General features: G+C 36.8%; 1 long non-coding RNA gene across 1 annotated transcript; it reads right to left on the bottom strand.

Annotated features, from left to right (window-relative positions):
• Positions 1-28,633: 28,633 nt before the first annotated feature.
• On the bottom strand, positions 28,634-57,488 carry LINC00113 (long intergenic non-protein coding RNA 113). The gene is made up of 4 exons (NR_024357.2): positions 57,454-57,488; positions 36,363-36,474; positions 33,835-34,049; positions 28,634-28,795 (listed from the first exon to the last, which is right to left on the bottom strand). It is a non-coding gene; the product is annotated as a long intergenic non-protein coding RNA 113 (long non-coding RNA).
• Positions 57,489-72,089: the final 14,601 nt, after the last annotated feature.

Raw genomic sequence — 72,089 nt, 5'->3', positions numbered from 1 at the left:
AGTTTTTCCCTTTAGCACTTTAAATATATCATGCCATAAGTTTCCAGTGAAAAGCCTGCTGCCAAATGGACTTTGGACCACCATTGTATGTTATTTGTTTCTTTTCTCTTGCTGCTTTTACGGTCCTTTCTTTATCTTTGAGGTCTGGGAGTTTGATTATTAAATGCCTTCAGGTAGTCTTCTTTGGGTTAAATCTGCTTGGTATCTCTTACATCGATATTGATATCTTTCTCTAGGTTTGGGAAGTTATCTGATATTATCCCTCTCAATAAGCTTTCTGCCCATATCTCTTTTTCTACCTCCTCTTTATGGCCAGTCATTCTTAGGTTTGCCCTTTTAAGGCTATTTTCTAGATCTTCTATGTGAACTTTACTGTTTTTCATCTTTTTCTTTTGTCTTTTCTCACTGTATTTTCAAATAGCCTGTTTTCAAGATCACTAATTCCTTTTTCTGCTTCATCAGTTCTGCTATTAAGTGACTTTGATGCATTCTTCATTATGTCAAATGCATTTTCATCTCTAGAATTTCTGCTCAATTCTTCGTAATAATTTCAATATCCTTGCTAAAGTTATCTGCCAGAATTCTGAATTTCTTCTCTATGTTATGTTGAATTTCTCTGAGTTTCCTCAACGTAGCTATTTTGATACCTCTGTTTTATTTTGTTTTGTTTTTATTGAGATGGAGTATCACTCTGTCGCCCAGGCTGGAGTGCAGTGGTGCAATCTCGGCCTACTGAAACCTTCACCTCCCAGGCTCAAGCAATTCTCCTGCCTTAGCCTCCTGAATAATTAGGACTATAGGCACGTGCCACCACACCCAGCTAATTTTTTGTATTTTTAGTAGAGATGGGGTTTCACCGTGTTAGTCAGGATGGTCTCGATCTCCTGACCTCGTGATCCGCCCACTTCGGCTTCCCAAAGTGCTAGGATTATAGGCATAAGCCACCATGCCTGGCCTGAAACCTCTGTTTTAAAGGTTGTAAACGTCTTCCCAAAGTGCTGGGATTACAGGCGTGAGCCACCGCAACCAGCCTAGAGCAAGGTTTTTAGTGCAGTTTACCCCAGATGCTGTTAGCACTTCTTTCTCCTGTTTTCCGAGGGGAAAGAAGTGTTCCCACTGCTCATTTCTGCTCAGCAGCACCCTATTTCCATACCAGGTAAATAACAGGTTAACAGAGGGGGCAATGAACCTATGACCTCATTTGCTGAGGTCCTGCTTTCCTGTATGGTGTTGGTGCTTGTAGATGTTTGTCATTGTCTGGACATTGAAGAGTTAGGTATTCATTGTAGTTTTTGCAGTCTGGGCTTGTTTGTAACTGTCTTTCCTGGGAAGGCTTTCCAGATATTCTAAGGGACTTGGGTCCCAAACCCAATAATGCTGCGGTTCTTGCAGATGCATAGAAGTACTGCCTTGCTTGTCTTGGATAAAATCCGGAAGAATTCTCTGGATTATCAGGCAGAGACTCTTGTTCTTTTCCCTTACTCTACACTGAGCCTCCTGGAACTGGGGATAGCAGAACATGAGAACCTCTGTGGTGTCACCACCGAGACTGAGCTGGTTCAGACCTGAAGCCAGCACAGCACTGGGTCTCACTGTATGTAACCACTCCCTGGCTACCATTTAAGGTCACATGGGGGCTCTGGGGCCCTATTTTCAACAGGTGGCAAAGTCAGCCAGGTTGGTTTCCCCCCATTCAGGATGATGAATTTTCCTAACCCCTGAGTGGGTCCAGAGATGGTGTCTGGGAGCCAGAAATTAAAATAAAAAAGCCTTAGAAATGTACCTAGTGTTTTATTCTACTGTGGCTAAACTGGCATGAAAACCTCCAGAAAAAGTTTTTCCCACTTTTCTTTTCCCTTTACACAAGCAGAGGATCCTCTCCTTATGGCCACTACCACCACCAGCCCATGGGGCTTTCTGCCAGGCCACCACTGAGGTTCACTCAAAGTCCAGGGACTCTTCTGTCAGCTCGTGGTCAAAGCTCCCAGGCCTGGGGCTCAAACTTCAGGGCAGTGGGCTCCCCTCTATTCCATAAGAGGTCCAGCAATGATTACCAAGAGCCTGAGCCTTGACTCAGGGATCCCAAGATCCTACTTGGTGATCTACCCCGCTGTGGCCAAGCTGGTATCTAAGGTGGATGACGGAGTCCTCTTTTTCCCCTGCTTTTCTCAAACAGAAGGAGACTTGCACTGTAGCCACCGCAGCTGAAAGTGTGCTGGGTCACACTTGAAGCCAGCATGTCTCAGAGCCCCAGACCTGGTTACCTCTGTTAATTATTTAGGGGCCAGGTGCTCTTTAGTAAGCAGGTGATGAATCTTGCCAGGTCTTCGCCATTCTAAGGCAGCCCTAAGTTCAAAGTATAGTCCCCCAGGCACTGTGCTCTCGCTTACCCACGTGCACAGATTTCTCTGTGCCACGTGGCTGCTGCAAGGGTGGAAGGAGTGGGGCAAGCACTCCCTTAGCTGCCTTGGCTCGTGTCTCAGTAGATCACATGACTCTCCCCCAGTCCACTGGCTCTGAGCCCAACTCAGCACTAGCACTTGCCAAAAATTGCAGTCTTCGTGGCCTAGACTGTGCCTCAAGTTTACTTAGAGCCCCAGAGCTCACTAGCCAATCAATGACGGTGAGGCTTTTTGGTGGAACTCAAGTTCTGACCTCTGAGATGGGCAACTCCCCTCTGGCCAGAGCTGTTCCAAATGCTTCCTCTGTGTGTGCATGTCAGCTTAGTACAGCCCGGTTCTGCTTTCTGCTATGACAGGGTAGCACTGAGTTCAATGCAAAGCCTCACAATCACTGCACTATCTCTCTCTCCCAAGTGCACAGATTCTCTGTGCTCCGAGGCTGCTGAGAATCTGGGGATGAAGTGGAGTGGAATTGACACTTCATGACTGTCTTTCCTGACTTCTTCATGTCTCTTTCAGTGAAGTTAAAATCAAGTCCTGTGATTGCTCACCTGATTTTTGGTTCTTGTGTTGGTGCTTTTGTGCACATTTAGTTGTAACAATTTGGTATTCTTGTGGGGGTGACGAATGATATAAGCTTCTATTCAGCCATCTTGCGCCGCCCTCCCTAGTTTGTTTTCTCTCCAAGTTAAGATATGTAGAGTTGACTGCTAGAGGTTGGATGTTTGTTCCCCAAACCTCATGTTGACATTTAATCTCAATGTTGGAGGTGAGTTCTAATGGGAAGTACTTGGGTCATGGGGAAAGATCACTTATGAATAGGTTAATACTTCCTTCAGGTGGAAGGAAGTGACTGAGTTCTCACTTAATGAGTTCTCATGAGAGCAGCTGGTTATTAAAAAGACCACGGAATCTCCTTCTCCCTTGCTTCTCTTACCGTGTGATCTCTGCACGTGCTGGCTCCCCTTTGCCTTCTGCCATGAGTGAAAGCAGCCTGAGGCTCTCACCAGATAAATTATCAACGTTTCAGCCAGCAGAATTATGAGCCATGTTCTCTGAAGGACTTATTTTAGCATTTCTTTCTTTCTTTTTTTTTTTTTTTTCTTGAGATGGAGTCTCACCGTGTTGCCCAGGCTGGAGTGCAGTGGCGCGATCTTGGCTCACTGCAAGCTCCGCCTGCTGGGTTCACACCATTCTCCTGCCTCAGCCTCCCGAGTAGTGGGGACGACAGGCGCCCACCCCCATGCCTGGCTAACTTTTTTTTGTATTTTTTAGTACAGACGGGGTTTCACCATGTTGGCCATGATGGTCTCGATCTCCTGAGCTCATGATACTCCCACCTGGGCTTCCCAAAGTGCTGGGATAACAGGCGTGAGCCATTGCGCCCAGCCTTTAACATTTCTTGAAATATAAGTTACCCAGTTTCAGATATTTCCTTAGAGCAACACAAACATTCTAAGATATTAACCCATGAGCAATGCAGGGTTGGGGGTGTCAACACTCCCACACATGTAGTGGAAGATTTGTGTATAACTTTTGATATCCCCAAACTTAACTACTGATAGCCTACTATTAACCAGAAGTCTTATCAATACAATAACATACACAATTAACACATATTTTGTAAATTATGTTTTCTATAGCGTACTTTTACAATAAAGTAAGCTAGAGAAAAGAAAATGTTATTTAGAAAATAAAAAGGAAGAAAAATATATTTGCTATTTATTAAGTAGAAATGAATCATCATAAAGGTTTTCATTCTTATAGTCTTCATGTTGATTAGGTTAAGGAAGAGCAGGAAGAGGAAGGGTTGATCTTTCTCTCTCAGGGATGACAGAGAAGGAAGAAAATCCACATACAAGTGGACTCATGCAATACAATATATTTGTATGTATACTGTGTATGTATTTTTATACATATATACTTACTTATATACTGTACTGTGTATATATGTATTTGTATATGTACATACATATGTATATACTATATTTAGTATATATACACACAGAATGTATATATATGCACTTTTACACATATATACTATATATACTATACATAGTACATATATACACATATATATGTATGTACACAGACATATACACACACACTATACATAGAATATATATGCACTATATCTAGATACTATGTATATATATTAGCCCCAAACTTAACTGCTGATAGCCTATAATGCATATATATACTATGGTTTGTGTACATATGTGTATATATATACACACATGTATAATATAAAATATATATATATTCTCAGTGTGTACATATGTGTATATATATATACACACACACACATATATATAATATAAAAAATATATATACACGTAGGTACACACACTATGAGCATCTTATGAGGAAATTCCAGCTGATCACCTCTCTCTCTCCAGTGAAGTAGGAAGAAAAAATGAGCATCAAAATCACAGGGCCCAGTACCTCAAGAATAGTAGTGGATTACATACCTAGTACATATGGACATTAGTGAATGATTATATAAGATTATTATATCATATATATTATCGTGTAATTATTATATAATCTATTAATGTCCTCTATCATTACCTCTTCTTTTTCCTTTTATAGAATCTGGCTTTGCTTTATAATTAGGTTAAAAATGTTACCCCAAATTTCACATCAGGTGACAGCTTTCAAAACAGAATTTGAACCCTGCCACTTGATTATTTGGTTTCAAAGCATATGGCTCTGATCTCAACTAATGACAAAGAATTAAGCAATGGCATAGAATGACAGAAACACTTGTCAGGAAATAAAACCTTGAGCTGTGTGTTTCAAAATTTTAAGAAAGAAAGTAAAGTTCTTCACTGATTTGAATGCAAACATTTTAACCCTTGCATTAAAATGGCTAAACATTGCTATCACTTTAATCTTGCCTCCCTGTAACTGGCTTTACTAAGTTACGTGCAAGTATTATGTTCTGTTGTATTACAATCTGTCCTTTTTAGTATTTTCAATAACCAAAAAAAATATAGCAAAATCAACTGATATAGAATTCTATCAGAAAAGATAAAAGACACTTTTTAAGGAAGATGCTATTTCACAGAAACAAAAATTTTAGAGGAAACACAAGAGTTAAAAGCATTTTAAAAGATGAGATAGTGCCTCCTTAAGCACAGAGTCAAGGAAATACTAAAGGTACATGAGGAAAGTGGTCAAATATCCTTGAAATTTAGAGCAATGAAGAACAGGCTAGCTATAATGAACAGTATGTGAATCATTTAGATTGTAGGACAGAGCATATTAATGAATAACAGGGGAAGAATAGCTATCTGGCTACAGAAACTGGCAAGCATAAAGACCCCCACCCCTGTAAAACACGGGGAATAGAAGAATTGTTTTTTTCTGGAGAAGAAATAAGACATTGCCTAATATTTGTTGTTCATTAAATTGTTGCTTCTTTAGCCGACACATTCTCAAATCTATACTGAAAATAGATTTTTTATCCCTGTCTGTAAAGAAGTTGAGATTTCTTCTACATCAAAAAACAATAAAACAAGTAAATACTTTTTTAAAAGCAGAATTATCTTTCCCCAGCTATGTTTTCTTATAGAATATCTCATATTAGTGGTGTATTTCTGTTAGTCATTTTGGCAACATTTATTTCCTCTTTAATGCCTTGAAGTCTGGTTGCTACTCACAACATTCAGTGGAAATCACACTAACAAAATTCAACGTGGTTCTTCTCAAATCCTATGGTCTTAAACCTGCTTCAAACTCAGGAGACACAGTTACAGAATTTATCTTTTGTGAGCTCCTTAGGCTCTATGAAATCACACTCTGCTTATTCAACTTCTATAAGCTCACAATTCTGCTGCTTCCAGAGGTTTGCCTAGTCCTTCACTGGTTTACTTTCTATCCCCTAAAGAGATGCATGGCAAAACTAACTACATCTGTCTTCAAGATTTTAAAGGTATATCTCTACTTCCAAACTCCCTGAAGCTGTAGTTTGGTAATTCCACTTACCTATGGAATATTCCACTAAAATGCCTCTTTATTAGCATGAGCTCACTAAATCTAAATTGAATAAATTATATTTATCTTCCAAACTATTTACCATGTCAAATTTTACCCTTTCTGATGATATCACCACTATTCTTCCAGTATTCTGTTTCCTTATATTATCTCTCTATCCTACAATGTCATATATTCCAAATGGGAAGGCTATATGTTCTTTATGCCATAATGAATCTGGAAGATATTTATAAATAATCAGTCAATTATATATTTAGCATTAATATTTTATTTGCTTTATTTTAATTTCTTTGACATTGCCTAACAATTATCTCCTTGCTACAGAGAAGTCAAGATGACATTCAGTTGCAATTTTGAGGTTCTTTTCTGATCCAACATTCTTATGTTTCAGGCCAAGCTCACTAGGTGTTGGGACAAATCCAAGATTCTTGGATCATTTCAGCCTCTCATTATACATAAAATCATGGCATTTTGGGGAGTGTGTGGCAACCAGGAGGGGATTATTGCTGAACAAATATTCCCAAGCAATTTCTTAAATGACACAGATTAGTTTCTCAATTCAGGAGATGAAAGTTGCCAAGTCAACTTATGGAGCACTCCAAGCTTAGTCTCTGACCCAGCTAATTTGTAATGGTGTTGCTATTTTCAATTTAACAATTTAGGAGTGAGTATCTTTTACATATTACAGTTTTTGCAATGTGGCAATAATAAGATCAGAACAGATTTTAGATTTCAGGATCTTTTTAACAGAAAAACATCAATAAGAATTTTCTGTCTCTACCACTACAATTGTATCTCTGCTCTTACTGTGGTCAAAAAAAATATTCAGGTCTCTTCTGAATATCAATACTATGATTTTTAAAGGGAAATATTTGCTTTGGAGTATTAGATTTGATACTTTTGTTATCAAGCTGTTTGGATAACATTTTTTATCAATTTCAATTTGTATTGATTTATTAATAGTATTTATGACTTTGCAATTTACACTTAGCATTTCTTTTTAAATCTTCCTAAACTTTTTCTGCATTAAGCATGTTAAGCTTCTCCACAGAAGAAAATGTGATAGGCCAATCTGGTCTAATTTCCTTCAGGAGAAGCGATGCGACTATAGCAACTTCCAGCTCAAAGAAAGAGGAATGTGTCATAGGAAACTTGACCTTTCCACAGAATTAATTTTAGCCTGAATAAAATTATAAATAATGTTCAAGTTTCATTCTAATTTAGGCAAGGAAATGAGTCAGATGACTAGATAAAGATGAGTTCAGGAAAATTCAGGAAGTGAGAAACAAATCAATTTCCATTCTTATTGTTACATGAAACAATATGTTCCTTCCTACCTTGGACTCATATTATTCTAAAAAACACACACACACACACACACACACACAAAGATCTTTTATTCTGGAGCTTTTAAGACAGAAACATGGCCTGTTTGAAGATTTTCATGAATATATGTTCGCTTCCATCCCCGAAAACTGGCCCTTTGGAACTAAAAGAGGCAAGAATTCGTAATTCCAACATTTCCATGGACATTCGGTGTGATCTCATTTTTACCATCTGTCCTAAAACTTCTTACCTACATCAGATTTGATTTACTTGTGTTTGAATACTGCTTGAGGGTATAAAACTCTAATCACTCAGATTATTATTTTCTAATTCACAAGCCTTCATTTTCTTTTTAATTTCCTTCTGTCAATAGACATGCTCACACAATGTGGGTTCTAGATTTTTTAAATGTTTTTCATTAACGTACAGATGAGAATATTTCTTCAAAACCATTTTATCATATGCTGAAATTGTTTCAGAATAATTTACTTTAATTCAATATGACCTTGTTCTTCTCTACAATTACAATTTGTCCCTTAAAATAACCATGGTGTCATAGAGATACTTTCACAGGAGAAAACTCCAAAAGAATTTCTTTTTTTGCCCTTCCTTTTGAACCTTGTACGGTCCTGAATGGTTCCTGTAGGAAATTATAAAAATAAAGCAGATTCTAATGAGAAAATAAATCTCCAAAGCAGTATTCAAAGATTGTCATCCCGTGGGTCAGATTTTTAAATGACAGAGTTCTATTGTCTTATGTCATTACACATGATCTCAAACTGTCTGTTCTAATTTCCAAGAAATGCTGAGCCAAAGGAGGGTTTGACACTCAGGAAGAGGTTTTTTCTCTTTCAATGAAGATGGAATTGTAGCTGGAAACATGGTCAATTAGATAAACACTTGTTTACTTGTGAATATCTGTAAATGCTGCTGGGTATCCTCTTACAAAGATGAAAAGGTAAAATTGGGGCCAAGGTTATCCCAAGGAATTCTCCTAATACTATGAAGCTGATTAGAAAATGGTGTTTTCTTGATGGTTTCATGTTCGATCTGGTGATTTTAATGTTCTCTTTGCAAAGGAACTATATAAATCTTGGGAAGTTTTGTAGCATTATATTTTACAATATGCTAAACTGAGACTGAATAAAGATTAAAAAGTTGCGTTGCTATATAAAAATGAAATTATATCTATATTTTTGATACATAAAGAGCATTATAGATTATGAGAATATTGCTATTTATAATGTCAATTATTACCAAAAGATTGTTTGTATAATTTCTGCAGATATTAATATCAGACTGTAAAACATTAAAACTGTGCATATCAGTATCTTGCTTTTTGGAGGAATTTTAATGGTTCCTTCTTCAATTTTATAGCATGTGTACAATTTTTCTATTGGTATTTCCAGTTATTGTGGGCTGGCTTATTAATGCAGAAATTGCTTTTATTTATATGCGTAGCTTTGAAGGAAAAGGTAAGAAAAGTATCATATTGTTTAGTCATAACAATATGCAAAGACTTCTGGTGCTGTCTTTTTACTTGTCCTCGACTCTAACTTGCCAAATTATTAAATGGTCTCCAACATTCAATGTACTTGATGGAAAGGCGATATAGGTAAATACCATCCTCCCACATCTACAGGTCTACACCCATCATGAAATGTGCTTTTGCCAATATTGGAGAGGCCCAAATTTATGTTCAACAGTATTGTAAGACTAGGGAAATTTAGTACCAAGCATTGAAACCCAGCTGCTTCAGTGAAATTTTTTTCTGTATAGACTCTGTGTTCCAGACTTCTGGTCACAAGATTCAAAGAAAAGAAAAAGAGAGAGAGAGAGAAAGAGAGAAAAAACATTGCTTGGTATAGGTATAGTGTAATTATAACTTTTATCTCATTATAAGAAATCAAAAGAAACTTTGTGTTAATTCACTGGAAATTTTGCTTTTCTTCCTGTGCATGAAATGGAAAGTTCTCAGGCTGCCTGAAGCTCACACAGCCAGACTTTTCACTCCCGAGAACCTTTCCCGGTTTTGTACCTGGCCTGAGTCTTGTCTCTGTACTGTCCTTCTACTTTTTCTCAACCTTTAGAAAGTTCTACCAAAACCAAGTTAAAGTGTCACTTCCTCTGTGTAGCCTTTTCTGGCTCCCAAGGTACTTCCCTCTTTTGTTTTCCATCAACTGTTGCCCCACATTTTATTAAGTCTACAGCAATGCATTATGCATATCTCTTTACACATTTGTCTTGCCAACTATTCTGTGGCCTAGTCAAGAGCAGACTATGGCTTAGGTTTTTTTTTTTTTTTTTTTTTTTTTACAACTCCATATACAGACTATTAAAATGCCTAGGGAATAAAGAAGTCACTATAAATGTTTTTCTCATGTATTATTGGTACGATACATAATAGAAAATGTAAACATCCCCCTAGGTAGAAGCCATCTATTTTGTTAGTGGTGAGAAGATTATATTAATAATTCTTTTTTAAAATTTATTTATTATATTTTAAGTTCTGGGATACATGTGCAGAATGTACAGGATTGTTATGTAGGCATTAAAGAATTATATTAATATATGAATTAATATATGAATTAAAGAATTATGAAGTCTTTGCCCATGCCTATGTCCTGAATGGTATTGCCTAGGTTTCCTTCTAGGGTTTTTATGGTTTTACATCTTACGTTTAAGTCTTTAATCCATCTTGAGTTAATTTTTATATAAGGTATGAAGAAGGGGTCCAGTTTCAGATTTCTACATATGGCTAGCCAGTTTTCCCAATACCATTTATTAAATAGGGAATCTTTTCCCCATTGCTTGTTTTTGTCAGGTTTGTCAAAGATCAGATGGTTGCAATGTGTGGCGTTATTTCTGAGGCCTCTATTCTGTTCCATTGGTCCGTATATCTGTTTTGGTACCAGTACCATGCTGTTTTTGTTACTGTAGCCTTGTAGTACAGTTTGAAGTCAGGTAGCACGATGCCTCCAGCTTTGTTCTTTTTGTTTAGGATTGTCTTGGCTATACAGACTCTTTTTTGGTTCCATATAAAATTTAAAGTAGTTTTTTCTAATTCTGTGAAGAAAGTCAATGGTAGTTTGATGGGGATAACATTGAATCTATAAATTACTTTGGGCAGTATGGCCATTTTCACAATATTGATTCTTCCTATCCATGAGCATGGAATGTTTTTCTGTTTGTTTGTGTCCTCTCTTATTTCCTTGTGCAATGGTTTGTAGTTCTCCTTGAAGAGGTCCTTCACATCCCTCGTAAGTTGTATTCTCTTTGTAGCAATTGTGAATGGGAGTTCACTCATGATTTGGCTCTCTGTTTGTCTATTATTGGTGTACAGGAATGCTTGTGATTTTTGCACATTGATTTTGTATCCTGAGACTTTGCTGAAGTTGCATGACTAAAAAACCAAAGCAATGGCAACAGAAGCCAAAAATTGACAAATGGGATCTAATTAAACTAAAGAGCTTCTGCACAGCAAAAGAAACTATCGTCAGAATGAACAGGCAACCTATAGAATGGGAGAAAATTATTGAAATCTATCCGTCTGTCGAAGGGCTAACATCCAGAATCTACAAAGAACTTAAACAGATTTACAAGAAAAAAAACAAACGACCCCATCAGAAAGTGGGTGAAGGATATTAACAGACACTTCTCAAAAGAAGACATTTATGTGGCCAACAAACATATGGAAAATTTCATCATCACTGGTCATTACAGAAATGCAAACCAAAACCACAATGAGATACCATCTCACGCCAGTTAGAATGGCGATCATTAAAAAGTCAGCAAACAACAGATGCTAGAGAGGATGTGGAGAAATAGGAATGCTTTTACACTGTTGGTGGGAGTGCAAATTAGTCCAATCATTGTGAAATACAGTCTGGTGATTCCTCTGGGATCTAGAACCAGAAATACCATTTGACCCAACAATCCCATTACTGGTTGTATACCCAAAGGATTATCAATTATTCTACTATAAAGACACATGCACATGTATGTTTATTGCAGCACTGTCACAATAGCAAAGACTTGGAACTAACCCAAATGCCTATCAATGATAGACTGAATGAAGAAAATGTGGCACATATACACCATGGAATACTATGAAGACATAAAAAGATGAGTTCATGTCCTTTGCAGGAACACGGATGATGCTGGGAACCATCATTCTCAGCAAACTAACGCAAGAACAGAAAACCAAACACCACATGTTCTCACTCATAAGTGGGAGTTGAACAATGAGAACACATGGACACAGGGAGGGGAGTATTACATAGTGGGGCCTGTCAGGGGGTAGAGGGCTAGGGGAGGGACAACATTAAGAGAAATACCTAATGTAGATGATAAGTTGATGGGTGCAGCAAACCACCATTGTATGTGTATGCCTATATAACAATCCTGCACATTCTGCACATGTATCCCAGAACTTAAAATGTAAGAAATAAATTTAAAAAAAGAATTATTAATATAATCTTCTCACCACTAACAAAATAGATGGCTTCTACCTAGGGGGATGTTTACATTTTCTATAATGTACCAATAATACATGAGGAAAACATTCTTAGTAATTAATAATGTTAACAAAGTTTATGTGGGCTGCGATTAATGGAAGTAACTGAAAAAATCTTTTAAATTACTTCATAAACGGACATAGTCATGAACAACTTCAATAGTAGCCTCGTGCTGCGATAACCCATTGCTACTTAAATAGGTGTAAATAGGTGTTGGGTTCTCAAGGTGGTTAATGTTACATGTCAACTAGAGAACTGGTAAAGTATTATTTCTGGGTGTGTCTGAGGGTGTTCCTAGGAGATTGGCATGTGAGGGAGTGGACTGAGTGGGGAAGACCTGCCCTCAATGTGGGCAGCACCATCCAAAATGTTGAGGGCCCACATGGAACAGAAAAGGAAGAAGGGTGATTGTTTTTCTCCTGGAGCTGGGAGACTTCTTCTCCTGCCTCTACATCAGAACGCCAGCCCCTCTAGCCTTTGGGCCTTAGGAGTTACTCCAGTGGCCCCCTGAATTCTCAGGCCTTCACCCTCTAATGGGGAATTATACCACCAGCTCCTCTGGATCTGAGGCTTTCAGACTTGAACTGAGTTGTACTACTAGCATCCCAAAACCTTCAGCTTGCAAATGTCCTGTCATGGGACTTCTCAACCTCCATAATCATATAAGCTAATTCCTCTAAAAAAACAATTTTTTGTGCATCTATCTATATCTATATCTATCTGTATGTATATATCTATATCTATATCATCTGCTAATTTTACTTGTCCTGCCTTTGTGGAGAACCTTCATTAATAGAGCACTCAAATATTTGAAATAATGAATTGTTGCAATAGTGGTGAACATGGAGTTTACTTTGTTCATCTTAAAGATAGCAGAGCAATTCCGGATTGTATATCATTTATGAATAATGGTTCTAGAAGTTCATTTGAGACACTATCCTGCTACCTCCATTTCTACCACTGACTTGGTGACTCATGATTCTTCAGCTTCTATTGAGTCCAGGAACAAACAAATTTAGTAAAACTGATGCTGGGTTATCATGTGCAGTACAGCAGAGCTTCTGCATCATGGTAAAGATCCCTTCTCTTGGCAAGGAGCATCTACTGATTACCCTTGTGAAAATTTGCTAGATTGTTTTCATCCATTTGAGAGACTGTTTCTATTTTGCTCTGAGGCCTTTGCTGCAGCTCTTTTGCCTCCTGTGTAGACTCCATGGCTCCAGTAGCTGTTGAATTGATGTTATACTTCCCTTTCTCAATGATAATTGTCTCATAAACTATCCTTCTTGTAAATACTTTGCTCACTAAAATTGTAATTTCCAAATTATTTCATAATAAAGAAGATATTCTCTCTCAATTTCTAATGTTAAAATGTAAAGCTCTCCTAACTTGTCCTGTCCATCTTTGTAGTCTCACATGCACTACTATTTTTTGTTGTTTCTAATATTTGTCTGCATATAAAAAACTAACAGGGACCCCAAAATGATCTAGAATTCTTTACTCTTCCATATCCTATGGACTTAGTAGTCTTTTTAATTTCAGTAACACCAGCTATTAGCACTCTGTCTGGCATATATCCATTATTATAGGTATAATGTTTTTGTCCCTCCCCTGCAAATTCATATGATGAGATCGTAACCCCAATGTGATGTTATTACGATGTGAGGCTTTGAGGAGGTCATCAGGTCATAAGAGTGGAACCTTCATTAATGGGATCAATGCCTTTATAAAAGCGATCCCAGAGACCTTTCTTGATCTTTTTTTCTGCCATGTGAAGATACAAGATTTGAAGATGGCAGTCTGCAGCCCAGAAGAGACCCTTAACCATGGAGGAGAACATGGCCATGCTGGCAGCCTGATCTTGGACTTCCATGCTCCAGACCTATGAGAAATAAAATTCTGCTGTTTTTAAGACACCCAGTCTATGACCTCTGTTATAGCGGCCTGCACTACGATATTCAGTGCACAATAAGAGACTCCAAAGCAAGTATTTACTCTGCAGTATGAATCTGATTTCGTTTGAGCTCCCTAGTTCTTTTTGACCATTTTTATCTCTAACACCTACCTGATTCCACTCTGTCTTCTACTTTCCTCCCCTCCAATCAAGCCCTGACGTTTTCTCCCTTTACCACATAATGTCAGTGTCCTTGACCGGGTGGATCAAGGAATAGCAAAGCTTTGAGAGTGGCACCTGCTTTGTGGAAATGATACCTACAATTTTAATTTCCTTTATCTCACTCTACTAGCATTTCCTAACCAATTTATAGAAACTGACATTAAATAAAGTTAAAGTGAAGAGCTGGCCTATCAGTCATTGTGTGTGTGTGTGTGTATGTGTGTGTGTGTTGCACATACCAGATGTATATACCGAGAAGTGTTTGTATTCTTTAAATCTTGGATTTTATACTGAAGGTTATAATGACCCGGATTATCTGAATGTTTACATTTAGAAATGTGGCCAGGAGACTTTAAGCAATGAGAATACCTAATGCAAATGTGTGATGAAAACAAAATCATGACAATGTTGTCTTAGAGATTCATCAAAGAACAAACGAACATTGTCTCCTTGATAGATGATGTACATTGGGTCAATGCTAGCCTCTTGATTTTCACCTCACATATTTATCCATCGTAAAACATGAAGGGAGTTAAGCTTTCACTGCTTGATGTAGAGATAGTCCAGGAACAACCTGGGATTAAGCTAGCAGATGAAGACACCTAAGATGTGGTAATTTGGAAGGCATAAATTTTCATCTTGACTGGATAATCTGAAACCAGTCACCCATCTTCTAAGGTCCTAGTACTTTTATTGTTAAAATGTGAAGTTTGGATTAAAACATCTATAAAGCCACATACCTATCACTAAATTTGTGATTTAAAAAAAATTAAATTGTAGTTAAAAACATGTATTTTCTTCATTTTAATCATTTTAAGAGTGCAATTCAGTAGTTTTAAGTATATTCAACTTGTTGTAATACATATATCTAGAACTTTTTCACCTCAGTCCCTAGTAATCACCATTTTATAGAAGTTGAATCATACAGTATTTGTCTTATTGTGACTGGCTTATTTATTTAGCATATCATTCAGGCTTATCCCTGCTGTAGTATGTGACAAGATTTCCTTTTTAGGGGTGAATAATATTCCATTGTATGTGTATATACTACATTTCCTTCATCCATTCACTTGTCAATGGATATTTGGGCTGCTTCTACTTGTTGGTGTTTTAAATAGTGCTTCTATAAACATGAGTGTTCAAATATCTCTTTGAGACTCTTCTTTCAATACTTTTGGTTAAAAGTATTGGTTAAAATCCCAGATGTGGAATTGTTGGGTAATATGGTAGTTCTATTTTTAATTTTTTATAATTTTTGCATAGTGGTTGCACAATCCCGCCAACAGTGTACTAGGGTTCCAATTTCTCCACATTCTCACTAACATTTGTTATTTTCTGTTTTGTTTCATTTTTTTGATAGCAGTCATACTAGTGAATGTAAGATGATATCTTGTGATTTTAACTTGCATTTCCCTAATTATTTATGATGTCAAATATTTGTTTTATATGACTGTGGTCCATTTGCGTATTACTTTTGGAGAAATATCTATTCAAGTCCTTAGCCCATTTAAAAAAATAAGTTATTTGATTTTTGTTATTGAGTTATAGAAGTTCTTTTTATATTTTCTGTATAACAATTTACTATCATATCCATATATATGTATAGATATATATGATTTGCAAATATTTTCTCCTACTCCATAGGTTGCCTTTTCAGGCTGTTAGGTGTGTCCTTCAATGCACAAAAGTTTTTGAGTTTGATATAGTCCCTTTTCTACTTTTGCTTTCTTTCCCTGTGCTTTGGTGTCATATGTGAGAACACATTGTCATGTCCTATGTCATGAAGCTTTTCTTCTATGCTTTTAGTTCCAGGAGTTTTAAGTTTTTGATTTTTTAAACTTTGTCTTAAAAAAATCAGAATTTCTCACTTAGTGTGAGTCATGAAACGAAATCATTGTTACTTGACAGCATTTAAAATTGCTTTACATGTGTGCCTCAGTAAACACAGCTGCAACAAATTAATTCATTCATTTTGTTGTGCAAATGATTGATTTAAATAGGTTTACATAATTATAAACCTATTACAGGAAGTGTTAATCATAATTTGTTTCAGAAGTAGAAAATGCTTCCGCTAAATTACATATGTCAAGTTGTAATCACATAAGACTATTTGTTATTTTTATACCTCTTCTGTATTTCTACCTCTGTACTTTTATTAAGCCCTCTCATAGCCCTCTCTGCTTAAGTCAAGTGTTTTTTTAAAGACCCAGATAACCCTATCCTGCCTCCCCCACACACTCACAAGAAGCCTTCTCTATTTTGCCATCCCATGTGCATTCCTTTTCTAAGTCAGTGCATATGATCAATTGTATTCTTTAATTCTCTGTATACTATTATTATTAGAGTTTTGTTTGTAAATGAAGCAAATTCAACAAAGTGGAAGTCTTTTTCTGTGTGGTTGAAGGGGATCAACTCTTGTCTTAGTCCATTTGCATAGCTGTAAAGGAATACTATGAGGCTGAGGAATTTATAAAGAAAAGAGGTTTATTTGGCTTACACTCGTGCAGGCTGTGCAAGCATGGTACCAGCATCTGCTTCTGATGAGGGCTTCAGAAAGTTTTCACTCATGGCAGAAGGGAAAGGAGAGAAACCAACACACGGTGAGAGAGAAGGAAAAAGTGAATAAAGGGAGGCTCCAGACTCTTTTGAAAAAGCAGACCTTGGAGGTGCTAGGAGTGCTGCATGACCTAGATGCCTTTCACTAAGCTCCACCTCCAACACTGAGGATCAAATTTCAAGATGACATTTAAAGGGAACAAATATCCAAACAATATCAACTTTATTTCTTCCCTGAAATCTCTAGATTCATTATTAAATATGAGAATCAAATACCAAACTATTTATAATATCCTAAGATTTCATTACCACGTGGTGACAACATCAACGATAGAAGAAGGTCATAATTTTAGGGAAGTTACAACTGTAGCCTGACATATCAGCTGTGATATCCTTTAGGGCACACTAAAATAGTAACCATGGATGAAGAGGAGCATCTTTTGTGATAGGGGTAGGAAAAGAAACAAATCCAAGACTAATGTAATTTTACAAAGGCAAAGAGAAAATGAGCCAAAATGTTAACACTAATTATCACTAAATTATATGTTTATACATGACTTTAAATTTTTCATGTGGATCTTTATTTTTTAAGCATTCTACTAAGCCCATATTATTTTAATGGATGGGGAAAAATTTATTACAAAGGGGAAAGTGAGTGAAGGAATTATAATAGCTAACAGATTTTATAAAAGAGAACTTAGAATCATGTTATTTTGCTACACTGCAGGAAATAAAACTTTTTGTTGAAAAGCAGCATGGAAATGTGTGTGTGAATGCTGGGGAATGAGGAATGGAATGTTGGGACTAGAGATTATTAATATAGAGAAAGGAAACTTTCTTTATCCTCTGAAGGTTTGATAATTACTAACAGGAGAAAAAAACATTTTAATTATTTGCATACACATAGGAGTCCCACAAAATATGAGACTTGAAAAGGGGGCAGATGATTGAAACATATATAACATCTTGAGCTGAAGAAAGGAATACAGGCCTGGGGATTCTAGGGTTGGTGGTGACACAAGTTATGGGAGAGTGAGGGGAGAAAATGCAGGGTGAACAAAGGTTGTCTTGTTATGCAAACAAAAGGTCTTTCAGGTAATAAACAGTCTCAGAAAAAGAGGCGATAGTCTGTGATAAAATCTGCCTGGGCATGTTGTCAACTTTCAGTTTCCTCCCCTGTGATACTTTTACTTTTCCCTGGCTGATGAGATTCCCAGGAAAAACACTCATGACAAGTGTATTCTTTCTAGAGGGCCAATCTTTAGACAGATAAGGAAAGTTCAGGGAGAGCCCCTCCTTGCACTATTGCAGGAGAAAGAGGGTAAGAGACAGAAGAGCAGGAGGTCAGAGTGACATTGGTTCTGAAGTTGCTTCTATGGTCTTTCAACTCCTTTGATTCAAAGTACTCAGCATTCCAAAGTGCCATAGGAGGTATCAGTTTCTCAACCCCAACAGTAAGGTTTTGGGGACTGTTTTGTGCTAGCAAAGGGTTTTCTTTCTTTCTTTCTTTCTTTCTTTCTTTCTTTCTTTCTTTCTTTCTTTCTTTCTTTCTTTCTGTCTTTCTTTAAACTGATGTCTTAGAGGGGAAATGTTTAAATATCTCTTGAGTGCCTTCACCTAGATTGTAAATATGTATAATTTGTAGAATTAAATCTCAGTAATTTGTAAACTCTAAATACTTACACACTAAAGGAATGGATTTAATAATTTATTTTATGAAAAAGTATTTAACCCAATTGTATCAGTTGTGATCCAATCAGGAGGGAGAAACCAACACAGTAATGTGAACAGAGGAAGTTTGATATAAAAGTTATTAATTTTAACAGGAGATTTGTGTATGGAGGAATAGGATTGTAATAAATGAAAAGAATTTTATAGAGTACAGGATTAGCTGATGCAAAAGTGAGGGAGTGTTCTCCAATCCCTGGTGCTGAAATACAGCATCCAGTAAGACTGCTCCCTCCCTACCAAGATGAGATTCAAGCCTTATTGGAAAGGGTAAGAATGTGGCTCACTACCATGTGTCCATGTGTTCTCAACACTCAGCTCCCACATATAAGTGAGAACATGCACTGTTTGGTTTTTCTGTTCCTGCATTAGTTTTCTGAGGATAATGACTTCCAGCCCCATCCATGTCCCTACAAAAGACATGATCTCATTCCTTTTTGTGACTGCATAGTATTCCATGGTGTGTATGTACCATATTTTCTTTATCCAGTCTATCATTGATGGACATTTAGGTTGATTCCATGTCTTTGCTATTGTGAATAGTGCTGCAGTGAACGTACACATGCGTATATGTTCCTGATTGAATGATTTATATTCCTTTGGGTATATACCCAATAATGGGATTGCTGGGTCAAATGGTATTTCTGCCTCTAAGTCTTTGAGGAATTGCCGGGGAGAGAACAACACAGACTAGGGCCTGTTGGAGGGTGGGGCATGGGAGGAGGGAGAGCATCAGGAAGAACAGCTAATGGATGCTGGGCTTAATACCTAGGTGATGGGATGATCTGTGCAGCAAACCACAAGGCACATGTTTACCTATGTACCAAACTGCACACTCTATATCCTGAACATGTTCCCTTGAGCTTAAAAGTTGGAAATCAAAAATTAAAAAAAAGAAAAAAAAGAAAAGAGAATGTGGCTCTCACTGGGTGGCAGAGTAGTTGCAGTGGGGCTGTACTGGAAGAAATTGCTGAAAATATGCCTTTTGGGCAGGCAGGAGATTCATCCTCTGGGGTGTCATGGAAAGCTATTGATTTTTCCAGAGAGACTCAACTGCTAAATTATCTGAAAGGAGTGCAAAAGGAAGCTGATGGTCTCTGGGTGCTGCTGAACAGGAGCCAGGTGTTGGAGAAGGTGTGTTCCACTGTGAGAGCCTGATGAGGGAGCATACCAGACCTGGGATGAAATCCCTTCCACCTCCAGCATCTCTCCACCACCATCTGCTGGCAAGTTTTTACATTCTGGCAGCTATTTGAAGGGCCCAGATTCTTTTTCTCAGAACAGGCAATAGTGAATTTGCCTCTGGAAGGCAATAAATTAATTACTGGTACAGTCACCTTGTTGCTGGAAACAGTTGTTTATTCTTTTTTTTTTTATTGCCATTAACTTGGTGCTTCCTAGGTTAGAATTGATAGTAATTGCAGAGATAAACGGCGTTGTCTATGTCTAAAAATTATGCAAACTTGTAAATAAGTCTAAAGTAGGCAGCATGTCCTTTAAGTGGCATAAGTTGACAAAGTGATGCAGGATATTTTCTTGACCCTTGGTGGGACTCAAAAGAGGGGTGCACCATTTACTCAACCTGTCCTGTTCAACCCCTTGTGGGAGGGAGCACCCATGCAAATGAGTACGGGAATTGAAGCGAATGAGCTCAGGAACTTGCCAGCAATTTAGGTGCCTGCATGAGCAAACTCTGCTCACTCAGGTTGACTGTGTCCCACCCATCGCAGGAGGAAGTGTGCAGGTGAGTGAGTGCAGGAAAAAACTGGCTGCTTTAGTGCTGGCAGGAGCAAACTTCATGCAGGCCTCTTGGCAGGATCCAGGTGGGGTTCCCCAAGGCCCCAGAGGGCATGTTACAATACTCTTTTAGCTCCGCCGCCGTCCACAGAAAGCAGTGTGTTATCAGCTCAGCCAGCCCTTTGGCTTATTGCATGGGGCAGCTGCCCTCTGCTGGCAATGGCAAAGGGCCACTGTGACAGCCTTTGTGGGTGTCCACACTTGGTGCATCCCAAATTCTTGTCCGGTGCCCAAGAGGAATGAGGTCGCAAATATAAATTGAAGGATGGTGAATGTGGTGAATTTTATTGCGTGACGAGAGCGGCTCTCAGCAAGAGGGGAGATGGAAAGGGGATGGGAAGGGCAGGTTGCTCTCCTCTGATATTAAGTCACCTCTGCCTCTCTCTTGTGAAGTCAAGTTGCTGCTTTCCGACATCCAGCTGCCATCTCTGGAGTCAAACTGCCTCTCTCAACATCCAGCCACTTTTCCTCTCTGCTGGCTGAGCCTGAGGTCTTTATAGGCACAGAATTGGGGCAGGGTGGGCTGTAGGTGGTTATGGAAAAAGCAACATTCAATTGGTAAAAATATGCTATTCAGAAAGAACCAATCGGGAGAGAGCGGGTACACAGGGATGGAAGTTCTCACTTCGGGCCATTGGGTTTCAGGCTTTTTGACTCAGGGATGGGATTTTGCCAGGGACCTGCCCCTGTCTGCCTAGAATTTCTCAGACTCCTGCCTCTATCATTGCATCAAGAGGCCACTTGGATATTATAAAAGGCAAAAAGTGCAACAGTTATAAAAGTGTGGGCCTTGAACCAGCAATTTTAGCTTTACTGTGTAAACTTAAGAGAAATGCAAAATTGCATGTCAAGACCTACTGAATCAAAAACTCTGAGGATGAATCTCAGCAGTTTGTATTTTAACGAGCCCTCCAGATGGATCTGATATGTGCTAATGCTTAATAACTAATCATCTAGAGTAAAGTACTCAGTTCAGTTCCGTATTTATTATTGAGTTAGAGTCCCAGGCTTAATGAAGTTTTATGTAAATTGGAATTTTCTTCCCACTTGACAAATATATTTCATGGAAGAGGAACAAATAAGCACAAAAGTGTATAGTCTACACAAGAACACCTAAAACAATTTCCTTTAAGCACACACCCCATTATACCTTAGTGTGACAAATTTAACATGTTCATTCACATGGTCACAAACTTGAACCATCACATAGCATAGAAGAATTAGAAGCAAAAGTAAATAAGATTAAAATTATTCTTAGTAATCAATGTTACACTGCTCAGACTAGTTAGAAATTATTTAGTTGCCCAGTAATTGTGCTTAATAAAACAGACTCTTTGGGCACAGACTTTCATAATGATATGGCTTAGAAAACTTTCAGGCTGCCATGGTAGGCTGCATTACAAATTCTAAGACTCTCAAGTCTGGAAGCAAATGTACTTGATGAGAGCAGACGGCAGACCCAAGATTCTTTGGAATAAGCAAGACTGAATGAAATAATGAGGAGGACTTGCTTGTAGTTACTGGTTGGTTATATTGTTGGCATGATTTTAAACAATTTTCCTACTGCACTTCTAATTGACATGCTAGTGAACAAACTCAGACTCTTTTCATGTTCAGCCTTTGCCTGTTTATCTAATGTTCTCTTTCCAATAACATATTTCACTCCTGTTTATTGCCTGGATTTTGTTAATGGGGTACTCCACTCTGTATCACATTCATATTTATCTTACAACCTATTTTATAATAACTACTTTAGTCTATTTGGGTTGCTATAACAAAATGCCATAGACTGGGTGGCTTATAACAACAAAAATCTATTTCTCATAGTTCTGAAAGCTTGGAAGTCTAAGACCAAGGTGTAAGCAGATTCGGTGTCTGGGGAGGGCCCTCTTTCTGGTGCATAGATAGTGCCTTCTCCCCATGTCTTTAAATAGTGAAAAAGAAAAGGCAGTGCCTGGGTTCTCTTTGATAAGGACCATAGTCTCATTAATGGGGACTTTCTCTACATAACCCCATCACCTTCCAAAGGTGCTGCTCCTTAGCACCATCACATTGGTGATTAGGTTTTAACATAGAAATTTTGAAGGGATACAAACATTCAGACCACAGCAATAACTTTATACTCCTGGTGAGCTGCGGCCAGCTAACTAAAACCTTGTTCTACTAAGTATTCAAATTATATTTTACATGTCAACTAATGAATGTTTCCAGCTAGGTCCTTCATAATCATCACTTCATATTCCCATATAAGAAACAAGATTGCATACCAGCAATTCTTTTAAGATAATTTTAAATTTAAGTTTGTAAAAATTGATAAGCCATATAACAAACATACATGAGGAAAATATTAATATCACTTTATTCTCATCACTAAAAGGGAAACGAGAAGCTTCATTAATTAGAGGTCATTACAATAATAGGTATGTATGAGGAAATAAAGCCATTTTCTTATGATAGTAGCAGAACTGGAATGGAAAAGCAAACTATAGAATCTGTTATTAATGTAGACATTGTAAAGCTAAAAATTCAATATGTAAATGCAGGATATTTATGGACTTCAGCTTGGACTATATTATCTCTATGATCCACCAACTTTATAAAATTCTATGGTGATCAAAGATGAGGGAGAATTTAAGTACCTAAAATTTAAAATGTTGAGAAAAAAATATGAAGCTGGAGGAAGAAAAGGAATAGAAACATACAGGACAATTTTGAATGTGAGTCTATTTTCTAACTTACGTTGGACATGAAAGTAGGAAAGTCTGATAGAGAGTTGTAGTTACAGGATTGGTCTTTTGCAAAATATTAGTCCTGGAGATATGCTTCTTAGTATTTTTCTCAAATTATTTCTAAATTATGAGGTTCCTTATAATAAAATTAAAAGCCAATGAACATAGATATTATTAGTTGTAATATAAAACAAATAGAACATGAAGCAGTGCTATTAGTTAAAATGAATTGCAAAGGGCTGGTCTGGACTCAGTCAAAGAATGTTTGGGTCTGCCAGCTGGCATGACTAATAATTAGACTTATTTCACTTGAAATTTGATTTATTACTAAACCAGGAAACAAGAATTGCATAGAATACATGTGTAAAGAGAGAGTGAGTAAAGAAAAACAATAGAGTTGCACAGCTCATCTATGTTGCCCTAGTTCCTCACGGGGGCATGGCAGAACCATAGGGTCCATGATGTAGAGTAATAGTAGTTAAGGCACAAGGCTATTAATATGAACGGAGAGTGCATTAATCCATTCTCACACTGCTATAAAGAACTGCCCAAGACTGGGTAATTTAGAAAGAAAAGAGGTTTAATTGACTCACAGTTCTGCAGGGCTGGGGAGGCCTCAGGAAACTTACCATCATGGTGGAAAGGGAAGTGAACACATCCTGTTTCACATGGATGCAGGAAGGAAAAGTGCCAAACCAAAGGGGAAAAAGCCCCTTGTAAAATCATCAGGTATTGTGAGAACTCACTATCATGAGAACAGTATGAGGGTAACCGGCCCCCATGATTAAATTACCTTCCACTGGGTCCCTCCCACATCACTTCAGGATTATAAGAATTACAATTCATGATGATATTTGGGTGGGGACACAGAGCCAAACCATATCAGAGAGGCTATACTTATATCAAATAAAACAGACTTTAAGCTAAAAACAGTAAAAATAAACAAAAAGGTTATTATATAATGATAAAGCGATTCATTCCACAAGGGGCTATAACAGTCTTAAACATATATGCAACTGGCACTGAAGCACTCAGATAAATAAAGCAAATATTCCTATCTAAAGGGAGAGCTAGAGTCTGATACAATAATAATTGGGAACTTCAATACCAGACTCCCAGCATTAAACAAATAACTTAGACAAAAATTAACAAGAAAACATCAGACTTAAACAGTACTATAGACCAAATAGACCTAACAGACATTTCAAAAACATTTTAGCCAATAACCGCAGAATACACATTCCTCTCATCAGCATATGGAATATTCTCCAGAATAAACCATATGTTAGACCACATAAAAGTATCAACAAACTTTAAAAAATCAAAATCATATCAAGTATTTTCTCAAACCACATTGGAATAAAACTAGAAATCAATGCCAAGAGGAACATTGAAAACTATACAGATACATGGAAACTAAACATGCTTTAAACAACCGTTGGGTCAAAGAAGAAATTAAGATGAAAATTTTTTTAAAAAATTCTTAAAGCATATAAAAAATGGAAACCCAGTATGCCCAAACCTATAGCATACAGCAAAAACAGTGCTAAGAGTGAAGTTTATAGCAATAAATGCCTACATCAAAAAGTAGGAAGATTTCAAATAAACAATCTAACAATGCACCTCAGGAAACTAAAAAAGGAAGAAAAAACCAAAACCACAATTAGTAGAAGGAAAGACATAATAAAGATCAGAGCAGAACTAAATGAAATAAAGACTAAAAAACCAATACAAAAGATCAGTGCAATAAAAAGTTGACTTTTAAAAGAGATAAAATCAATGAACTGCTAGCTAGACTAACCAATCAAAAAAGATATAAGACCCAAATAAACAAAATCAGAAATACTAACCGGGACATTACAACTGATACCACAGAAATGCAAAAGATCACTGGAGACTGTTATGAATAACTACGTGTTAAAAAAGACTGAACAACCCAGAGCAAATGGATAAATTCCAGTACATACACAACCTACTCAGATTGATTCAAGAAGAAATAGAAAAGCTGAACAGACCAATAACAAGTAGCAAGATTGAATCAGTAATAAAAAGTCTCCCAAGAAAGAAAAGCCCCAAGCAGATGGCTTCACTGTCAAATTCTACCAAACGTATAAAAATCAATACCAATTATACTCAAACTATTACAAAAAACTGAAGAGGAGAAAATTCTTTCTAGCTTATTCTCTGAGGTCAGCGTTATCCTGATACAAAAACCAGACAAGTACACACAGGCAAGTAAATACCCTGACTATAGTTTATACATGAACAGTGAATTGTATGTTTCAAAATACCAAGAAGAGAGGACATGAAATCTTTCAAAAACATAGCAATTGTAAATACTAAGACTGATGGATACCCTAAATATCCTGCCTTGGTCATTACATATTCTACACATGTAACAAAATTTCATATGTACCCCATAAATGTGTGCAAGCCTAATGTATCAATGTAATAAATAATAAAAGTAAGTGTAAATCAAGAGTAATTTAATTGCAAAATTAATTGCAATCTCTGAAACTTGTAAATTGTAGTTCGGAACAAAACTGTTTATTCAAAAATTTATTTTAATCAATATAAGTGCTTAAGGGTTGTGCAGAATTCAATGATTAGTTATATTTTTGAAGTGTTTGCATACCTATAGCTGTAGAATGTATACACAAAAATGTCTAAGTTGATGGAGAGCCTGATATATGCCTCTGATAGGTATATGATAATGTAAAAGGTGGGTTGAAATGGTCAGGACATGTAAGCACTATTTCAATTTAGAAGAAAAAGGATACTACTATTTGGATTTGGCTTTGAAAATCAAATACACGTGATGTGAACAGAAAGAAGAGACATCCAAAACATACGTAAGCCATATAAAGAGGGAAAATAGAAACATCATGCAGAACCACAGAGGAAGAGAAAAGAAGGCAGATGCAGAAGGAGAATGTAAGAATGATGCATGAAAAATGAAGAAATGAGAAGAGCAGCAGGGAGGAAGGGGGGAAGAAATATCAGAGTATTAAAGGAGTTTTCTCAGTTGCTACATCATCATTATTTTGTATGTTATAAGCTTCTCTTATTATTGCCCCTTGAAGAGATCTTTACTCAATGAAATACTACTCTACAACTTCCATTATATCTCAAAATTCTATAGTTCCTCCTTGAATAGGGGTAACCATTGTAGTTTTCTCAAGGAAATATGTTTATTGACTATAAGAATATTGGCCAGAGTAATGGTGAGCCTTTGTGGTTTTCATATTCCCATCATCCACATAGTAAATAAATATTTACTTTGATTTTCAAAATTGATGCTAATTAATATATGTGAATATATTAAGAAGAAGCCAGAAGGTAAGTGATCAGCTTCTCCTTAGAGGAAAAAAAATATTTTGCATCTTCTTGCAACTTAGAGTTGAAGATTTTATTCATTATCTCGATGCTATACGATTCATACAATCTTTGGTCACTTTAATTTATGGTTAAAGTTAAGAAAGTAATTCTTATGGGAAGACAGTTGTATCCTGAATTATATTTATTTCAGAAATCAAGGATGCAATGTAAAATGTTTCAGATTTCATTTTTAAGGATCATATTCTGAAGTCGAGGCAAATATCTGCTGTTTCTTACAAATGATTTTCTAAGTTGAACACAGTTATGTAGTACATTGCAAAGCAAACTTTTTCTTGATAAATTTAATTTTCATGTGCCTTTTCACTGACTAGGCTCAATGTTGATTCTGATCCTAGTTGCAACATAGTTTGCTTATTAGTTAGGTCTAGCTATAATGAATTGCTTTTAAAATAAAAGATACAACAAATAAATGCTTTTATAATGGTTGATTTTCATTCTATAAGCATTGATATAAACTTAGTGAATTCTTATTCCTCCAACATTTTTAGATTGATTTAAATGCATTTGTCAATTATTTTCCTATCATCCTTATATAAAAGAACTCTGATTATGGGATAATATATTCTAAGCATTGTGATGGAGGCAGTCACCCAGTGCCTAGTGTTGTATGTATGGATTTGGTAACATAAAAATTCATTCTTCTTTCTGAAACATTTTATAAAATTCTCTGAAGTACAGCTACAGTAGCCAGGCTTATTAAACCAAAATACATAGTTTTTAAATATTTTATCAGGCAAACCTAAGTACAGAAACTTTAATCAATTTAACCTTTGTAATTAGTCAGTGTGACCTAGCAAATTCCTTTATATTTCAAGGTTAAAAGTTATTCATTCAAATGAGAAGATAAGTATATTATCACTTGTTAAATATTATATGCCAGGTATTGTTGTATGTGGAACTTTTAGACCATAATACTTCCATCCTGATCACAATCCTAAGTGATGAGTACTGGTATAAGAAAATCTACTTAAACGTTTATGTTAATTATTCAAAGTTACACAGCAAGAAAGCAGTGTGCTCACCTTTGCACTCAACTCTATTGGATTCCAATGTCTTCACTGATGCATAAGAAATTAGCCATTGCCTTTCAAATTCCACTTGTTCTCTTTTTCTTTCACAAACTGACTTTGTGAAAGTAAATCAGTGCAAACATTTTCTCCCATTCTGTAGGTGGTCTGTTTACTCTGCAGACAGTTTCTTTTGCTGTGCAGAGTTCTTCAGTTTAGTTAGGTCCCATTTGTCAATTTTTTGTTTTCTTGCAGTTGCCTTTGGCATTTTTCTCATGAAATCTTTGCTCATGGCCTATGTCCCGAATGGTATTGCCTCAGCTGTCTTTCAAGGTTTTCTTAGTTTTGAGTTTTACATTTAGGTTTTTAATCTCTTTTGATTTAATATTTGTATGTGGTGTAAGGAAGGGGTCCAGTTTCAATTTTCTACATATTGAGAAGTGAAGCCAGCTGGACTTCCTGGGTCAAGTGGGGACTTGGAGAACTTTTCTATCTAGCTAGAGGATTGTAAACGCAATCAGCGCTCTGTGTCTAGCTCAAGGATTGTAAATGCACCAATCAGCACTCTGTAAAAATGCACCAATCAGCACTCTGTGTCTAGCTAAAGGATTGTCAATGCACCAATCAGCACTCTGTAAAAACGCACCAATCAGCGCTCTGTGTCTAGCTAAAGGAAAATAAACGCACTGATCAGCCCTCTGTAAAAACGCACCAATCAGTGCTCAGTGTCTAGATAAAGGATTGTAAACACACCAATCAGCACTCTGTAAAATGGACCAATCAGGGCTCTGTAAAATGGACCAGTCAGCAGGATGTGGGTGGGGCCAAATAAGGGAATAAAAGCTGGCCACCTGAGCCAGCAGCGGAAAGTGCCCTTCCATGCTGTGGAAGCTTTGTTCTTTCGCTCTTCACAGTAAATCTTGCTGCTGCTCACTCTTTGGGTCTGCAACACCTTTATGAGCTGTAACACTCACTGCAAAGGTCTGCGGCTCCATTCTTGAAGCCAGCGAGACCAAGAACCCACTGGAAGGAATAAATTCTAGACACAATATGGCCAGCCATTTCTCCCAGCACCATTTATTGAACAGGGAGTCCTTTCCCCATTGCTTTTTGTCAGGTTTGTCGAAGATTGGATGGTTGAAGATGAGTGATCTAATTTCTGGGTTCTCTATTCTGTTCCACTGGTCTATGTGTCTGACGAAGGTCTAATATCCAGCACCTATAAGGAATTTAAACCAATTTACAAGGAAGAAAAAAAACAATTCCATTAAAATGAGGGCAAGGGACATAAACAGACATTTCTCAAAAAAAGATCCACATGCGGCAAACAATCATGAGAAAAGCTCAAAATAACTGATCATTAGAGAAATGCAAATCAAAATCACAATGAGATACTATCTCACAAAAGAATGGCTATTATTTAAAAAGTCAAAGAATAACAGATGCTGGTTAGGTTGTGGAGAAAAAGGAATTGTTTTACACTGTTGGTGGGAGTGTAAATTAGTTCAATCATTGTGGAAGAGTGTGGTGAGTCCTTAAAGACTGAACTACCATTCAACCCAACAATCCCATTGTTGAGTAGATACCCAAAGGAATACAAATTGTTCTATTATAAAGACTCATGCACACATATGTTTATTGTAGCATTATTCACAATAACAAAGACATCAATCAATCCAAATACCCATCAATGATAGACTGGATAAAGAAAATATGGTACCACGGACTACTATGCAGCCATAAAATATGATGAGATAATGTCGTTTACAGGAACATGGATGGAGCTGGAAGCCATTATCCATAGCAAACTAATGCAGAAACAGAATACCAAATACTGCCGTTCTCAGTTATAAGTGGGAGCTAAATGATGAGAACACATGGACACATACAGGGGAATAACACACACTGGGGCATATCGGAGGGCAGAGGATGGGAGGAGGGAGAGAAGGGGGAAAAATTACTAATGGATACTAGGTGTAATGCCTGGGTGATGAAATAATCTTTGCAACCAACCACCATGACACAGGTTTACCTATGTAAAATACCTGTACATCCTGCATATGTACCTTTGAACTTAAAATAAAAGTTAAACAATTTACAGAACACGGGAGACATCTGTATTTTGAACTTTGCATAGAACTGATGTTTCTTTATAATTAAATTTAGTTTATAATTTACTTTTTGGGGGACCAATATCAGAGCAGTGATGTTGTGTTTTTCTGTGTAAATCAGCACATGATAAAGATTTGTCCTAGTACAGTTGATGTTAAATTTACTCAGCCATAGAGCTTTCTGACAGATTTTTCTATTATAGGGTTAATTGTTTTTCTCTTCTTTATTAAGTATCTTAGGGAGATTTACCAGATAATGTGCATAAACTGTCACCTTTAATCTGGAAGCTTCCCTTCCTACTTAAATTTTCTTTGCACATATCTGTCTTTGGAAATGAAGGCTCTCGTCTTTGTTTACGGGTCAGAAAAACTGGGAAAAACCCAGGCTCTTCCACTTATTCGATGTTTGGCACAATATTCTTCTTGAGCCCAAAACATGGTGTTATTGGTAAGCTTGCTAGAAATTTAGAAACTCAGACTTTATTCCAGATCTCCTGAAAAAAATCTCTGCAGGACAAATTAATCTAGTTTATTGTTCACATCAAAATTTGAGAAGTATCGTCTAACTCACCATGACTTTTCTCTCTGAGAAATATACACAACTTATTGTGTGTGATGTAAATAAAGCACTGAAAAATGCAAAAAAAAAAAAAAAAAAAAAAAAAAAAGGTAAATCAGTCGCTCTCTTGTTCTCTGGCATCTGGTTGGGTTCAGCCAGTGAACGTTACCAGCAGGTGATTTCAGCGATTGATTGGAAGTCTTAATAGTTTATCATGGAGGGTCATGTGGAAGACAGGAATAGTTACAGGGACATGAGTAGATAGTGGAGGGAAGGAAGGAATTTGGGTACTTTTATCTTTAGGTGGACTCTGGCTGAGGAATACGTTTATTATATCTAAAATATGCTCAGATATTCTACTGTTTAAGACACTGGTATATAATTATATGCTGATATTATTCAGGATAGAGTGATTATGTGATTAAAAAATGGACTTGCTCTACCAACGGACTTGCTCTTATGAGCGTTTTGGTCTACTGTGGAAGATGTATAACAACATTTTAAAACCCAAGTATGTATTATTGAAAATTATAATGAGAATGTTGACTAAAACTATTTTTTAATAAAATGAGCAATTAAAACAAGAAGAGATATCTAAGAGGAGGGGTCCAAAACAGTTGTTCCTATTCTGTGAGGGAGAGTATTCAAGAGAGACAATCAAGAAACAATACAGAGTCCAGGCGCAGTGGCTCACACCTGTAATCCCACCACTTTGGGAGGCAAGGCAGGCGGATCACCTTAGGTCAGGAGTTAGAGATCAGCCTGGCCAACGTGGTAAAACCCTGTGTCTACTAAAAATACAAAAAATATATATATATCAAGGCATAGTGGGGGGCTCCTGTAATTCCAGCTACTCAGGATGCTGAGGCAGGAGAATTGCTTGAACCTGGGAGGTGGAGGTTGCAATGAGCTGAGATCGCACCATTGCACTCCAGCCTGGGCAACAGAGCAAAACTCTCTCTCAAAAATAAAATAAAATAAAAAAGAAAGAAACAATAGAGATGAAGAGAATAGTGTAGTAGGATCTAGGGTTAAAGACATAAACAGAGATCATGTAGATTTATTTTGTTAAGTGAAAGTGGGGAAAGTTCAGTTTTATTTGACAAAGGTTAGAGACACATGCTTGGAGTTTTACCAAACAGGTGATATGAAGATATAAATTATAAATAATAATTATACTGAGCAGTAAACCAAAAACAAGTAAGTATATCCTCAGTTTTAGCACAAAATCTTTGACAAACATTTGTAAAATTTTCAGAAGTGTAATGTTTATTCTTCTAGCATTCCTAGAGTAAGATCTCTAGCAGGACCATATTGAGCCTGAAATGTTTGATCAGTTCACTCAAAATGGGCAATAGAAGCAATATTGACAAGTCTCCACTCTGTCATTAGAGATGAGCTATAACACATGAAAGAAATCAGATATTTTGGCTCTTTGATCCTGCCGTGCTTTCCAAAGTGAAGCCCACAAGATGCTATGCAGCCATTTAGTCTGGGTTCAGAATATTTTGGCACCTTTCTACACAGTAGTAAATTAATGTTTGAGGAAATAAACAATTGCATGGATGGCCCAATCTGCATGCTCAAACTATAATTAGTATTTCCACAGTTCTTTGAAGGCCCGACATTAATACCATAAACAAACAAGGGAAGATAACAGTGATTGCAACCAATAAAATATAATTTAATTTAAAAATCAACCAAAGAAAGTTAAGCTGTTTCAAGTGAGCATGCAATTAAAATAAATATATGAAGTGAGCCAAAGCAACAAAATTAATGTCTCTTGCATAATGGTTCATTATCAAACATAGTAAACACATACACACATGCTCATAGATATGCACACATGAATATGCACACATACACACACACACACACACACACACACAAAATTTTTACCTGAGACCTGGCACAATCCTGCATATGGCCCTAGCAAGAAGAGGAGAACTGAGTAAAATGGTGGGTGAAAAAGTTTAGAATTAGGCAGGACCTGGGATTAGGGAAAGGCCTGAAGGACAAGAGCCTGATATAGTTTATTAGTTAGAAATTTAAGACCACAAGTAGCTCTCAGGGTAGCTGACTTTAGTAGGCATCAGTAAGGTCCAATTTAGGGAAACACTAGTCTGATGAACCATGACAACTTTAAGTTGCGTTTTGACATAGGAAGATCATAGCAGAAATGATTATCATAGGGTGTCAAGGTCCTAGCCATCAGATGGAAGTATAGGATTAGGGAATTAGTACTAAGAGGAACCCAGAAATAGTAAGATGTCACCCCTTGTTTAGAATAAAATAAAAAGCAGGGAGGTTATAAACCAGGACTGAGACTCAAAGTGTAAAACAGAATACCAGTCAACTGAAGTGAGGTGTGAAGTCCAGCCCATATTTCTAGGAATAGGCATTAGTGCAGAATTAGAATATAGCACAAAGTTAAGGCAACATTATTGTAAATATCAAGGGGTAAATTTGAGCTCCTCATCTTACTACTGAATGGCCAGAGCATTTGTCATAAGGATGAAAGAGAACTAAGCCTATAAATGAGAGTCCAATGGTTCAGCTGAGGATAAACAAGTCGGCAGAGGTTGGGAATCAGATTGAGTTTAATGGGTAGATTGTGTTAGGATGATCAGAGACTAAAATAAAAGGATATGATCACTTTATTCATTTATCTTCATAGGTAGATAGATGGATAGAAATATAATTATGTATATGGATATAAATGTACAGATATTTTATATCTTAAACAATTTGATTGAATGTAAAGAATTTAGCACAGCTTCTTAAATATTAACTACTATTTTATTGTGACTAATATTCAAAATGTCTCTAATACTAATTTCCATGAGTCATGGTGAAACCTACCCAATTGTCCCATAGAACTGGTGTTTATGGTTTCTTTTGAATAAACATAGAAATTTACTGTCCCATCTTGAAACTTGAGAAAGTTACATTTGTCTTATGTGAGTTTCTTTATCAAGAAACCAGCCACCAAACCTCCCAGATAGCATCAAGGAATTGAAACTTACCAGATCAACACAGCTGGACAATGAGATGTTATATCCCTCGCCTGCCATTATTAACTAACCAACCATCTGCTTCCTATTGATGAACTCTGCTTCATTACCCCTCCCTAATTCCTGTTTTCCTATACATGGTTACTTTTCTTCCTGTCACATAAATCCCTAATTTTAGTTGGCCAGGGAGATGGATTGGAGACTGATCTCCCATCTCCCAGGCCGCAGCACCCAATTAAAGGCTTCTTCCCTGGCAATACTCATTGTCTCAGTGATTGGCTTTTTGTTTAGTGAACAGCAGGACCTAGAACAAACTCCTGGCATTTCAATAACAATGTTCTTTGTGACATCATCCCTGATAGCCAGGTTCTATTAAATTTGGGCACACAAAACAATTAATGTTTCAGTTAAGGTCACTAAGTAGCAAGTGGTTCTTTGAACAAAGATGTGCACGAGCAGATTTTGCAGACAAAAATTGAATGCATTATGACACTAGCCTGAAGTTATATACTTAATAGATTTGAATTTATTTCTATAGAAAATCATCAGATTTTAATAAAAATTAATCACCTACTTATTTGTATCTTCATTTTTGTGGCCACGAATGCATGCACATTAAATTGCTCCAGATATTTGATTTAATTCTCCAGTTGGGTGGGTTGTGTGATTTAGTAGTGGCCATTGAGTGGCCAAGGAATGGCTTGAAATTCAGTACGCTGATTACGAGCCCATACAATATTCCAAAGTCTATAGCATTGTGTTTTCCCATCTTCCATCTGAATGAAAGGACTACACAGACAAAGAACAAGTCAGCCAAAGGATCAAAGAGGCTCAAACCCTAAATTGCCACTGGGAGAAAAGATGCCCAGGAGAGCTGTCTAATGCCAATAATCAGATGTCTGTTCGACTACTGCTCTAGCAAAAAATAACCATTTGTCTTGTGAAGCCATTGAAATTTTTGGGTTGCCTAACCAAACCTTACTTCTAAAAGTTTAAATTTTATAATCATCTAAAGTGAAGAAGGTAAAGGATTTTAAATACTCTTAAAAACTTTAATGACTCGAGAGTACACAAAAGCAAGTGACTTTTATAGCACTTGAATAATCCATATTTACATGTATAAAAAAACTGAGCTTTTTGTAGAGAACACAAGTAAAACATCACATGTGGCATTGAATTCACAATCATTATTGCATTTGACTTCTCAGTGAATATAACATTTATAAATTATTTCAATAAGAATAGTTTTATTCCTTTGTATTTGAAGTGGCTTTAGAATAAAAGCCTTATTTAATACAAAAAGAAGTACCCAGTTATGACAAATAAACTCTAGCTATAAATTCTAGTCGACAAAGTAAAATATGTTATAAAGTTACAAATTTAAGAAAAACATTACAATATGCAAAAAAAGTTAACTAATACAATTTCAGTTGAAAACATAAGTGAAGAAAAAATTTACAACACTTGAAAGACAAAGAATCAATATCAACAGAGACTTTCTATAATTAAGGGATACAAATAATAAATAGAAAAGTCTTAAAATATTTTTATCCTTCAAAGCAAATAAAAGGCAACAAACCCCAAAGATATGAAAACATACAATTTCAAAAGTAGTCCAAGAATCAAGTGGAAAATGGCATAATTGTAACCCATTGACAGTGACAGGAGGCAGCCAAGTGCCTAGGCAGATAGGGGCGAGTACACAGCAACAGCCCACCTCCAAGCCAAAGCCTGAAAGCCAAGCTACAAGTTTAATCCTCAGACCAGATTTAGAACTTGTTCTCCCATTTGGCGTGCTTTTCTCTGATTGATTCCCACCCTTTACCTATTTTACATATACCTACTCTTTCCTAATTGGTTTTCTACACTGTTATGCCCACCTTTGAGTGGTGTGTTTGCTTTAACCTATTTTGCATACTCACAAACCAATCAGCATGCACTCCCCAGACTGTGCCTATAAAGACCCCAGACTCAGTCAGTAGATGGGGAAACAACCCTACTTCAGGGAAGAGACAACTTAACTATGGGGAAGACTACCTGCCCTTCCAGTCTCCTCTCCAGCAACCCTCTCCACTGAGAGCCATTTTAATTGTTCAGTAAAATTCTCCACCTTCACCATCCTTCAACCGTCCATGTGACCTCATTCTTCTTGGATGCCAGACAATAGCTCAGAACCCACATAGCACAGGTACTGAGAAACACTGTCACACCAGCCCTTTGCTTTTGCCAGCAGAGATCAGTCACCCCATGTGACAAGGCAAGGGGCCAACTGAGCTGCCAACACACCACTATCCACGAACAGTGGAACTAATAGAGAACTGTAACACCCGCTCTGGGGCTTTGGGGTCATGGGCATCCTCACTTGGGAGCCACCATGTTCCCCTCAGGGTGACACTCCTGGTCTGGCCACGGGCCCTGCACAGAGCATGATACTGTGTCAGTACCTGGAACGGCTGGCCAGATCCCATACTCACTTGCTCACGTGCTCCCTTTTGCAAAGGGTTGAGTGCAGTGGGCCGAGTAGAGGCCCCTTGCCATGAGCAAGCATGATAAAAACCTCTTGTTAACCTTTTGTAAATATGAATAAAAAGAAAATGGTTGAAATATTACACAATTATGAAAATGCTATAAAAGAGTGAAAGGAAATGTGCAATTTTATCCCAAAGATTTTTCATAGGAAATGTTTAGATTTAGGAAATGACTATCATCTGTTTTTACTTAGATAAAAGAATATATTATAATTATAACATATAAAGACAAGAAGTCAGTGGAAATAAATGGTAGAGACAGCACAGAAAAGTGAATAGGTTAAAACGTTGCAAGTTTTAAATGAATAAAATCTAATTCAAAGTAATTGACCTTATGAAGAAAATACTTTGACTGGAAATTTCAGTTAAGTTGTACTTCAAGGAAGGCTTGATCAGGGCTTCTGTTTGGTTTCCCAATTTCTCTCTCAGTATTTCTCACCTTGTCAAGTAGAATTTGTTCTCAGCTTAAGTTTTCTCCAAGTAAAATAACTGAAGTAGTTGCATAGTTTACATGAAAAAAAAAAATCTTTAACAGTGCCCGGAAGAGGAAAGAGTTTTCCATTTCACTACTTACAGTGAGTCTGATTGAAGCAGCTGAGATTGTTTGTCCAATCCTAAACCAGTTATCCTAAGGTGGGTAAAATATATGAATTGCCTTAGCGATCACTCGGATTCCATCCCTGGAACTAAAAGAAGAATCAATCAAATATACAAACCTTATGGCTACTACATAATGGGGGGTAGTGGAATAGCTGCCAGAAAGTCAACCAAGCATGCCCAATAAAATCACCTTCAGAAGCAATACATAGAGCAAATAACATTGAGAAAAACACAAATTAAATAGAAGAAAGACTAGACACATCCTGTCACAGAGCAGAAGAAAATAATTGAAACAAAGGAGACCATTTGCTATATAGAAAAATATATCACAAAGAAATAATCTGCAAACAATAAGTAATTTAAAAGATAGAAACAGAATACACATCAAAAATGATAATCAATAGCATAACAGAAGAAAAAATTCCACACTGTGAACGGAACTTGGATTGGAAATCTAAAACAAACACAAGAATTATCATGCTGAATGGGGAAGAACTGAAATTCTTTCCTCTAGGATCTGGAACCCGACGACTATGCCCACTTTCATCACTATTATTCAACGTAGTACTGAAAGTCTTAGCTAGAGCAACCAAACAAGAGAAAGAAATAAAGGGCATCCAAATTAGAAAGGAAGAAGTCAAACTATCCTTACTTGCTGATGATATAATCTTATTTTTGGAAAAACCTGAAGACTCCACAAATAAATGACTACAACTGATAAATTTAGTAATGTTGCAGGATAAAAAAATCAACATACAAAAATTAGTAGCATTTCTATATGACAGCAGGGAACAATCTGAAAAAGAAATATAAAAGTAATCTCATTTAAAATAGCCAAAATAAAATTAAATACTTAGGAATTAGCTTAACTAAACAAGTGAAAATCTCTACAATGAAAGCAATGAAATAGTGAGTAAAGAAATTAAAGAGGACACACAAAAAAATGGAGAGAGATTTCACGTTCATGGGTTGGAAGAATCCATATTGTTAAAATGTGCATACTACCTATAGCAATCTACACATTCAATGCAACCCCCTCAAAACACCAATGATATTCTGCATAAATTGTTTTAAAAATTCTGAAATTTACATGGAATCATGAGAGACACAGAATAGCCAAAGTTATCCTGAGTGAAAAGAACAAAACTGGAGGAATCACATTACCTGACTTCAAATTCTGCTACAGAGCTATCGTAATGAAAGCAGCATGGTACTGGCATAAAACAGACACATAGACCAATTGGAACACAACAGAGAACTGAGAAATAAATCCACACATCTACAGTAAACTCATTTGTGACAAAGGAGCCAAGAACATATATTGGGAAAAAGACAGCCTCTTCAACGAATGGTGCAGGGAAAACTGAATATCCATATGCAGTAGAATGAAACTTGATTTTTATCTCTTGCCTTATTTAAAAATCAAATATAAGTGCATTAAAGATTTAAGTCCAAGACCTCAAACTATGAAACTACTACAAAAAAAAAAAAATGGGGAAACTCTCCAACACATTGTCCTGGGCCAAAATTTCTTGAGCAATACCCTACAAGCACAGGCAATCAGAGCCAAAATGGACAAATGGGATCACATCAAGTTAAAAAGCTTCTGCACTGCAAAGGAAACAATCAACAATGTGAAGAGACAATCCACATAACTGGAGAAAACCTTTGCAAACTACCCACTTGGCAAGCGATTGATAACTAGAATATATAAGGAGCTCAAACTACTCTATAGAAAAAAAGCTAATAATTTGATTAAAAAATGGAAAAAAAGGTTTGAATAGACATTTCTCAAAAGAAGACCTACAAATGGAAAACAGGCATATAAAAAATGTTCAACATCATTGATCATCAGAGAAATGCAGATCAAAACTACAATGGGATATCAGCTCACCATAGTTAAAATGGCTCTTATACATAAGTCAGGCAATAACAAATGCAGGTGAGGATAAGGGGGAAAGGAAACCCTAATACACTGTTGGTGGAAATGTAAGTTGTACAACCACTGTGGAGAAGAGTTTGGAGGTTCCTCATAAAACCTAAAAGTAGAGCCAACATATGATCCAGCAGTCCCACTGCTGGGGATGTACCCACAAGAAAGAAAATGATTATATTGAAGAGATGTCTGCACTCCCATGTTTGTTACAATACTGTTCATGATAGCCAAGATTTGGAAGCAACCTAAGTGTCCATCAACAGATGAATGGATAAAGAAAATGTGGTACATATACACAGTGGAGTACTATTTATCCATAAAAAGGAATGAGATCCTGTCATCTGTTACAACAGGGATGGAACTCGAGATCATCATGTTAAGTGAAATAAGCCAGACACAGAAAGACAAACATCCCATGTTATCATTTATTTGTGTGTGCTAAATATCAAAACAATTGAATTCATGGAGATAGATTACAGAAAAATGTTTACCAGAAGCTGGTTAGGGTAATGCAGAAGTTGGGGGAGATGGAATGGTTAATGGGTACAAAAAATAGTTAGAAAGATTGAGTAAGACCTGGTATTTCATAGTACAATAGGGGACTATAGTCAGTAATCTTTTAAATGTGCGTTTGAAAATGACTAAAAGAGTATAACTGAATTGTTTGTAACACAAAGGATAAATGCCTGAGGGGATGGATATCCAATTTTCCATGATATGATTACTATGCATTTCATGCCTGACCAGAATGTCTCATGAACCCCATAAATATGTATACCTTATATGTACTCACAAAAATTAAAACAATACTAATACACGATAAAATATGGCAAAATAGCCAAATTTTAATGAGAAAGAAAGAAATTATCAAATATCTCAAGATGAATTATTTTTCTCAAATAAGTGGAAATTAGGCACCGCTCTTTATATTTTCCATATGCCATCTTACTTAGTTTTAATCCTCCCTGCTATAAAATGGTAGGATAAATCCTAGTATCTCCACTTGGTGCTTGAGGAAATTGAAACTGCAAAAGTTTTAAGCAACACAAGTGATAGAGTTACCAAGCTCCCATTTTAACCTAGGCCCACCCAAAACCAAAATCAGCATGTCAATGTGCCATTTAAGAAAGCAAAATGAAAGGACAGCTGCCAGAAGGCTGGATAAAAAGTAGAACTCTGGTACAACAGAATTGTTATCGATGTGAGCTTACAATGACCACGGAAACTAAATACTCATTACACAGATAAGGAAATAGGAACACCCTTCTCCCCCTCTTACCACTGAGTGACTTTCCACTAACGTGAGCCAAACTTGGGTTTTAACCAACCCACTCTCAGCAAATGAACAGCGCCCTAAAGTTAAAGAATCTCTCCTCTGTGTTCCCTGTAATAGATGCACCTAACCGACAGGTAAATATTCACAGGCTGCTCTACAACTAATAAAATGATATATTCAGTCTATTAAAACAAGTTAAAACATGACAGTGGAAATAAATTTTAGCAAAACTATTTCTAAACTATTTTAAACTGCCAAACCACTAGCTTCCTTTAATTTGGGCTTTCCCATGTTAATGTACAACATTCCTAGTGGTGGAAAAGCTTCAGAGAAAGAACAAGACACAGAAAAAAAAAAAAAAAAGAAGAAGAAGAAGAAATAATGTTCTAATGTCAAAGAGCATGAAAAATATAGAATAAAACAAGCAGAAATATGAATACGCTTTGGTACAAAAGAAGATGAGATATTGTATCCCTTCTGCCTCCCAAATCCACCAGACACAAGATATTGGCTTGAGGAGAAAAATCTTAGCAAAGGATGCCAAACAGAGTACACTGGTTATTTTATGCTACCTATTGCTAATACTGACATTGAAAGAGGCCTTTTTCCTGAGTTACTAGATTGAAATAAACATTCATTGTACAGAGGCCATTAATTTTAAAAAATGAGAATCCAATGTATGTGCTGGGGGTTGAATTGTATCCCTCTTAAAATTTGTATGCTGAAGTCCTAACTCCCATTACTTCAGAATGTGACCTTATTTGAAAATAGTCGTTGCAGATGCAATTAGTTAAGATGAAATCATACTGTAGTAGGGTGGGTCTCTAGTCCAACATAACTGATGTCCTGGAAAAGGAAGACTTGGACACAGGCACATAAACACAGGGAGAACACCATGTGAAGGTGAAGGCAGAGATCAGGGTGATACAGCAAAAGCCAAGATGCTAAAGATTGCCAGCAAGCCACTGGAAGCTAAGCTGGTGAGAAGCATGGAAAAGATTCTCACAGCCTTCAGAAGGAACCAGCTCTTCAGATATTTTGATTTCAGACTTTTAGCCTACAGAAATGTGAGATAATAAATTTCTGTTGTTTTGGCCACATCATTTGTGATACTTTGTGACAGCATCCCTGGAATATGAATACAATATGTAATACACTATCTTTTGGGGAGAGATGGTTATACAAGATGATTAATGTATGCAAACTATGGACCATAATACAGGCATAACTAATATATTTATTCTCTGGGTGGGAAAAAGACAAAATGAAGAGGAAAACGAAGACACCAGCAGCCATGTGTGCTGGGAAGCATTCTCAGGGGCTAGGCATTTCAAACCACTTTTAAAATCAGGCTGTTTTGGTTGGCACCGTAACCTTAGTGAACAGCTCCATAACGCTTTTCAGGAGCCTACAGGAATACTTGAGATGATCAAAAACAAAACAAAACAAGCCCCAATTGATTACACACCATCAGAAGATTGAAATGAACACAACTTTAATTAAATATCTATATTTATAACATAAGAAATTGGTTAATTATGAAGCTAAAAGTAAAAATGGATTTATAGTATTTAAAAATGAGATTGTATTTGATTCTACATGAACTCTCGAGATTATATGATAATCTTGGGGAAGTAAATACCAAACAAATTAAATGGAACTCACTTATAGTTCAAATAGTAATTTCAAAAGAAACAAATACATAACATTCTGTCAAAATTTCAGAGCATATACTGATATTTAAGATATGATTATATTTAAATATGTATATATAAGATTTTATGATGGATCATCAAAAGTGATGTAGTTTGGATGTTTGTCCCCACCAAATATGTTGAAATGTGAACCTGAGTGTTGAAAGTGGGACCCAGTGGGAGGTGTTTGGGTCATTGGGACAGATCCCTCATGAAGGGCTTGGTGCCATCCTTGTGGTAATGAGTGAGTTCTCACTCTATTAGCTCACAAAAGAGTTGGTTGTTAAAAAGAGACTGGCACCTCCTTTTCTCTTGCTCTCTCTCAGTGTGACACATTGGGTCCCCCTTTACCTTCTGCCATGAGTAAAAGCTGTCTGAGGTTTCACCAGAATAGGTACAGATGCTGGAACCATGCATGTATAGCCTGCAGAATCCTGAGCCAAAATAAACCTCTTTTCTTTATAAAGTATTCAGTCTCAGATATTCCTTTAAAGCAATCCAAAATGGACTAACACAAAATGTATAACACAAGAGGCTCTTAAAATGTAGCACGTAAGAGTATTCAGCAATGAAACTGTGTTACTCACCTGAAAGATTTGCAGGAAACTGATTTAAATCACTAACAATATACTAATGTTTCGTAAAGCAAATAAATTAAGTCGGCCTTCTACATTCTCAGTTTCAATTAACAAAAATTTAGTTTTCTAGAGCTTCTGTGTTTGAAAATATGTCATGAATTACTGCATGTTTCATCTGCTGTTGGTTGAATCCTTGGAGGCAGAAACTGCAGATATGAAGGGCCAACTAAGGGACTTGAGCATCCACAAATTTGGGAATATTCAGTGGTCCTAGAACAAATCCTCACATATATGGAGGGCTAACTACATTGGAAAACCAGAAAGAATTTCCTTTAATTCATATAACATGGTTTGGCTCTGTGACCCCACCCAAATCTCACCTTGAATGTAATAATCCCCACATATCATGGGAGGGACCCAGTAGGGGGTAATTGAATCATGGGGCCAGGTTTTCCCCATGCTGTTCTCCTGATAGTGAATAAGTCTCATGAGATTTAATGGTTTTATAAAAGGGAGTTCCCCTGCACATGACCCTCTTGTCTGTCATGTAAGACATGCCTTTGCTCTTCCTTCACTTTCCACCATTTTTGTGAGGCCTCCCCAGCCATATGGAACTGTGATTCTTTTAAACCTCTTTCTTTTATAAATTACCCAGTCTTGGGTATGTTTTTATTAGCAGCATGAGACCAGACTAATACATCATAAAAGTGTTTTAATATTTTCAAGTAATAAATAAATTAATGACAAAACATAGACAATTGTTATAAACTTTAAAGGGAAAAATTTCCATGGAATCCTCTTTTTTTAATATTTAAAAAAGCCAACTCCTCAATATCTTTACAGATTTTGGATCAATATGACAGGTAACTTAATAAGAAATTGAGATTTGTTCCTAGAGTTATTTTTTATAAAAAATTCAGTCTCTCTAAAGCTAGTAAAAAAGCCAAAAGACATTGTAAACTATTTCAGTTGAGTGAACTTCACATTCTTTGAATGTTTCTTGTCACTAATATTTTCATTAAATCAAATATTTTGATTTGAAGAATGTTGTTTTGTGACTTTTTTTTTCTGAAGTGTTTTCTTTGATTAAAACAATGCTGATTATGAATGTTTTGATTTTTTTGGTTTGTTGTTGATATTTGGATTGGCCCTCAACCTGCACTGCATCTTTCATTTGGAGAAGTTAGAAAAGTAAAACTCTTTCTGAGGCTTCTTTGAAGCTTTGGCACTAGGAGAGAATTAGTTACCTAATCAATCATGGGATTTCACTCAAGGTTGGAAGGCAGATATGATGCACAGACGATCTCTTTGCAACTTTTTAACATTACTGCTGATTAGGAAGGTCCAGGAGGTAACGGGGTCCTTTAGAACCATGGGTGTCAAGAAAAACACGCCATTGACCTGATTCCCCTACTTTTAAAATGAAGGTTTGGAATTCCATTTTTTCGGGTTCCTGGTGTTAAGACCAACATGACTTCAATGGTGACCACAAAGAAGTAGTGCTCAGTTTTAGAACTTGCACCAATACTTTCAGTCACTTTAGTACCTAAGTTATACCTAGTTGTAGTGAAAGCTCATAATATTATATTGCCTCAGCATCTGTTTTAAATGCAAGTTTATTTAGCCTTCTTGTAACAGAGACAGGACTCAGTCACCCTTGACAAAGTTTTCAGTTCTATACTACACTCAAATCGCTTGAGCAGGTGTCCAGAGATAGGAACTTAGAGACATCTCTCCTGCCTGGTGGACTGGGCTTCCCAATTTCCCACCACTTCCTTTTAATGGACCATTCAGATCCTGCATTCAAACTTAAGGTGACCCACACCCCATTCCCCCATCTAGACTGCTAGTTGCCCCACACTCTCTCTCCTTTTGCCTGTGCTCCCTGACCTTTGCGTACGTGGATTTTAGGCATGAAGTGTACCCCCTGAGGTCCGTAAGTACTGAAAACTCCTAATCTTACATTGAACCTCAGATATTGTACTGAGTTGCAAATGTTAAGAGAGGATCATATAGTTTTAATTAGACCCAGAATTAAAACTATATGATCCTCTCTTAACATTTACAACTCACTGCAATATCTGAGGTTCAAAAATGATGACTCGGATATTTCAGTGAGATGTACTAAACCAGAAAATTTAGCTGCTGATAGTTGACTGTAAAGATCATCTTATTCAAGACACTTATTTAGGAATGGAAGTATAGATAGTACAAGATTCTTAGTTCAAGGTTAAAAATATATTTATACTTCAAAACCAAACTAGAATCTGATTTCATTACATGTGTTCTCCAATTCATATTGTCTCTTATGGTCAGTGGTCTCTGTTCAATTATTCAGGAAAATCTGTTCATGGATGGACTTTGGCAATTAGGTGCATATAATACTATTTGACAGCACAATCCCCTTTCTAGAATCAGGAGTGTAACTCAGTAAATATGAGCCTATGGAAACAGAACTACCACATAGACAACTTGGAACAAGGGCAAATTATGTCCGCCCTGTGCTACACAAGCCCTTCTATGACCCAGTTTGGGCTCTCTTTATTACAAAAGCCATCTTATTGTTCCCCAGGGCATATTTTTGAGTCTCTCCCACCTGAAACTCAGTACCCGAACTCTCCAGGGGGAAGAGAAAATTGTACACCTCCCTTGTCAAGTCTAAGTTCCTCCCTAGTGTTCATTTCCTCCCCAGGACAGTATGCTTTCCTAGACGACTGGACTTGAGAATTCCAGCACACTTATAGAAAACCATGTTCTCTGCATACAGAGGCTGGATCTGCCTTAGGCTTCATGAGCATAATCTATCTGAACATATGAATTCTATGTCACCACATTTGTCCATGTCTGAGTTATTCCATATAAAAATAACAGCAGGCATGAATCTTGAATTGTAGATTGTGGAGTAGAATTCAGAAATCCCAGTTGGTTCTTCTTTATGGTCTCTCAGAGAGCATGAATCCACATATAACACAGCATCTTTGCTCTTAATATCCTTTGTTCAAATGCTTGAACCAGACCACAAACAAAATGCATTTGCCAAGAAATAATAAATATAATTAGAAAAAGTGCAGTCTAAAACCATATTTAGAAAAGAAACATTTCTAAGTGGGATCTTGATATACAGACACAATGAATGAAGAGTCAGTCTCTTATATCATTTGGTAGCATAGTTTAGTTTATTGGAGCCAGGGTGTCTGGAGAGTCAGCATCCCAGATTGGGAACTTTGCTTGAACATTTCATAATTGAAAGCCCATTAAAGTGATTATCTGAACACTATAAACTTGCCTTCTCTGAAGGTAAATTCAAGCGTCAACCTCAAAAATCTCAAACGCAGTTTATAAGCTCAGAGTGGTAAGGCTTTCTGGTTTTTTCATCATCAAGATTTTAAAAACCCTTGGTGTCCAGAATCAGCTGTTGCATATTCAAACCTCAAACTTTTGAAGAAGGAGAGACATTGCAAAAGAACAATCAGGCCAAATGGAAGAGAAGCAGTCACAAGACTGAGAAAGAAAAAAGATTAAGTCTTGAAAAATGGGTAATGGTGAAGTCCTCCCAGTTTTGTGAATGATAGTTCTGCTTTCATATAGACCTTATAGTTTGCATTATTAGCAAATTCCAGTCATTCTTATCTTCTTACTTAGTGACTATGTTCTATATGACTCTGCCAAGGTTGCCATAGCAAAGTACCAAAGACTGAGGGACATAAACAACAGAAGTTTATTTTCTCAAGTTCTTGTGGCTTGAAGTCTGAACTCAAGGTGTTAGCAGGGTTATTCCCTCCTGGAGTCTCTCCCCTTGGCTTGTAAATGGCCTTCTCTCTGTGTTTTCACAGTCTTTCCTCTCTAATATGTGTCTCTGTCCTAATTTTCTCCCCTCATAAAAACATCAGTCATAAGGAGTAGGGCCCACCTTAATGACCTCATTGTTAATATAACTTTACCTCTTTGAAGACCCTATCTCCAAAGACAGTCACTTTCTGAAGTAGTGAGGGTTAGGACTACAACACATACATTTGGGGAAATACAATAAAATCCCTAACATATTACTTATTCTAGCCTTACCTTTATCTTTGTAATGTCCCTGGGAATTTTCACCCTCTCTTGGGGCAAATATATTGAAATTAAAAATAATACTTACATTGAAATTAGTATTTTGGTGTATCTTCCCCTGGTTTTGGCAATACAAAAAATTAAAACTCTTTATAATATTATATAAGCCCTACTCTGTCCCATAATTTTCCCATCAAAAATGAATTATGAGATTATTTAATGTATGAAATATTGCTCAGGAAAGTAGAGTATAATGAATATGTACAATCCACTGCATGAAATAAACACATTGAACATTTTAATTATCCCTTATTTTGACCATTCAGGAGATACACAGTATTTTTACAAATAATAACGTAATGAAGACACCTAGAAAGAAATATTTGTGGGTACATTTCATTAGCCCATAGAATAAATTCATGGTGAGGCAAATTACTGTTTCTAAGTCTATGAATATTTCAAAGGTATTTAAGCCTGCCAAATTACTATTCAGAAGGAAGTTATTCATTACAGATCACACTACAGTAAATCATCAGTAACAGAAAACGAATTGTCTAATATTTTTCATAATGATATGCAAATTTAGTGCTTATTGTCATTCAAACTGACTTCAAGTTGACCAAATAATTTATTGCATTTATTTATTTTTATCTCTTTAAACCTTTTATCAATTTTTCTGTTGACATATTTGTGTATATCTAATTTTTCTGAGCAAATTTACTATAAAGATCAACTTAAAATGGATTATGGTGGCTTGTCCACACTACCAGTTTGGTAATGAAAATTTGCCTATTTGAGTTACCGATATTTTATCGTCCAGTAAAGCACATCATTGAATGTTTAGAACAAGTTCTATAGTGAACATTTAAAATTCTATTTTTAAATTTATTTATTATACTTTAAGTTCTAGAATACACGTGCAGAACATGCAGGTTTTTTACATAGGTATACACGTGCCATGGTGGTTTCCTGCACCCATCAACCCATCATCTACATTAGGTATTTTTCCTAATGCTATCCCTCCCCTAGCCCCCATCCCCCAACAGGCCCCGGTGTGTGATGTTTCCCTCCCTGTGTCCATGTGTTCTCATTGTTCAACTCTCACTTATGAGTGAGAACATGCGGTGTTTGGTTTTCTGTTCTTGTGTTAGTTTGCTGAGAATGATGGTTTCCAACTTCATCCATGTCCCTGCAAAGGACATGAACTCATCCTTTTTTATGGCTGCATAGTATTCCATGGTGTATATGTGCCATGTTTTCTTTTCTAGTGTATAGTTTCTAAAATTTCCTAAATGTACAATGTATTTATTTATTTTTTGTATTTGTGTACATAAAAAGAGCACAAAGTTTGAGACAGTTCAGTCAAGTCATTGTCTCCCTGCTTTGCTTTATATATTTTAGCAGAAAAAGAAATATAACTTGGTCATTTAATTTCCTGTTTTATATCAGGAGACTATTTAGGAATACAAAGAAATGAAGTTACTTTTTTGACATTCTGTTAATTGATTGTAGGACCATGATACAACTGGCACAGAAAAAGTCTTTTATGAGATAATCATGATGGCATAAAATCAGGGCAAGGGAAATAGCATATTCAGATTAGCTAAAAGAACTACAAACACACTATACACTGAAGGAAAAAAACTAAATGTTGTGTTTCATGAACAGGTGGCTGTGATAAATGTGTGAAAGTGTTGGTGAGCTCAAGGCAGTTATGGAAAGAGATGATGGTTTTTAATGTTGTTTGAGCTGTCACTTAGAATGAAGAAGCTAATACTAAAGGGCTGCATAATTGCTGACAATAGCACTGCCAGCCATCAGTTAAAATGAAAAGGAAGGTAGAAATTGGTTCTTTATAAGAGGATCCTTCTAAAATTAGAGCTTACAAAGTAACAGTGTAAAGAATTCTTCATGATTTCATGAAATATCTTTCACTGGGAGAATTCAAGTTGTAGCTATAGCATAGTCTTTCAGAAATGTAGTACATCTTATTGTATATAGTAACAGTCCATAGAATTAGCTAAAATCAGCACATGTGGCTATTAATATCTCCTGAAGTTCATTGATTCTCAGTTCATACTCATAATTTGATTGTGTTTTATCCTGGTTTTATGGAAAATAACACAAATATGTTATTTATTACAGCATATTAAAAAATAGAAATTGTGCCAAAGGAAAATTTATAATATTATTACATGCATACCACTTTTTGTAACTACTAAAATCTTAAGGACATGTTCTGACAACTTTTTATTAAATCTGAGGATATTGACTTAACTGGCGATAAGGCAATTATGTTAACTTCAAAGGAAGCATATAAAACTAGCTTTTGTAAAATAAACGTTTGAAACATGTTTTTAATCATGATATATTATTATAAATCACATACATAGAGCTGAGATTGTGCCACTGCACTTCTGCCTGGGTGACAGAACCAGACTCTGTCTCAAAAAAAAAAATAAATAAAATAAAATTACATGCATAAATAACAAGATAAAAAAGGATAATATTGAATCGGTGACTCCAAAATAATTATTGCAAAAATAATGTGCTGTAAATATTAAATTATTTCATTTGTTCTCTCCCAGTCCATGTTCCCTTGAGCATTTCACTTGCAAAACTGAGCCATAAGTCTAAATATTTCATTGTCTGAGGGAGAAAATAATGGACCCCTTTGGCAAACATACTACTGAAAAAAAACACTGAAGCTCAGAATATGCACATATGGTAGATAGAAGACTTTTTCTAAATTTCTTTGAAATCTCACGAATCAAGCTTGGAAGTTACATGTCATGTCTGTATAGCTATATTCCTTAGCATGAATAAGGTGCTACTTCTACAATGACATTAAAAATAGTTTTGCAGGCCGGGCACAGTGGCTCATACCTGTAATCCCAGCACTTTGGGAGGCCGAGACTGGTGGATCACTTGAGGTCAGGAGTTCGAGACCAGCCTGGCCACATTGGTGAAACCCCCTCTCTACTAAAAATACAAAAATTAACCGTGCATGGTGGCGGGTGCCTGTAATCCCAGCTACCAGGGAAGCTAAGGCTTGAGAATTGCTTGAATTCGGGAGGCGGAGATTGCAGTGAGACAAGATGGCACCACTGCACTCCAGTCTGGGTGAGAGAGTGAGACTCAGTCTCAAATAATAATAATAATAATAAATAAATAATAAATAAAATACAAATAATTTTGCAGAATGAACTTTCTATTGATAGAAAATTCCAGAGTTGAGAATTATATTGTAACAAATATAACAAGTCATTTTAATCTTTTGATTAATGTTAGGAGATACTTTTCTTAAACATAGCTATTACAATCTATAGTAAAGATCTTGTTCAGTTAAGTAAATGTTCAAAACAATTAGTTAATATTGATGAGTTTATTGTAGTACTACTATTTAAATTTTGCTTTTTAAATTAAATGTTCCTTACTTATTGTGGCAGAGGGAGGCAATAATTTGGTAAAGATAAAAAGCCAAAAACTTCACCCAAGCATGGGGACAATTACTACTCAATTGTTCTTTTAATATCAATTGCAAAGCCTTTCTAAGCCTACCATCTCTTTTGAGCTTTATCCTAGTATCCTCTTCACTTAAAATTTCATGGAAACACTATAATCTTGGAAATTTGTAGCTAAGCAGAAACCATTCAGATAAGAAATAAAAGTCCTGGAAGAGAAAAGAACTTGTGCAAATAGAAGAGAAAGAAGGTAAATCTGTGTGCTCTCAAGAAATTAGTTTCATTAGTTTGTTCAGGATTTAACACAAATTGCAAGGGCCACGGTAGAAAATGAGTTTCATGTTGAATGAAAGGATAGAAATAGAATCATAATTTAGGGGAGTAAAAATGTAAATTGGATTGAGTTTTTAAAAATTGAATTTTCTTTTTCTGCATCATTAACTCCTTCTACTCCTCCACCTCCTTTTCCTCTTCCTTCACCTCTTCTTCTTCTTTTTCCTGCTTTTTATGATAAGAACAACCAGATAATGTTTTAGATTTTGCTTAGTACTAGTATTATTTAATACTCATATATTTTATATACTTCACCAATGTATTGTCTTGTATTTTTCTTTGGAGAAAGGCTTTTTAATAACAATTTCAGTTTAGTTAATAGGTATAGAGCTATTCAGACATTCTATTTTTTATGTCAGTTTTACTATGTTGTATTTTTCCAAAAATTTGTCCATATCAAAATCTTTAAGTTTGTTGGAATAGAGTTTTTCATGAATATTTGCATATTGTAATACCTTTTATTATTTCTGATAATAAATAAGTTTTTTTTCTTAATCAGTCTTGCTAGGGGTTTATCAATTTATTAATCTAAACATTTTTATCTATTCTCTACTTAATTTCTCATATCTTTATAATTTCTTTCCTTCTATTTACTCTGTATATAAATTGCTTATCTTTTTCTAGTTGCTTAAGATGGAAAATTATATCACTGATGTTAACCTTTCTTATTTTCTTAAAATATTTACGGCTATGAATTGCCCTTTAAGCACAATGTTACCTGCATTTCACAAATGTTGATACGTGTTGTTATCATTATAATGAGATTCTAAATTGTTTTCTTGTGATTTCTTTCTTGATTAATTATTTTTCCAAACATTTGAACAATTCTGTCTAGTTTAATGTTATAGTATCAAATTTAATTTTATGGCTGTGAATAAATATTCTTATATGACTTCAATTTTTGACATTTCTTGAGATTTATTTTGGGCCAGCATATATTCTGTCTTGGTGAACGTTTAATATGCAACTGAAAATAATGCATTTTCTGAAGTTTCGTAACTGTGACATATTCTTCAGTGTTCTACAAACGTCAATTAGAAAAAGGTCATTGATAGTGTGTTTTAGATCCTATGTATCTTTCCTGGTCTTGTGTCTAACTAATCTATCAGTCAGTGATAATTCAATATTAAAACCTGTAATTGTCCATTTTTTCCTTTACTTTTTTTGTTTTCGTTTTACATACTGTCATGCATCGTTTAACCACAGAAATACAGTATGAGCAATGCGTTGTTAGGTGATTTTGTCATTGTGTGAACATCATAGAATGCACTTACACAAGTCTATAGCCTACTACACACTTAGCCTAGATGGTATGACTTCTGTTCCTTGGTTACAAACCTCAGCAGGCTTCTGTGCTGAATACTGTAGGCAATTATAACACAATGTTAAATATTTGCACATCTAAACATAAGTAAACAGAGAAAAGGTATGGTAAAAATAAAGTATAAAAGATAAAAACTGGTACACTTGTATAGGGCACTTACCTTGAACGGAGCTTGCACGATTGGAAGTTGCTCTGGGTGAGTCAATGAAGCACTAGTGAGTGAATGTGAAGGCCGAACACATCACTGCACTCTACTGTAGACTAGATACACATTGTACACTTCAGCTACACTAAACTTATCAAAAATATTTTTCTTCAATCATAAATTCAACTTAGTTACTACAACATTTTGACATCATAAAGTAGGTATATTTACATCAGCACCACTACAGGCACGTGAGTAATGCATCACACTGCATTACAACGGCTATAAATTTTTGAGCTCCATTATAATGCTATGGGACCACCGTTATGTATGCAAAACAGAAACAACTTTATGCAGTACATGGCTGTATTTTGAAGCTCTGTTAATTAAGTATGCAAACATGTATGATTGTTATGTCTTAATGAAATGCTGCGCTTTATTTCAGGTAATGTTTATTGTACTGGAGCATACTTTGATATTACAGTATTCATACAATTTACATTTTTACATTTTAGATAGTATATCTTTTTCCATGTTTTATGTTTTAGTCTATTTGTGCCCTATATTAAATATACATATCTTTAAAGAGGATATTTGCTGCAAATATCCTGAACCTAAAACAAAGTTAAAAAAACAAAAGAGGTCTTTTGGTCTTGCTTGTTTTAGTCTACCTGTTTCTTTATGTTAAATATACATATCTTTTAAAGAGGATGTTTGGATCTTGATTATTTTATTAAATCTGACAATATAACAACAGCTAATGTAATAATTAGTATAGTTGGGTTACATTTGTAATTTTTCTAATCTCCATTAGCTAATTTTCTGTAATTGTGTTTTCATTTCTTCCGATTTTGTTTTGCTGTTCTTCCTTTTCTGCCTTCTTCTGGGTTATGTTAATCTTTCAGTGTTACATTTTACTTCTACCATTGACTTTTTGGCTATGCCATTTTGTGAATTGTAGTGCTTACTATAGGGATTACAGTAGGCATCTTTCACTTACTGTAAGCTACTTAGAGTTAATATGGCAGCATTTAATTTGAAGTGTGAGAAGCTTGAAATGATATTGTACGTAAGATGTATATATAAGACCATATATCTATTCTTTGTATTGCTCTTACAAGTGGGTAGTTAGATATGAGCAGGGTAGGAGAGCCCCTTCCCCCTGTCCCAAACAGGAATGTCAGGGGACCATCAAGTGAAGGTCAGGGAGCTGTTATACTGTTTCTCTAAAATAATAATTGGTTATAGCCAGTGCCGGGGAAAGGCAGTCTTCCAATAAGCAGAAACACCTGAGACTGGTGATCAGCAGCTTCCCAATAAGATCTCAGGAGCTGGGTGACTGGGCTCAAATATGCACACTAAGAGGCAAAATTGTGGAGTTTAACTGGTATATGTCCTTCTAGGGATATTTGGCTGGTTAGGGAAGGACACCTCAAGTGAGCATGCATGCATATACAATAAACATGCTGTGCCTGCTCACCTCCCAAGTGCTGGCAGGCCCCTGCACATGCGGGCAGCCCACCCCTAGGGAAGAATCAGGGAGAAGAGACTCAAGAACCAGGAAGCATGTCAACATATCAAACTCCAAGTCAAAAGGACAAACCACACACTTGATCCCGCCAGTCGCCCACTTGGCCCTCTTCCAAGTGTACTTTACTTTCTTTCATTCCTGTTCTAAAGCTTTCTAATAAACTTTCACTCCTGCTCTAAAACTTGTCTGTATCTCTCCTTCTGCCTTATACCTCCTTGTTTGAATTATTTCTTCTGAAGAGGCAAGAATTGAGGTTGCTGTAGACCCATAAGGATTTACTGCTGGTGACATACTTTGGTGCCGTGACACAGATATGTTTTGCTGGGAACATATTTTTGTGCCATGTGACTCAGATACCTTCCACTGCTAACATACTTTGGTGCCATGGGTCTCTAATACGTTTGGCCATTAACATATTTTGTTTCCATGACTTCGACATGGTCTTCAATGGTAAGAGATCTTTATTCCTCACTTGCTTCGGTGGGAGGTGTTCAACACCCATACACAGTTTTCTTCTCCCCTTCTTTCTCCTGCTTACTAACAAACCCCCAGAACAATTCCTCTTGGCCATAAGTGACTCTGCTCACACACACCCACCAGGCTGATCTCTCAGCTGACCCTGACTGGCAGCTTGCAGAGGTGGGAATAACCTTGGGGTTTACACTGAGTAGATCTGAGATGCTAATGGCCCTCCTGGACAGGAGGCTTGTGAGAAAGGTAGGGCTAAAGCCTAAAACCGTGCAATGTCTAGGGTTTCCTCTACCTTTTCAACTAAAATCAGCTCTTTCCAAAAACGCAAACAGCATATTCTCCTGTTTTCTCTGCATGTATTCTGAAATGGCCTTGCACACCCACAGGACTATCTGCTTTGGAGGCAAGTCTGCCTCTTTGCTTTCACTTCACATGCCACATGAATTTTTAAACACACCCTGTTATTTGTGCACCCATGGCTCTTGCTGCATTTGTCTGGCAGCAAAGACACAGGCTGCCTTGCAGAAATACCCTGAGATTTATACTTGTGTTTACCCTACTAGCTCAGATGACCACAAACCCTTCCCTTGTCTGCTGACACATTTCCAGGACAGACACTACTTGGAACCCCAGCTCTGCCAGCTCCTTATGACTTACCATATACTTTTTGTTCCTGTTATACCTCAGAGTCGAGTTTTCAGTGGCTTTTGAAGCAGTTTGTCTAACTGCATAGGGCCTCACTCTGATCCTTTAAGGATCCCACCTACTTACTTTTTTTGAGTTAGCACCCATTTGGAAGGAGGGAGAATTCTTCTTTTGCCAATTGTGAGTTCTTCCCCCAAGCGCTAAGTCTTCCAAAGGTTCTTAATTTATATCAAGAGGGAAAATAAACATTGCTCTCTTGAATTCAAGGGCTGCTATATTTACAAGCGTATTAAGGCTTTCCATGATTATTCCTCTTGCTTCCTACCACTTCCTTCTGTATCCTCCATTTCTCTAATTACTTCTGCATTCTTCACAACATGCATCAAGACCCTCAAGGTCATATTTGAAGGGAGAATGGAGGAAAGTCCATAACTCCCCTTTGGGCAGTTAGCTGAAAAACAGGCTTCTCTTCTACTTAAAGAACATGGGAAATGGAAAGCTGAGAAAAGAGAGTATCTTTTTTTTTTGCTGGAATATTCCAAGAAAGTGTCACTATAAGGTCATGGAAATAAGGATATAGGCTGGCCCAAGGCCACAGGTACAAGAGACCCATAGGACAGAGAGGAAAGGTGGTCCCAGGCTAACAGATTACCATTAGAACAGAGATAAAGGGAAGGTTAGGGGTACATATTCTTAAGTGAGTAGTTGTGATGAGATGGGACCAAAGGTACACAGTTATACCAGTTCATGCCTAAGGACATTGGGGGATGCCCCATTCAGGATAATAGGAAAGTAGAGGGAAGACCTTGTTATTCCTTTTTTCTTTTTCTCTTTTCTGTTCTCTCTTCACAGATGGGTAATTATGTCTTCATACTATAGGACATGCCCCACAGATGCATCCCCCAAAGGGGGGAAAAGTTTGATTTCCCCAAACCTTAAAACAAAAAAATAGTTTTACTTTGTAATCTTGTTTGGCCTAAGTATTAACTGGGAGGAAATTACAAAAGTCAGTCATAGAACCCAGTGACCCTGTGCAGGAGGTCCTCAGATTAGCTTTCTCAGTCTTGTATAACCAAGAGTAGAATAAGGAGAACAGGGTTAAGAAAAAGGAAAAATGCAGGGACAAAAGGCAAGATCAAGTATTGGCTACCTTACAAGCTCTCAATCTCCCTCCAGGTTGTCCTAAGGACATTCCTCCAGGTAATTGCCATTGGTGCTGGAAGCCAGGCCACTGGAAGGTAAACTGTCAGTGAGATAAATAGGAAAAAGACCCACATGGCTTGTCCTCTGTGCCACAAGCTCAACCACTGAAATGGAACTTCTCTGAGGGCTTAAGGGCCCCAGGACAGAATCCCAACCCTGGTGACCTTGAACTGAAAGGGCTCTCTGCTTCAGCCAGCTCCCAGTTCAGACATTGTCATCAAGAGAACAAGGACAACTATGGAGGCAGCAAGTAAAATTATAATTTTCCCTTTTGGGTTCAAGAGCTGACTACTCTGTGCTAATCTTCTCTAGCAACTCTCCTCCAAATCATGTCAGGTAATGAGGCACATGGCACCTCCTGCCTCCAAAGAAAATATTCACACCTCTTTGGGGCAAAAATGTATTTACCAAGACAGGTACCTGCTTAATATTTACCCAACTTCTGAATTCATCTTTCTCTATAATAGCTCTATTTCTATTGCTTATTTTAGAGGGTTAAGGTGTTGTTTAAAGTTAGATTAGATAAAGTTAAAAGTTTAAGTAAGTTGTGGAATGTTTGTGAAAAATTAATCATGTAAAAGAAATTGTGTGAGTGAACATATTAGCTAAAATTAAAAGGGTATTATTCAGCTTATCTGTAAATTAAACATTGGAATAAAAACACAACACAATTTTCTTAGAGTATTGTTCTGCTCTTTAACAGAAAATTGTAAAGGCTTATAAAATGTTCATGAGAATCTTACCTTATGATCAGGCTGATTAAAATTGAACAGATTTGCCTATTAAGGTTTTATTGAGTTGGGTTTGACATCAATAGCACACTAATGCAAAGGTAACATTTGGATTTCATTGGCCTATATTTTTATAAATGTGTTATTGGTATGTGTGTTCCAAAATTATGCAAAATTCCTATGACTCTGATATAAGTTAATATATGCTATCAGGAATAATTATAATTATTATGTTAAATTATTGTGTACCACCAAGTTAACAAATTTCCTTGTCAATTGTATCTTTGACTGTGCCTGCCCTAAGATGTTTTGTCATCCACGAACATTAGTTGTCTTGTTTTGATTATTTTTAGAAGGAGGTTTTATAAACAGCTGTAATACTCTAACAGGTGTTCTAAAACACAGGTTTTTGATCACTTCAAAGATTGTGTCATTAGAGATATGGAGAGCTAAAATGTTCATGAATATCAAGCAGAACATGGACTAAACTAGTAGAAGACTAAAATAATTCTTTTATGAGTTTTTGCTTAAAATGTTGTTAATCCTTCGTTTTTAAAAGACAAGAAAATTTTCTTTTGCATTATTTACAGCTTTTAAAGAATTGAGTAAATAAATTATACTACTATCAACATAATTTGAAGCATAATGTTTTTTCTTCCTACCTGATTTCTCCTGAATTTGAAAACTATTTGTGAATATTCTTAACTCATGGCAATACAGTTATTTGCATAAATGCAATATGAATCTATTTTCTTTTGCAACAGGACACAATTAGAGACACTGGTTATTTTATCAAGGCTTTGACTGAAATAATGTGCATTTCTTTAAGGAACCAAATTTGACTTATAGAGACAATAAAACCCCTTGGGAAAACTGGCCTCACACCTTGTCTACACAGTCCCTGTACAGGGTTCCTGACATAAGTAAAAAATGTCACTTTCTGGAAAATGATTATTCTTGCTGTGATTCATGCAAATAATCTGGCCAAGTGTAATAAGACTAGAACTTATTTTGCAAGCACATCAGTCCTATCAGGATTTATTTTTCATAAAAATAAGATCTGGAGAGAGAAAAATTATGTTTGAAGAACTATGGTACACCTGTGATTAAGTTCTAGCCTCATCAGTTGTTTTTGAGTTTTTGTCTGCAATTTAGACTCACCCTACTTACTCCAGTGAACCAACTAGTAGTGATCTCTGGCTGCAGCTCAGAAGAAACAAAAGGGATGGGTAATGAAAAAATCTGCTTCAGTATTGCAATTCTTGGCACATATTGGAATTGGCTAGCACCCCCACACGCCCAATTCTTAGCAGTTATGACTATAGCCACCAGCTACCTGGGTGTGTCAGCTGTCATCACCCCCTTACTTCATTTTAACATTCTGCTAAATCTAATAACCTGATTTGTCTTCTCTTGCCTTCAGGCCATCAAGCTCTAGATGATCATTATTGAGGGATACCATCCTCTCAATATTTAAGAGTCACCCTCCTGCAGGAGACCCCTAGACTGCCCATCAGTGAGACATGACAGAAGTAAAATCCTGCCTGTGTCTCCTTTGGACCTGGCTGGATACTGCTTTCACCAGCTCACAAAGCAAACCCTTCCCTGGCAACTAGCCAAAGGCCAAGACCCACAGAACCACCATTGCCCCTCTGTGAGAAGGAAGCAGTTACAGAAGACTGACCTTCATCCATTTTTCTCCAAAGAATTGAGGTCTTGGACTCTTGAAAGGGAAGTTGTTACAGTAGGTAGCTAGTCACACACAAGAAGGGTAGGAGAGCACTCCCACTCTAGGAATGTCAGGCATCCATCAGGTGATGGTCAGGTGGTTAGTAAACCATCTCTCTAAATAACAAATGGTCACAGCCAGTGCCAGGGAAAGGCAGTCTCCCAAGAAACAGAAACACCTGAAACTGGTGATAAGCAGCTTTCTAATAAGATCTCAGGAGTTGAGTGAGTGGGCTTGGGCATGTGCACTAAGAGGTAAAATGGAAGAGTTTAACTGGTATATTACCACCAAGGGACATTTGGCTGGTAAGGGGAGAACACCTCAATTGAGCATGTGTACAGGTCCAGTAAACACACTGTGCATGCTCCCCTCCCAAGTGCTGGCAGTTCACTGCACATGTGACAGCCCACCCCAAGGGAAGAATCAGGAGAGAAGGGATGCGAGATCCTGGAAGTATGCTAATGTATAAAATCCCAAGTCCAAAGGTCAAACCGTGCACTTTATCTCTCATGTCACCCACTTGTTCCTCTTCCAAGTGTACTTTACTTCCTTCCATTCCTGTTCCAAAGACTTCTGATAAACTTTCACTCTTGCTCTAAAATTTGCTCTGGTTTCTCCTTCTGCCTCTTTGGTCAATTTGTTTTTCCTGAAGAGGAAAAAACTAAGGTTGCTGCAGACCCATATGAATTCAGTAACATTATTGGTGCCATACATTTTAAATCTACTTATAAATTTTATAATTCAACCTTATATTTTTTGCATTAAATTGTCAATTTTCTTTTAAAGAAATTAAAAGAAAGCTCTTATTTTTAGTGGTCTTTATTTCTTCCTGTGAATCTCTGTCACTGTCTATAGTCATTTCACTTTATTCTGAAGTATTTATTTTAGCATTTCTTATAGTACAGAACTTGAGAAATATATCTTCTCAGCTTTCGTTTACCTAAAATATATATTTATTTAACCAAATAAGTTATTTTTGACTTGATGCAGCATGCTGATTTAAAATTTTTGTTTTTATTTTAAGGAATTTAAAGATAAGATTCCTTTTCTTCTTATTTTCATTTTTTTAATGTGACATTAGCAATTATTTATGTATTTGTTCCTTTGTAAATTTTGTGTATTCTCTCATTTACTGTTTCCAATACTTTTATTTTTGTCTTTTTTTCCCCCTAAGAGGGAAAAGATGTACAAATGAGATCTCATCCTTGCCATTCTCCTTTTCAAGGGCCAAACTCCATCCAGGATTTGCTCATTTGTGTCTAGTCTCCAATGTCTTCAAACTTTTTTTAACTCTATTTGTTCAAAGCTTATTTGTTACTTATTTATTTATCGACTTATTTATGTATTGGAGACAGGTTTTTACTCTGCTGTCAGTGCTGGAATTTAGTTTATTTATTCTCTTTCTAATGGATAGTCTGATACAAGCTACTCTAAAATTTCTGCAATCAGAACCACTACTATATGTTTGCTTTTGCAATTATATTCGGAAATACCTTCTAGAAAATCTGGGATACATAGTGAAAATGTGGGCAAAGTCTTCATTCATAGAGGTTTTCAGTAACTAGATTAGTCTGTTTTCATCACTGTAAAGGAATACCTGAGACTGGGTAATTGATAAAGAAAAGAGGTTTATTTGGCTCATGATTCTGCAGTCTGTACATGAAACATAGTGCCAATATCTGCTTCTGGTGAGGGCCTCAGGAAGCTTACAATTGATGGAAGGCAAATGGGGAGCAGATATATCACATGATGAGAGAGAGGAAGAGAGAGGAGAAGAAGGTGCCAGGCTCTTTTATACAACCAGATCTCACTTGAACTCAAATTGAGAGCTTACATATTACTTCAAGGATGGCACCAAGCCATTCACGAGGGATTTGTCCCCATGACCCAAACACCTTCCACAGGCCCCACCACTAACTTTGGAGATTACATTTCAACATGAGATTTAGAGAGGACAAAATATACTAGCCATATTATTCCATCTCTGGGACCCCAAATCTTATGTTCATCTCACATTGCAAAATACAATCATCCCTTCCCAATAGTCTTTAAAAGCCTCAGCTCATTCCAGCATCACTCAAAAGTCCAAAATTCAAAGTCTCATTGGGGACTCAAGGCAAGTTTCTTTCACCTATGAGCTTGTAAAATAAAAAATAAAAAAAGAAATTAATTATTTACTTCGAGATGCAATGGCGGTGCAGGAATTGAGTAAGCATTGTCACGCCAAAAGGGAGAAGTCAGCCAAAAGAAAAGGACAACAGGCCCCACACATTTCTGAAACCCAGCAGAGCCGTCATTAAATCTTTAAAGCTCCAAAATTATTTCCTTAACTCTGTGTCCCACATCCTGGGCACATTGTTGCAAGGGGTGGACTCCCAAGATGTTAGGCATTTTTGCCCCTGTGGCTTTGCAAGGTGCAGCACCTGTAGCTGCTCTCGCAGGTTGGAGTCCAGTGCCTGTGGCTTCTCTAGGCACATATGGAAGTTTCCAGTGGCTCTATTATTCTTAGGTCTATGGGACAGCAGCCCCCATCCCATTGTTCCACTAGGCAGTGCCTTGGTGGGGACTGTATGGGCTCCAATTCCACCTTTATCCTTGGAATTTCCCTAGTACAGCCTTTCTACAGGGGCATTGCCTCTGTGGCAGGTTTCTATCTTGGCATCCAAGCTTTCCAATACATCCTCTGAAATCTAGGTGGAAGCTTCCAAGCTTCCTTCATTCTTGCATTCTGTTGTGCCGGCAGACTTAACACCACATGGAAGCCACCACGGCTTATGGTTTGCACCCTCTGGGGCATTGGCTCAGTCCTTTGAGTCAGGCGGGAGCTGAAGCAGCAGGGATACAGAGAGCCGTGTTCCAAAGTTGTGAAGGTTAGCAAGTCCCTGGCCCTGGCCCAGGAAGCCATTCTGTTCTGCTAGGCCTTAGGGCCTGTAATGGGAGGGGGCTGACCCAGAGATGTCTGAAATGCCTTTGAGGCCTTTTTCCCATTGTCTTGACTATTAGCAGTTGACTCCCATTTAGTCACACAAACCTCTCTAGCAAGTGGTTTCTCCACGCCCTTCTTGTATTCCTCTCCTAAAAATGTTTTCTCCCTTTCTACCATATGGCCAAACCAGGCTGCAAATTTCCCAAACTTTTAATGCTCTGCTTCCCTTTTAATTACAAGTTCCAACTTTAAGGCATTTCCTTGCTCCTGTATTTGATCATAGGCTGTTCGAAGCAGCTACAGCACATCATTGCTACAGCAATGATGTGCTGTTTACAGATTTTTCCACCATTTACCCTAGGTCATCACTGTTAAGTTTACCTTTCTACAAACCCCTAAGCCATGGACACAATGCAGCCAAGTTCTTTGCTTGGGCATAACATGGGTGTTCTTTACTCCAGTTCCCAATGACTTCTTCATTTTCATCTGAAAACTTTTGAGCCTGACCTTTACTGTCCATATTTCTATCAACGTTTTGGTCACTACTATTCAGTCTCTGAGAAGTTCTAAACTTTCTCTCATCTTCCCGTTTTCCTCTGAGCCCTCCGATATTCCAACCTCCGCATGTCACCCAGTTTTAAAGCTGTTTCCGCAATTTCAGGAATCTTTATAGCAACGTCCCACTCTTCAGTACCAATTTTCTGTGTTAGTTTATTTGCATTGTTCTAATGGAATACCTGAGACTGGGTAATTAATTCATAAAGAAAAGAGTTTTAATTGGCTCGTGATTCTGCAGGCTGTACATTAAGCATAGTGCCAGCATCTGCTTCTGGTGAGGTTATGATCATGATGGAAGGCAAAGGGGAAGCAGGTGTATCACATGGCAAGAGAGTGGGCAAGAGGAAAAAGGTGGAGCTACCAGTTTCTATTAAACAACCATGTCTCAAATGAACTCACAGAGTGAGAACTCACTCACTGCTGTGAGGACAGCACCAAGCCATCCATGAGGGATCCATCTCCATGACGCAAACACCTCCTACCAGGCTCCACCTTCAGCATTGGAGGTCACATTTCAACAAAAGATTTGGAGTGGGGGGACAAAACATCCAAGCCATATCAGTTACAAATGCATAGTTTCTGCAGGGGAATAAAATGTTGTGGGTCAAGATTTTTAAAGCGTGTTTTGTGAAAGGACATGAGAGATGTTGCTGATTAGGTTTAGTAGCTCTACTACTGGGCTCATGCTTTGCCTGAAAATAAAAATGGTTTTCTGTTTTAATTAAAAGTTACCAATATTGCTACCCTTGGCTGATGTAAGGACATCAGTATTTATTATTTATTTATTTATTTGAGACAGAGTCTCACTCTGTCACCCAGGCTGGAGTGCAGTGAAACCTCATCTCTAGTAAAAATACCAAAAAAAATTAGTCGGGCGTGGCAGTGCGTGCCTGTAGTCGCAGCTACTCAGGAGGCTGAGGCAGGAGAATTGCTTGAACCCAGGAGGCAGAGGTTGCAGTGAGCCGAGATCATGCCACTGCACTCCAGCCTGGGCAACAGCGGGAGACTCCATCTCAAAAATCAATAAATACATAAAATAAAAAATTTAAAGTTTTAAAAAATAATATGATAAATTCCAAAGTGGTTTGACAAGCCATGCAGTATGTTTGTTGTCTTCCTGGTGAATGTTTTATCAACTGGGTGGGCTTAATCCTAGCCAGTTGTTGAGGAAGCAGGAAACAAAGTCCAACTCCCAGATTTGGAAATTGTCAAGTGCCAGGCAGGATGTCAATGTCTACAGCTTGGAGAGATGGGTAATGAGGGATAAGTTGAATAAAGAAAAGCCTAGGCTGAAAATGCCTATTGAAAATAATTCAAAATGTAGTAAACATGTAGCTTGATGACAAATATTTGTTGAATATAATTTTTGATGCCCTTAAACAATGTAATTTTAAATCAAGAAAAAAGCAGAGAAAATACTTTCAAAATTAGATTTCATATATTATTAATTGATACCAAAATCAGTGGGTTTATATCCTAAAGTAACCCCATTATTTTTCTTTGGTGAAAAGTAAAATCTAATGAATTAGCAAAAAAAATTCTGGATATGAGATATGCTTAGGATGTGACGCAGCTGTGGAAGACAAATGAAAGCTGAATTTTCAAAAAATTATAAAATGAAACAACAATGATTCAGAACTACATAGAATTATTTGGTAAATTTGCCAGGAACAAAATACATTAACATATTAGTATTCTACACTATTTTATATATGTTGAATGCTCACTGGACCAAAAAAGAGCACAACAATGAGACTTGTATATCTTGTGTTTTGTTGTTGTTTTAAAGATCTTATGTAATCTTAAAAGAAATTTAGCTTAAATTTACTAGTTTAAAATAGCCAAAAGTCAGGAAAAGTCTGATACTCTTCATTTGAAAACATGTTTAATTGAAAACAAAGGAAAATCTATAGAAATCAGTATCTCAATAAATTATAAGTATATGAGGATGACATACATTCCTATAGTGATCACAGTGCAATATTCAATGTTTACAAGAGAACTTTAAATACAGAAGAAGGTCTTGGAACATGTGACAAATGAAAAAATATATGAATGAGTGAAGTATATATGGTTTCTGTGTAGTAGGATTGTAAGTGCTTTATTATTGGGAAATTATTTTTTATCTACTTCTCTGTACTGTATTTCTACTTTTTCACTTTTGGCCACAACAAAGAAACTATAAATATTGCTCTAAATGTGAAACTTTCAGATATTAAATCCTAAATTGAAGACATACCAATCTGGGTATGAGCGATACAGAGTTGCCTAGTGGTACAAACACATAAGAGGAGATAAGAGTAGCATGGGGGAGATGACCGAATTGAGAAAGAAAAGAAATAGGAATCAAGTTTTATTCCACAACCCTGGAATAAAACCTGCAGGAGTAGAGGGAGGCAAACAAATGAGACTCTTGGAAAAGCCTGCTCTGTTGTCTGAGGGATGTCAGATTCAAAGTAAGTTGATGCTGGCTGGTCGCGGTGGTTCATGCCTGTAATCCCAGCACTTTGGGAGGCTGAGGAGGGTGGATCACGAGGTCAGGAGTTCGAGACCAGCCTGGCCAGCATAGTGAAACCCTGTGTCCACTAAAAATACAAAAACTAACTGGGCATGGTGGTGCATGCCTGTAGTCCCAGCTACTCGGGAGGCTGAGGCAGGAGAACTACTTGAACCCGGGAGGCGGAGGTTGCAGTGAGCCGAGATCATGCCACTGCACTCCAGCCTGGGTGACAGAGTGAGACTCCCTCTCAAAAAAAAAAAAAAAAAAAAAAAAAAATTTAAGTCGTTGCCTCACCACCACTCATGGTCATTTTGGGAATTGTTTGGATTAATGGCCTGGTGTTCCACACCAGAAAATATATGGTTGTATACAATCCTCCTTCCCTTCTCACATGGTTCACTGGTAGTGGAGAATCTTCACTTTAATTATGTTGGCCAATTGAGAGAGGAGAGGGACCCAGGAAAAACACAAATTAAGCTGAGGTGGAATTGAGAGGCTCTCCAAGGCAGGACGAAAATGCTTGCAACCAGAGAAGCAGCGTGGAAGCTGCAACAGGAATCAGAAGAGTGGTTTGTTAGAACACCATAGTATCTTTCTTCCATAATTCTAAAGTGGGATGAAAATGTCTATATTCCTCAGGGAAGAAAATTCTGCTAAGAATACATATAACTTCTTCCTACCTCTCGCTTCTCTTTCCCAAGGGCAAAGTGCATCCTAATAGTGTCTTGTGGTGAGATTGGGAGTTAGAGATTGTCTGTGAGCATGGGTCATTCTATTCAGGGTTCCTTTTGTTTTAGAGATGCCTGTCTGGTATTTTCTTCCTCATTACAGAAAGGTTACAATTGCTGACTGAATTTCTGGATAGGTGTGATTGTTAATTTTAGTTATCAACTTTACTAAATTAAAGGATACCCAAATATTTAATAAAACATTATTTCTGGCTATGTCTGTGAGGATGTTTCAAGAAGCGACTGGTTTGAATTGGTTGACTGAGTAAGGAAGATCCACCCTCAATGTAAGCAGGCACCATCCAATTGGCTGAGGGCCCAGATAAAACAAAAAGGCAGACAGATGGTGAATTTACTTTGTCTCTCTCTTCTGTAGCTGAAGAGCATCATTCAGCTGAGAACAACATTCTGCTGCTCTTGAACATCCAAATTCCAGGTTTTCTAATCTTTGGACTTGGGGCCTTACACCAGCACCTTTCCCTGCACCAAGTTCTCAGGCCTTCAGCCTCATGCTAAAAGTTGAACCTTAGGCATCCCTGGTTCTGAGGTCTTTGGACTTGGTCTGAGCTGTACTATTGGCTTTCCTGGTTCTCCAGCTTACAGATAGGCCATCGTGGGACTTCTCAGCTTCCCTAGTCACATGAGCCAATTCACGGAGCAAATTTCCTCTCTTATATCTATCTATCATCTATTATCTATCTATCTATCTATCTATCTATCTATCATCTATATCTATCTATCTATCTATATCTATCTATCTATCATCTATTATCTATCCATCTATCTATATATCTATCTATCAATCAATCATCTGGATATCTATTAGTTCTGTCTCTCTGAAGAACCCTGAATAATACAGTGGGTAAGTAACAGTCAAGGAGTTGGGTATTTGAAATTCCAGTTTTGCCTACAGAATCATGTTTATTTTCCCAATCAGTCTTACCTGTAAGAAAAGATATATCTATACAAACATAGATATATATATATATAGAGAGAGAGAGATATAAGATATATATATAAAAATTCAGTCAGATATATATATATACACATAGAGAGATAAGATATGTGTGTGTGTGTGTGTGTGTGTATATATATATATATATATAGAGAGAGAGAGAGAGAGAGAGAGAGAGATGGAGTCTCGCTCCTGTTGCCCAGGCTGGAGTGCAATGGCATGACCTCAGCTCACTGCAACCTCCGACTCTCAGGTTCAAGTGACTCTCCTGCCTCAGCCCCCTGAGTAGCTGAGATTACAGGTGCCTGCCACCACATGAGGCTATTTTTTATTATTATTATTTTTAGTAGAGACAGGGTTTCATCATGTTGGCCAGGCTGTTCTCGAACTCCTGACCTCAGGTGATCCACCTGCCTTGGCCTCCCAAAGTACTGGGATACTATATTCTGATCTTCCATCTTTTTGAGTCTTGTTTCCATTAGTTTTGAATTTGAAAGTGGACTTGGCAGACAGAGATTGGTTAAATATAACCTTTACCTTGTATTGTGTGTCTACTTCTTCACCCCTACCTTTGCCATCTTTCACCAGGTGATAATGTATAATTCCCCAAACCATTTAAGTTGGTCTTGTACATGTGATTGTTTTGGAGATTGACATATGGGAAAAAGTGAGATTAGGCAGTAAGAAGAATTTATGGGGCACAATTCATTTCTTATTCTCCTCCTGGATTTCTGCCAACCACCATGAGAAGAGCAAACTCCACTTAGCTTCTGGGCCTTTTGCCCGCCCTGTAGTAGACCTGAACTTACCAAGCCTCTTGTAGCTGTGTGGCCCCAGCTAACCTAGCACATTCGTGAGGAAAAAAAAAAATGTTCTGTTTTACATCAATAAGAATATAAGGTTGTTTATGATGCAACTGCAACTTCTACAAAGAGCCTGGAACCTCAGAGGCAATGCCAGGGAGTTGCCAGTGAACCAAATGTGTACAAACATGCCAGTTCCAGTTAATGTCACTGCCAAACAGCAAAGGAGAACAAGAAACAGTCCCCTCCCTTTCCACCACCAATGGGTGACAACCACCTAGGGTAACTTGTCCTTTCTTTTGGCAGACTACAGACCTATGAACCTCGAGGGCTAGGTCAGGACTGAGAAGAGGAGTAGGACAGAGTCACATGGAGATGTGAGCCAGGCTGATGCTGACTAATAATTCTGGTTTAATTGCAGGATACTTAGAAAAGCACAAATGGAAGATTCACAGTGAATTCGTTTAGGGAGTTCATACTAGGAAGGTAGTGGCCTCGAGTCAGAAATTAAATGTACATCTAGAAATAAAGAAAATCTATTATTTTGACACACCCAAATAGTAAACTGTGACTCACATGCCTAGCAGATTTTTAAACAAATTGTATCATCTCAAGTCCCATAGCTTTTACATGTTCGCCCAACACTATTTTGTAACATCATTTACAATTAAGAGAAGCGAAGGCCACTTTTCATAACTGTAACTTTTTGGGTATCATTGGCAACTGCATGTATTATTCATTTCTGTTCCTGCTAGCTTGCTCAGCCATCTTTTTATACCCTGGTATACAAATTCGCTGCCATCCCCAGCAAGCCAGAGCATATTCAACTCTTCTGAACACCACAGATGTTATCAGAAAACATCTAATGAACTTGTCCCCATTGATCTAGTCTGTGACCATATATTTTCTAGGAAATCTATAGCTTTCAGAGCCAAACTTACTTTGGGATTTTTTAAAATTTCCTTTTTCAGATGTTACGTTTCTGTGAACATTTAGTCAGGCAAACATTCACCTGGTGTGATAGAAGGTAGATTTTCTCAAATACTGACATAGTGACACATTCGTATCCATTGAAGCTCATGTCTCTCTGCTTTATCACTGAGATGTAGAGACAGTAACATTAATTATATTTTCAATTCAATAACCTACCCTTTACCTCACCTCATTTATGCTATACTTGAAAAAAAAAAAGTAAGCTCTTCCCTGGATGAATCACATTTAAGTCTCTGAGCATCCAGAGGAAATACAAATAATGGTTAATTTACTCTCATGAGGCATAGGGGCTCATTAAGAAAACTAAGAGCATGCATGTAAAATAACCTCAACAATGAGCATATGCTATTTTGTTAAAATTTAGCCTATTTATCATTCTATCAACAGTATAATGTAAAATGTTAAACAGATCAAGCATTTTCTTAGTTTGGCAAGCTAAATCAAAGATAGAATATAAAGTGTTTACTAAAGCATAATAGAGAAGTTTCTATTTCCGGGCAAACTTTGAAGGTCACACCACCATGGCCTGAAATGCTTCTGTTGCTGTAACACTCATTTCACTATTCTGTGTCTGAACAATGTCATTGCCAACTGCATCCCTCTAGGAATCCACCTAGGTGTTGGCTCCCGTTGTTACACCAGAAGAGAGGGGGCTGTCAGCACTGCTGGCTGTATGGACAAGGACAAATAAATACTCATGCTCTGTTCCCTGCATGTGACACTTAAGTTGTGAAATCAATGTCTCCATTTCAAAAATAACATCATCCATTTTTTATGGCTGCATAGTATTCCATGATGTATATGTGCCACATTTTCTTAATCCAGTCTATCATTGTTGGACATTTGGGTTGGTTCCAAGTCTTTGCTCTTGTGAATAATGCCGCAATAAACATACGTGTGCATGTGTCTTTATAGCAGCATGATTTATAGTCCATTGGGTATATACCCAGTAATGGGATGGCTGGGTCAAATGGTATTTCTAGTTCTAGATCCCTGAGGAATCGCCACACTGACTTCCACAATGGTTGAACTAGTTTACAGTCCCACCAACAGTGTAAAAATGTTCCTATTTCTCCACATCCTCTCCAGCACCTGTTGTTTCCTGACTTTTTAATGATAGCCATTCTAACTGGTGTGAGATGGTATCTCACTGTGGTTTTGATTTGCATTTATCTGATGGCCAGTGATGGTGAGCATTTTTTCATGTGTTTTTTGGCTGCATAAATGTCTTCTTTTGAGAAGTGTCTGTTCATGTCCTTTGCCCACTTCTTCATGGGGTTGTTTGTTTTTTTCTTGTAAATTTGTTTGAGTTCATTGTAGATTCTGGATATTAGCCCTTTGTCAGATGAGTAGGTTGCGAAAATTTTCTCCCATGTTGTAGGTTGCCTGTTCACTCTGATGGTGGTTTCTTTTGCTGTGCAGAAGCTCTTTAGTTTAATTAGATCCCATTTGTCAATTTTGGCTTTTGTTGCCATTGCTTTTGGTGTTTTAGACATGAAGTCCTTGCCCATGGGACATTGGATGAAATTGGAAATCATCATTCTCAGTAAACTATCGCAAGAACAAAAAACCAAACACCGCATATTCTCACTCATAGGTGGGAACTGAACAATGAGAACAACACATGGACACAGGAAGGGGAACATCACACTCTGGGGACTGTTGTGGGGTGGGGGGAGGGGGGAGGGATAGCATTGGGAGATATACCTAATGCTAGATGACGAGTTAGTGGGTGCAGCGCACCAGCATGGCACATGTATACATATGTAACTAACCTGCACATTGTGCACATGTACCCTAAAACTTAAAGTATAATAATAATAAATAAATTTAAAAAAACTAAAAAAAAAAAACAAACATTATCCACATTTACCTCTTTTACACTGAAGAGGAAGTCATTTAAAGGTACTCTTTTTCTTGGTGATTTAAGGATTCAAATAAGATAAAGGAGAATACTGGGGGATTATAGGATTGTTATTTTCTTATTCACAGCAGAGGTACATGGAGAACCAAAATGGAAATCTGAAAGTCAGTCATCAAGTGTCTAAATTTGACTTGAGTGTATTAAGAAGGCTTTAAAAGGAAGTAAAAATTTTCTATATATTAGTCACGATTTTATTTTTCATTAAGTTGCCTCAAAATACTTTGCCATATCCTTAAAACATTAAAGAGAAATACTTCTCCAAACAAAAGCTGAGGGATTTCATCAACACCATACCTGTTCTACAAGAAATGCTAAAGAGAGTACTTTAATCAGAAAGAAAAAAGAAGGTAATGAGATATAAGAAATCACTTGAAGGTATGAAACTCACTGATAACAGTAAGTACACACACAAAAAAACCACAGACTATTATACCACTGTAACTGTAGTGTGTAAACTATTCTTAAGTAGAAAGACCAAATGATGAGCCAGTCAAAACTAATAAATACAACAACCTTTCCAGACATACACAGAAAGATAAGATATAAATAGAAACCAGAAAATGTTTAAAAGTCTGGAGACAAAATTAAGATGTAGTATTTTTATTAGTTTTTGTTTATTTGTTTATGCAAACAGTGTTAAGTTGTTATCAAGTTAAAATCATGGGTTATAAGATAGTATTTGCAAGCCTCATGGTAACCTCAAATCAAAAATCATACAATGAATCTTCAAAAATTGAAAAGCAAGAAACCAAATATCACTGGAAAAAATCACCTTCACTCTAGAAAGACATGCAGGAAAGAAGGAAGGAAGAGAAAACCACAAAACAACCTGAAAACAAATAACAAAATGACAGGAGTAAGTCTTTACTTATCAATAATTACATTGAATATAAATGGACAAAACACTCCAATCAAGACATAGACTGGCTGAATGGATGAAAAGCCCCATAAATCTGATGCCTACAAGCAACATATTTCACTTATAAAGATACACATAGACTGAAAACAAAGGGATGAAAACAGATATTCCATGACAATGGAAACCAAAAAGGGGAGGAGTCATTATACTTATATCAGACAAATAGATTTCAAGACCAAAACTATAAGAAGAAATAAATGAGTTCACTACATAATGATAAGTCAATTCAGCAAGGAGATATAACAGTTTTTAATATATATGTCCCCAACACTGGAGCATCCTGATATAATATAAAAGCAAATATTATTAGAGATAAAGAGAAAGATAGGCCTCAATACAATAATAGCTGGAGATTTGAACACCCCACTTTTAGCATTGAACAGATCTTCCAGACAGAAAATCAACAAAGAAACATAGAACTGAATCTGCACTGTAGACCAAATGGATCTAGTAGATATTTACAGAACATTTCATCCAACAGTTGCAGAATACACATTCTTTTCCTCAGCACATGGATTATTCTCAAGGATAGACTATATGTAAGGTCACATAACAAGTCTTAAAACATGCAAAAAATGAAATAATAGCAAGCATCTTATCTAACAACAATGGAATAAAACTAGAGATTAATAACAGGAGGAATTCTGAAAACTCTACAAATTCACGGAAATTAAACAATATGCTCCTGAATGACCAGTGGGTCAATAAAGAAGTTAAGAAGGAAATTTAAAAAAAATCTTGAAACAAATGAATACGGAAAAACAACATACCAAAACCTATGGGATACAGCAAAAGCAGCACTCAGATGGAAGTTTATAGCAATAAGTGCCTACCTCAGAAAAGGAGAATAACTTCAAATAAAGAATCCTACAATGCACCCTAAAGAACTAGGAAAGCAAGAGCAAACCAAACAAAAAATTAAGAGAAAAGTAGAAATAATAAAGAGTAGAGCAAAAATAAATGAAATTAAAATAAAAAAATACAAAGAATCAATGAAACAAAAAGTTGGGTGTTTTTACATGTTAAACAAACTTGACAAATCTTTAACCAGGCTAAGAAAAAAAGACAAAATATCCAAATAATAAAATCAGGAATGAAAAAGGAGACATTACAACTGATATTGCAGAATTTCAAAGGATCATTAGTGCCTACTATGAGCAACTACATGCAAATAAATTGGAATATCTAGAAGAAATAGACAAATTCCTAGACAAATACAATCTACCAAGATTGAACCAGAAAGAAATAAAAATTCTGAACAGACCAATAACAAGTAGCAAAATTAAAGCTATAATAAAAAGTCTCTTGGTAAGGAAAAGCCCGGGACCTGAGGGATTCACTGTTTAATTCTAGCAGACATTTAAAGACAAACTAATACCAATTCTACTCAAACTATTCTGAAAAATAGAGGAGGGAACACTTCCAAACTCATTGTATGAGGCCAGTATTAACCTGATACCAAAACCAGACAAAGACACATCACCAAAGAAAACTACATGCTAACAATGCTTCTGACAAGTATTGATGCAAAAATCCTCAAAAATACCAGCAAACCAAATTTAACAATACATTAGAAAGATTATTCATTATGATGAAGTGGGATTCAAGGATGGTTCGAGATATGCACATCAATAAATGTGTTACATCATATCAACAGAATGAAGGATAAAAACTGTATGAGCATTTCACTTGATGCTGACAAAAAGCATTTAATAAAATTCAACATCCCTTCATGATAAAACCCCTCAAAACAGAGGGTATAGAAGGAGCATACCTCAACATAAAAAAAAGCCATTTATGACAGACCCAAAGATGGTATCATATAGAATGGGGTAAAACTGAAAGCCTTTCTTCTAAGATCCGGAACATGACAGGGATGACCACTTTCACCACTGTTATTCAACATAGCACTGGAAATATTAGCTAGAGCAATCAGACAAGAAAAAATATAAAGGGCATCAAAATTGAAAAGGAAAAAGTCAAATTATCCTGGTTTGAAGATGGCATAATCTTATATTTAGAAAAATCCAAAAGCTACACAAGAAAACTATTAGAACTGATAAATTCAGTAAAGTTTCAGAATAAAAAATGAACATACAGAAATCATTAGCATTTCTATATGCCAGTGTGAACAGTCTGAAAAAGAGAAATAAAAAATGTAATCCCATTTACAATAACCTCACAAAAAATTAAATGCCTAGCAATTAACTTAATCAAACAAGTGAAAGATCTCTATATGTAAACTATAAAATGCTTATGAAATAAATAGAAGAGTACACCAAAAA

Source organism: Homo sapiens, chromosome 21 (genome assembly GCF_000001405.40).
Source record: "Homo sapiens chromosome 21, GRCh38.p14 Primary Assembly".
In the NCBI taxonomy this organism is placed as follows: domain Eukaryota; kingdom Metazoa; phylum Chordata; class Mammalia; order Primates; family Hominidae; genus Homo; species Homo sapiens.
The sequence above is the reverse complement of the archived record's forward strand: the minus strand, read 5'-3'. Positions and strand labels throughout refer to the sequence as shown.